This window comes from Bombina bombina, unplaced genomic scaffold (genome assembly GCF_027579735.1).
Source record: "Bombina bombina isolate aBomBom1 unplaced genomic scaffold, aBomBom1.pri scaffold_1246, whole genome shotgun sequence".
Lineage (NCBI taxonomy): Eukaryota > Metazoa > Chordata > Amphibia > Anura > Bombinatoridae > Bombina > Bombina bombina.
This window is the reverse complement of record NW_026511621.1, coordinates 2,373-74,461: the sequence shown is the minus strand read 5'-3', so window position 1 is coordinate 74,461 and position 72,089 is coordinate 2,373. Positions and strand designations below refer to the sequence as shown.

At 35.1% G+C, this 72,089-nt stretch overlaps 1 protein-coding gene across 1 annotated transcript; it reads right to left on the bottom strand.

The window, feature by feature from the left end:
- Positions 1-23,837: 23,837 nt before the first annotated feature.
- LOC128643877 (cytochrome P450 2K6) lies at positions 23,838-66,144 on the bottom strand (the record flags this gene model as incomplete). Its single annotated transcript, XM_053696648.1, has 8 exons — positions 23,838-24,448; positions 30,465-30,606; positions 33,261-33,445; positions 34,034-34,175; positions 40,673-40,849; positions 55,823-55,983; positions 61,551-61,700; positions 65,976-66,144. Coding segments are annotated over 8 exons (1,308 nt in total), but the record flags the coding sequence as incomplete, so codon positions are not given.
- Positions 66,145-72,089: the final 5,945 nt, after the last annotated feature.

Below are 72,089 nucleotides of genomic sequence, written 5' to 3'. Positions count from 1 at the left end.
GTATATGTGTTATATACTCACATATGCACAGACACACATACTGTATATGTGTTATATACTCACATATGCACAGACACACATACTGTATATGTGTTATATACTCACACATGCACAGACACACATACTGTATATGTGTTATATACTCACATATACACAGACACACATACTGTATATGTGTTATATACTCACATATACACAGACACACATACTGTATATGTGTTATATACTCACACATGCACAGACACACATACTGTATATGTGTTATATACTCACATATGCACAGACACACATACTGTATATGTGTTATATACTCACACATACACAGACACACATACTGTATATGTGTTATATACTCACATATGCACAGACACACATACTGTATATGTGTTATATACTCACATATACACAGACACACATACTGTATATGTGTTATATACTCACATATGCACAGACACACATACTGTATATGTGTTATATACTCACATATGCACAGACACACATACTGTATATGTGTTATATACTCACATATGCACAGACACACATACTGTATATGTGTTATATACTCACATAAACACAGACACACATACTGTATATGTGTTATATACTCACATATGCACAGACACACATACTGTATATGTGTTATATACTCACATATGCACAGACACACATACTGTATATGTGTTATATACTCACATATGCACAGACACACATACTGTATATGTGTTATATACTCACATATGCACAGACACACATACTGTATATGTGTTATATACTCACATATGCACAGACACACATACTGTATATGTGTTATATACTCACATATACACAGACACACATACTGTATATGTGTTATATACTCACATATGCACAGACACACATACTGTATATGTGTTATATACTCACATATGCACAGACACACATACTGTATATGTGTTATATACTCACATATGCACAGATACACATACTGAATATGTGTTATATACTCACATATGCACAGACACACATACTGTATATGTGTTATATACTCACATATGCACAGACACACATACTGTATATGTGTTATATACTCACATATACACAGACACACATACTGTATATGTGTTATATACTCACATATGCACAGACACACATACTGTATATGTGTTATATACTCACATATACACAGACACACATACTGAATATGCTTTATATACTCACACTTGCACAGACACACATACTGTATATGTGTTATATACTCACATATGCACAGACACACATACTGTATATGTGTTATATACTCACATAAACACAGACACACATACTGTATATGTGTTATATACTCACATATACACAGACACACATACTGTATATGTGTTATATACTCACATATGCACAGACACACATACTGTATATGTGTTATATACTCACATATACACAGACACACATACTGTATATGTGTTATATACTCACATATGCACAGACACACATACTGTATATGTGTTATATACTCACATATGCACAGACACACATACTGTATATGTGTTATATACTCACATATGCACAGACACACATACTGTATATGTGTTATATACTCACATATGCACAGACACACATACTGTATATGTGTTATATACTCACATATGCACAGACACACATACTGTATATGTGTTATATACTCACATATGCACAGACACACATACTGTATATGTGTTATATACTCACACTTGCACAGACACACATACTGTATATGTGTTATATACTCACATATGCACAGACACACATACTGTATATGTGTTATATACTCACATATGCACAGACACACATACTGTATATGTGTTATATACTCACATATGCACAGACACACATACTGTATATGTGTTATATACTCACACATGCACAGACACACATACTGTATATGTGTTATATACTCACATATGCACAGACACACATACTGAATATGTGTTATATACTCACATATGCACAGACACACATACTGAATATGTGTTATATACTCACATATGCACAGACACACATACTGTATATGTGTTATATACTCACATATGCACAGACACACATACTGTATATGTGTTATATACTCACATATGCACAGACACACATACTGTATATGTGTTATATACTCACATATGCACAGACACACATACTGTATATGTGTTATATACTCACATATACACAGACACACATACTGTATATGTGTTATATACTCACATATGCACAGACACACATACTGTATATGTGTTATATACTCACATATGCACAGACACACATACTGTATATGTGTTATATACTCACATATGCACAGACACACATACTGTATATGTGTTATATACTCACATATGCACAGACACACATACTGTATATGTGTTATATACTCACATATGCACAGACACACATACTGTATATGCTGTTATATACTCACATATGCACAGACACACATACTGTATATGCTGTTATATACTCACATATAGCACAGACACACATACTGTATATGTGTTATATACTCACATATGCACAGACACACATACTGTATATGTGTTATATACTCACATATACACAGACACACATACTGTATATGTGTTATATACTCACATATGCACAGACACACATACTGTATATGTGTTATATACTCACATATGCACAGACACACATACTGTATATGTGTTATATACTCACATATGCACAGACACACATACTGTATATGTGTTATATACTCACATATGCACAGACACACATACTGTATATGTGTTATATACTCACATATACACAGACACACATACTGTATATGTGTTATATACTCACATATGCACAGACACACATACTGTATATGTGTTATATACTCACATATGCACAGAACACACATACTGTATATGTGTTATATACTCACATATGCACAGACACACATACTGTATATGTGTTATATACTCACATATGCACAGACACACATACTGTATATGTGTTATATACTCACATATACACAGACACACATACTGTATATGTGTTATATACTCACATATGCACAGACACACATACTGTATATGTGTTATATACTCACATATGCACAGACACACATACTGTATATGTGTTATATACTCACATATGCACAGACACACATACTGAATATGTGTTATATACTCACATATACACAGACACACATACTGAATATGTGTTATATACTCACATATGCACAGACACACATACTGTATATGTGTTATATACTCACATATGCACAGACACACATACTGTATATGTGTTATATACTCACATATGCACAGACACACATACTGTATATGTGTTATATACTCACATATGCACAGACACACATACTGTATATGTGTTATATACTCACATATGCACAGACACACATACTGTATATGTGTTATATACTCACATATACACAGACACACATACTGTATATGTGTTATATACTCACATATGCACAGACACACATACTGTATATGTGTTATATACTCACAGATACACAGACACACATACTGTATATGTGTTATATACTCACATATGCACAGACACACATACTGTATATGTGTTATATACTCACATATACAGACACACATACTGTATATGTGTTATATACTCACATATGCACAAACACACATACTGTATATGTGTTATATACTCACATATGCACAGACACACATACTGTATATGTGTTATATACTCACATATGCACAGACACACATACTGTATATGTGTTATATACTCACATATGCACAAACACACATACTGTATATGTGTTATATACTCACATATGCACAGACACACATACTGTATATGTGTTATATACTCACATATGCACAGACACACATACTGTATATGTGTTCAGAATACTGTATTGTGTTATATACTCACATATGCACAGACACACATACTGTATATGTGTTATATTCTCACATATGCACAGACACACATACTGTATATGTGTTATATACTCACATATGCACAGACACACATACTGTATATGTGTTATATACTCACATATGCACAGACACACATACTGTATATGTGTTATATACTCACATATACACAAACACACATACTGTATATGTGTTATATACTCACATATACACAGACACACATACTGTATATGTGTTATATACTCACACATGCACAGACACACATACTGAATATGCTTTATATACTCACATATGCACAAACACACATACTGTATATGTGTTATATACTCACATATGCACAAACACACATACTGTATATGTGTTATATACTCACATATGCACAGACACACATACTGTATATGTGTTATATACTCACATATACACAGACACACATACTGTATATGTGTTATATACTCACATATGCACAGACACACATACTGTATATGTGTTATATACTCACATATACACAGACACTCATACTGTATATGTGTTATATACTCACATATGCACAGACACACATACTGTATATGTGTTATATACTCACATATGCACAGACACACATACTGTATATGTGTTATATACTCACATATGCACAGACACACATACTGTATATGTGTTATATACTCACATATACACAGACACACATACTGTATGTATATGTGTTATATACTCACATATACACAGACACACATACTGTATATGTGTTATATACTCACATATACACAGACACACATACTGTATATGTGTTATATACTCACATATACACAGACACACATACTGTATATGTGTTATATATTCACATATACACAGACACACATACTGTATATGTGTTATATACTCACATATGCACAGACACACATACTGTATATGTGTTATATACTCACATATGCACAGACACACATACTGTATATGTGTTATATACTCACATATGCACAGACCCACATACTGTATATGTGTTATATACTCACATAAACACAGACACACATACTGTATATGTGTTATATACTCACATATACACAGACACACATACTGTATGTGTGTTATATACTCACATATGCACAGACACACATACTGTATGTATATGTGTTATATACTCACATATGCACAGACACACATACTGAATATGTGTTATATACTCACATATGCACAAACACACATACTGTATATGTGTTATATACTCACATATACACAGACACACATACTGTATATGTGTTATATACTCACATATACACAGACACACATACTGTATATGTGTTATATACTCACACATGCACAGACACACATACTGTATATGTGTTATATACTCACATATGCACAGACACACATACTGTATATGTGTTATATACTCACATATGCACAGACACACATACTGTATATGTGTTATATACTCACATATACACAGACACACATACTGTATATGTGTTATATACTCAAATATGCACAAACACACATACTGTATATGTGTTATATACTCACACATGCACAGACACACATACTGTATATGTGTTATATACTCACATATACACAGACACACATACTGTATATGTGTTATATACTCACATATACACAGACACACATACTGTATATGTGTTATATACTCACACATGCACAGACACACATACTGAATATGTGTTATATACTCACATATGCACAGACACACATACTGTATATGTGTTATATACTCACATATGCACAGACACACACACTGTATATGTGTTATATACTCACATATGCACAGACACACATACTGTATATGTGTTATATACTCACATATGCACAAACACACATACTGTATATGTGTTATATACTCACACATGCACAGACACACATACTGTATATGTGTTATATACTCACATATGCACAGACACACATACTGTATATGTGTTATATACTCACATATGCACAGACACACATACTGTATATGTGTTATATACTCACACATGCACAGACACACATACTGTATATGTGTTATATACTCACATATACACAGACACACATACTGTATATGTGTTATATACTCACATATGCACAGACACACATACTGTATATGTGTTATATACTCACATATGCACAGACACACATACTGTATATGTGTTATATACTCACACATGCACAGACACACATACTGTATATGTGTTATATACTCACATATACACAGACACACATACTGTATATGTGTTATATACTCACACATGCACAGACACACATACTGTATATGTGTTATATACTCACATATGCACAGACACACATACTGTATGTATATGTGTTATATACTCACATATGCACAGACACACATACTGAATATGTGTTATATACTCACATATGCACAGACACACATACTGTAGTATATGTGTTATATACTCACATATGCACAGACACACATACTGAATATGTGTTATATACTCACATATGCACAAACACACATACTGTATATGTGTTATATACTCACATATACACAGACACACATACTGTATATGTGTTATATACTCACATATACACAGACACACATACTGTATATGTGTTATATACTCACACATGCACAGACACACATACTGTATATGTGTTATATACTCACATATGCACAGACACACATACTGTATATGTGTTATATACTCACATATACACAGACACACATACTGTATATGTGTTATATACTCACATATACACAGACACACATACTGTATATGTGTTATATACTCACACATGCACAGACACACATACTGAATATGTGTTATATACTCACATATGCACAGACACACATACTGTATATGTGTTATATACTCACATATGCACAGACACACATACTGTATATGTGTTATATACTCACATATGCACAGACACACATACTGTATATGTGTTATATACTCACATATGCACAAACACACATACTGTATATGTGTTATATACTCACACATGCACAGACACACATACTGTATATGTGTTATATACTCACATATGCACAAACACACATATTGTATATGTGTTATATACTCACATATGCACAGACACACATACTGTATATGTGTTATATACTCACATATGCACAGACACACATACTGTATATGTGTTATATACTCACACATGCACAGACACACATACTGTATATGTGTTATATACTCACATATACACAGACACACATACTGTATATGTGTTATATACTCACATATGCACAGACACACATACTGTATATGTGTTATATACTCACATATGCACAGACACACATACTGTATATGTGTTATATACTCACACATGCACAGACACACATACTGTATATGTGTTATATACTCACATATACACAGACACACATACTGTATATGTGTTATATACTCACACATGCACAGACACACATACTGTATATGTGTTATATACTCACATATGCACAGACACACATACTGTATGTATATGTGTTATATACTCACATATGCACAGACACACATACTGAATATGTGTTATATACTCACATATGCACAGACACACATACTGTATGTATATGTGTTATATACTCACATATGCACAGACACACATACTGAATATGTGTTATATACTCACATATGCACAAACACACATACTGTATATGTGTTATATACTCACATATACACAGACACACATACTGTATATGTGTTATATACTCACATATACACAGACACACATACTGTATATGTGTTATATACTCACACATGCACAGACACACATACTGTATATGTGTTATATACTCACATATGCACAGACACACATACTGTATATGTGTTATATACTCACATATGCACAGACACACATACTGTATATGTGTTATATACTCACATATGCACAGACACACATACTGTATATGTGTTATATACTCACATATGCACAAACACACATACTGTATATGTGTTATATACTCACACATGCACAGACACACATACTGTATATGTGTTATATACTCACATATACACAGACACACATACTGTATATGTGTTATATACTCACATATACACAGACACACATACTGTATATGTGTTATATACTCACACATGCACGGACACACATACTGAATATGTGTTATATACTCACATATGCACAGACACACATACTGTATATGTGTTATATACTCACATATGCACAGACACACATACTGTATATGTGTTATATACTCACATATGCACAGACACACATACTGTATATGTGTTATATACTCACATATGCACAGAAACACATACTGTATATGTGTTATATACTCACACATGCACAGACACACATACTGTATATGTGTTATATACTCACATATGCACAAACACACATACTGTATATGTGTTATATACTCACATATGCACAGACACACATACTGTATATGTGTTATATACTCACATATGCACAGACACACATACTGTATATGTGTTATATACTCACACATGCACAGACACACATACTGTATATGTGTTATATACTCACATATACACAGACACACATACTGTATATGTGTTATATACTCACATATGCACAGACACACATACTGTATATGTGTTATATACTCACATATGCACAGACACACATACTGTATATGTGTTATATACTCACATATGCACAGACACACATACTGTATATGTGTTATATACTCACATATGCACAGACACACATACTGTATATGTGTTATATACTCACATATGCACAGACACACATACTGTATATGTGTTATATACTCACATATGCACAGACACACATACTGTATATGTGTTATATACTCACATATACACAGACACACATACTGTATATGTGTTATATACTCACATAAACACAGACACACATACTGTATATGTGTTATATACTCACACATGCACAGACACACATACTGTATATGTGTTATATACTCACATATGCACAGACACACATACTGTATATGTGTTATATACTCACATAAACACAGACACACATACTGTATATGTGTTATATACTCACACATGCACAGACACACATACTGTATATGTGTTATATACTCACATATGCACAGACACACATACTGTATATGTGTTATATACTCACATATGCACAGACACACATACTGTATATGTGTTATATACTCACACATGCACAGACACACATACTGTATATGTGTTATATACTCACATATACACAGACACACATACTGTATATGTGTTATATACTCACACATGCACAGACACACATACTGTATATGTGTTATATACTCACATATGCACAGACACACATACTGTATATGTGTTATATACTCACATATGCACAGACACACATACTGTATATGTGTTATATACTCACATATGCACAGACACACATACTGTATATGTGTTATATACTCACATATACACAGACACACATACTGTATATGTGTTATATACTCACATATGCACAGACACACATACTGAATATGCTTTATATACTCACATATGCACAGACACACATACTGTATATGTGTTATATACTCACACATGCACAGACACACATACTGTATATGTGTTATATACTCACACATGCACAGACACACATACTGAATATGCTTTATATACTCACATATGCACGGACACACATACTGTATATGTGTTATATACTCACACATGCACAGACACACATACTGTATATGTGTTATATACTCACACATGCACAGACACACATACTGTATATGTGTTATATACTCACATATACACAGACACACATACTGTATATGTGTTATATACTCACATATGCACAGACACACATACTGTATATGTGTTATATACTCACATATGCACAGACACACATACTGTATATGTGTTATATACTCACATATGCACAGACACACATACTGTATATGTGTTATATACTCACATATGCACAGACACACATACTGTATATGTGTTATATACTCACACATGCACAGACACACATACTGTATATGTGTTATATACTCACATATACACAGACACAAATACTGTATATGTGTTATATACTCACATATGCACAGACACACATACTGTATATGTGTTATATACTCACATATGCACAGACACACATACTGTATATGTGTTATATACTCACATATGCACAGACACACATACTGTATATGTGTTATATACTCACATATAGCACAGACACACATACTGTATATGTGTTATATACTCACATATACACAGACACACATACTGTATATGTGTTATATACTCACATATGCACAGACACACATACTGTATATGTGTTATATACTCACATATGCACAGACACACATACTGTATATGTGTTATATACTCACATATGCACAGACACACATATTGTATATGTGTTATATACTCACATATGCACAGACACACATACTGTATATGTGTTATATACTCACATATACACAGACACACATACTGTATATGTGTTATATACTCACATATACACAGACACACATACTGTAATATGTGTTATATACTCACATATGCACAGACACACATACTGTATATGTGGTATATACTCACATATACACAGACACACATACTGTATATGTTTATATACTCACATATGCACAGACACACATACTGTATATGTGTTATATACTCACATATGCACAGACACACATACTGTATATGTGTTATATACTCACATATGCACAGACACACATACTGTATATGTGTTATATACTCACATATGCACAGACACACATACTGTATATGTGTTATATACTCACATATGCACAGACACACATACTGTATATGTGTTATATACTCACATATGCACAGACACACATACTGTATATGTGTTATATACTCACATATGCACAGACACACATACTGTATATGTGTTATATACTCACATATGCACAGACACACATACTGTATATGTGTTATATACTCACATATACACAGACACACATACTGTATATGTGTTATATACTCACATATACACAGACACACATACTGTATATGTGTTATATACTCACATATGCACAGACACACATACTGTATGTATATGTGTTATATACTCACATATGCACAGACACACATACTGTATATGTGTTATATACTCACATATGCACAGACACACATACTGTATATGTGTTATATACTCACATATGCACAGACACACATACTGTATATGTGTTATATACTCACATATAGCACAGACACACATACTGTATATGTGTTATATACTCACATATGCACAGACACACATACTGTATATGTGTTATATACTCACATATGCACAGACACACATACTGTATATGTGTTATATACTCACATATGCACAGACACACATACTGTATATGTGTTATATACTCACATATGCACAGACACACATACTGTATATGTGTTATATACTCACATATGCACAGACACACATACTGTATATGTGTTATATACTCACATATGCACAGACACACATACTGTATATGTGTTATATACTCACATATGCACAGACACACATACTGTATATGTGTTATATACTCACATATGCACAGACACACATACTGTATATGTGTTATATACTCACATATGCACAGACACACATACTGTATATGTGTTATATACTCACATATGCACAGACACACATACTGTATATGTGTTATATACTCACATATGCACAGACACACATACTGTATATGTGTTATATACTCACATATGCACAGACACACATACTGTATATGTGTTATATACTCACATATGCACAGACACACATACTGTATATGTGTTATATACTCACATATGCACAGACACACATACTGTATATGTGTTATATACTCACATATGCACAGACACACATACTGTATATGTGTTATATACTCACATATGCACAGACACACATACTGTATATGTGTTATATACTCACATATGCACAGACACACATACTGTATATGTGTTATATACTCACATATGCACAGACACACATACTGTATATGTGTTATATACTCACATATGCACAGACACACATACTGTATATGTGTTATATACTCACATATGCACAGACACACATACTGTATATGTGTTATATACTCACATATGCACAGACACACATACTGTATATGTGTTATATACTCACATATGCACAGACACACATACTGTATATGTGTTATATACTCACATATGCACAGACACACATACTGTATATGTGTTATATACTCACATATGCACAGACACACATACTGTATATGTGTTATATACTCACATATGCACAGACACACATACTGTATATGTGTTATATACTCACATATGCACAGACACACATACTGTATATGTGTTATATACTCACATATGCACAGACACACATACTGTATATGTGTTATATACTCACATATGCACAGACACACATACTGTATATGTGTTATATACTCACATATGCACAGACACACATACTGTATATGTGTTATATACTCACATATGCACAGACACACATACTGTATATGTGTTATATACTCACATATGCACAGACACACATACTGTATATGTGTTATATACTCACATATGCACAGACACACATACTGTATATGTGTTATATACTCACATATGCACAGACACACATACTGTATATGTGTTATATACTCACATATGCACAGACACACATACTGTATATGTGTTATATACTCACATATGCACAGACACACATACTGTATATGTGTTATATACTCACATATACACAGACACACATACTGTATATGTGTTATATACTCACATATGCACAGACACACATACTGTATATGTGTTATATACTCACATATGCACAGACACACATACTGTATATGTGTTATATACTCACATATGCACAGACACACATACTGTATATGTGTTATATACTCACATATACACAGACACACATACTGTATATGTGTTATATACTCACATATGCACAGACACACATACTGTATATGTTTTATATACTCACATATGCACAGACACACATACTGTATATGTGTTATATACTCACATATGCACAGACACACATACTGTATATGTGTTATATACTCACATATGCACAGACACACATACTGTATATGTGTTATATACTCACATATGCACAGACACACATACTGTATATGTGTTATATACTCACATATGCACAGACACACATACTGTATATGTGTTATATACTCACATATGCACAGACACACATACTGTATATGTGTTATATACTCACATATGCACAGACACACATACTGTATATGTGTTATATACTCACATATGCACAGACACACATACTGTATATGTGTTATATACTCACATATACACAGACACACATACTGTATATGTGTTATATACTCACATATGCACAGACACACATACTGTATATGTGTTATATACTCACATATGCACAGACACACATACTGTATATGTGTTATATACTCACATATGCACAAACACACATACTGTATATGTGTTATATACTCACATATGCACAGACACACATACTGTATATGTGTTATATACTCACATATGCACAGACACACATACTGTATATGTGTTATATACTCACATATGCACAAACACACATACTGTATATGTGTTATATACTCACACATGCACAGACACACATACTGTATATGTGTTATATACTCACATATGCACAAACACACATACTGTATATGTGTTATATACTCACATATGCACAGACACACATACTGTATATGTGTTATATACTCACATATGCACAGACACACATACTGTATATGTGTTATATACTCACACATGCACAGACACACATACTGTATATGTGTTATATACTCACATATACAAAGACACACATACTGTATATGTGTTATATACTCACATATGCACAGACACACATACTGTATATGTGTTATATACTCACATATGCACAGACACACATACTGTATATGTGTTATATACTCACACATGCACAGACACACATACTGTATATGTGTTATATACTCACATATACACAGACACACATACTGTATATGTGTTATATACTCACACATGCACAGACACACATACTGTATATGTGTTATATACTCACATATGCACAGACACACATACTGTATGTATATGTGTTATATACTCACATATGCACAGACACACATACTGAATATGTGTTATATACTCACATATGCACAGACACACATACTGTATGTATATGTGTTATATACTCACATATGCACAGACACACATACTGAATATGTGTTATATACTCACATATGCACAAACACACATACTGTATATGTGTTATATACTCACATATACACAGACACACATACTGTATATGTGTTATATACTCACATATACACAGACACACATACTGTATATGTGTTATATACTCACACATGCACAGACACACATACTGTATATGTGTTATATACTCACATATGCACAGACACACATACTGTATATGTGTTATATACTCACATATGCACAGACACACATACTGTATATGTGTTATATACTCACATATACACAGACACACATACTGTATATGTGTTATATACTCACATATGCACAAACACATACTGTATATGTGTTATATACTCACATATGCACAGACACACATATGTATATGTGTTATATACTCACATATGCACAGACACACATACTGTATATGTGTATATACTCACATATACACAGACACACATACTGTATATGTTGTTATATACTCACACATGCACAGACACACATACTGAATATGGGTTATATACTCACATATGCACAGACACACATACTGTATATGTGTTATATACTCACATATGCCCAGACACACATACTGTATCATGTGTTATATACTCACTTATGCACAGACACACATACTGTATATGTGTTATATACTCACATATGCACAAACACACATACTGTATATGTGTTATATACTCACACATGCACAGACACACATACTGTATATGTGTTATATACTCACATATGCACAGAACACACATACTGTATATGTGTTATATACTCACATATGCACAGACACACATACTGTATATGTGTTATATACTCACATATGCACAGACACACATACTGTATATGTGTTATATACTCACACATGCACAGACACACATACTGTATATGTGTTATATACTCACATATGCACAGACACACATACTGTATATGTGTTATATACTCACATATGCACAGACACACATACTGTATATGTGTTATATACTCACATATGCACAGACACACATACTGTATATGTGTTATATACTCACATATGCACAGACACACATACTGTATATGTGTTATATACTCACATATGCACAGACACACATACTGTACATGTGTTATATACTCACATATGCACAGACACACATACTGTATATGTGTTATATACTCACATATACACAGACACACATACTGTATATGTGTTATATACTCACATAAACACAGACACACATACTGTATATGTGTTATATACTCACACATGCACAGACACACATACTGTATATGTGTTATATACTCACATATGCACAGACACACATACTGTATATGTGTTATATACTCACATAAACACAGACACACATACTGTATATGTGTTATATACTCACACATGCACAGACACACATACTGTATATGTGTTATATACTCACATATGCACAGACACACATACTGTATATGTGTTATATACTCACATATGCACAGACACACATACTGTATATGTGTTATATACTCACACATGCACAGACACACATACTGTATATGTGTTATATACTCACATATACACAGACACACATACTGTATATGTGTTATATACTCACACATGCACAGACACACATACTGTATATGTGTTATATACTCACATATGCACAGACACACATACTGTATATGTGTTATATACTCACATATGCACAGACACACATACTGTATATGTGTTATATACTCACATATGCACAGACACACATACTGTATATGTGTTATATACTCACATATACACAGACACACATACTGTATATGTGTTATATACTCACACATGCACAGACACACATACTGTATATGTGTTAATACTCACAAATACACAGACACACATACTGTATATAGTGGTTATATACTCACACATGCACAGACACACATACTGTATATGTGTTATTACTGCAAAGATGCACAGACACACATACTGTATATGTGTTATATACTCACATATGCACAGACACACATACTGTATATGTGTTTAATACTCACACATGCACAGACACACATACTGTATATGTGTTATATATACTCACACATGCACAGACTCACATACTGTATAGGTGTTTATATACTCACATATGCACAGACACACATACTGTATATTGGTTATATACTCCACATATGCACAGACACACATACTGTATATGTGTTATATACTCACATATGCACATACACACATCTGTATATTTGTTTATATACTCACATATGCACAGACACACATACTGTATAGTGTTATATACTCACATATGCACAGACACACATACTGTAGTATGTGTTATATACTCACATATGCACAGACACACATACTGTATATGTGTTATATACTCACATATGCACAGACACACATACTGTATATGTGTTATATACTCACATATGCACAGACACACATACTGTATATGTGTTATATACTCACATATGCACAGACACACATACTGTATATGTGTTATATACTCACATATGCACAGACACACATACTGTATATGTGTTATATACTCACATATAGCACAGACACACATACTGTATATGTGTTATATACTCACATATGCACAGACACACATACTGTATATGTGTTATATACTCACATATGCACAGACACACATACTGTATATGTGTTATATACTCACATATGCACAGACACACATACTGTATATGTGTTATATACTCACATATGCACAGACACACATACTGTATATGTGTTATATACTCACACATGCACAGACACACATACTGTATATGTGTTATATACTCACATATGCACAGACACACATACTGTATATGTGTTATATACTCACATATGCACAGACACACATACTGTATATGTGTTATATACTCACATATGCACAGACACACATACTGTATATGTGTTATATACTCACATATGCACAGACACACATACTGTATATGTGTTATATACTCACATATGCACAGACACACATACTGTATATGTGTTATATACTCACATATGCACAGACACACATACTGTATATGTGTTATATACTCACATATGCACAGACACACATACTGTATATGTGTTATATACTCACATATGCACAGACACACATACTGTATATGTGTTATATACTCACATATGCACAGACACACATACTGTATATGTGTTATATACTCACATATGCACAGACACACATACTGTATATGTGTTATATACTCACATATGCACAGACACACATACTGTATATGTGTTATATACTCACATATACACAGACACACATACTGTATATGTGTTATATACTCACATATACACAGACACACATACTGTATATGTGTTATATACTCACATATACACAGACACACATACTGTATATGTGTTATATACTCACATATACACAGACACACATACTGTATATGTGTTATATACTCACATATGCACAGACACACATACTGTATATGTGTTATATACTCACATATGCACAGACACACATACTGTATATGTGTTATATACTCACATATGCACAGACACACATACTGTATATGTGTTATATACTCACATATGCACAGACACACATACTGTATATGTGTTATATACTCACATATGCACAGACACACATACTGTATATGTGTTATATACTCACATATGCACAGACACACATACTGTATATGTGTTATATACTCACATATGCACAGACACACATACTGTATATGTGTTATATACTCACATATACACAGACACACATACTGTATATGTGTTATATACTCACATATGCACAGACACACATACTGTATATGTGTTATATACTCACACATGCACAGACACACATACTGTATATGTGTTATATACTCACATATGCACAGACACACATACTGTATATGTGTTATATACTCACATATGCACAGACACACATACTGTATATGTGTTATATACTCACATATGCACAGACACACATACTGTATATGTGTTATATACTCACATATACACAGACACACATACTGTATATGTGTTATATACTCACATATGCACAGACACACATACTGTATATGTGTTATATACTCACATATGCACAGACACACATACTGTATATGTGTTATATACTCACATATGCACAGACACACATACTGTATATGTGTTATATACTCACATATGCACAGACACACATACTGTATATGTGTTATATACTCACATATGCACAGACACACATACTGTATATGTGTTATATACTCACATATGCACAGACACACATACTGTATATGTGTTATATACTCACATATGCACAGACACACATACTGTATATGTGTTATATACTCACACATGCACAGACACACATACTGTATATGTGTTATATACTCACATATGCACAGACACACATACTGTATATGTGTTATATACTCACATATGCACAGACACACATACTGTATATGTGTTATATACTCACATATGCACAGACACACATACTGTATATGTGTTATATACTCACATATGCACAGACACACATACTGTATATGTGTTATATACTCACATATGCACAGACACACATACTGTATATGTGTTATATACTCACATATGCACAGACACACATACTGTATATGTGTTATATACTCACATATGCACAGACACACATACTGTATATGTGTTATATACTCACATATACACAGACACACATACTGTATATGTGTTATATACTCACATATGCACAGACACACATACTGTATATGTGTTATATACTCACACATGCACAGACACACATACTGTATATGTGTTATATACTCACATATGCACAGACACACATACTGTATATGTGTTATATACTCACATATACACAGACACACATACTGTATATGTGTTATATACTCACATATACACAGACACACATACTGTATATGTTTTATATGCTCACATATGCACAGACACACATACTGTATGTATATGTCTTATATACTCACACTTGCACAGACACACATACTGTATATGTGTTATATACTCACATATGCACAGACACACATACTGTATATGTGTTATATACTCACATATGCACAGACACACATACTGTATATGTTTTATATACTCACACATGCACAGACACACATACTGTATATGTGTTATATACTCACATATGCACAGACACACATACTGTATATGTGTTATATACTCACATATGCACAGACACACATACTGTATATGTGTTATATACTCACATATGCACAGACACACATACTGTATATGTGTTATATACTCACATATACACAGACACACATACTGTATATGTGTTATATACTCACATATGCACAGACACACATACTGTATATGTGTTATATACTCACATATGCACAGACACACATACTGTATATGTGTTATATACTCACATATGCACAAGACACACATACTGTATATGTGTTATATACTCACATATGCACAGACACACATACTGTATATGTGTTATATACTCACATATGCACAGACACACATACTGTATATGTGTTATATACTCACATATGCACAGACACACATACTGTATATGTGTTATATACTCACATATGCACAGACACACATACTGTATATGTGTTATATACTCACATATTCACAGACACACATACTGTATATGTGTTATATACTCACATATGCACAGACACACATACTGTATATGTGTTATATACTCACATATGCACAGACACACATACTGTATATGTGTTATATACTCACATATGCACAGACACACATACTGTATATGTGTTATATACTCACATATGCACAGACACACATACTGTATATGTGTTATATACTCACATATACACAGACACACATACTGTATATGTGTTATATACTCACATATGCACAGACACACATACTGTAGTATATGTGTTATATACTCACACTTGCACAGACACACATACTGTATATGTGTTATATACTCACATATGCACAGACACACATACTGTATATGTGTTATATACTCACATATGCACAGACACACATACTGTATATGTGTTATATACTCACATATGCACAGACACACATACTGTATATGTGTTATATACTCACATATGCACAGACACACATACTGTATATGTGTTATATACTCACATATGCACAGACACACATACTGTATATGTGTTATATACTCACATATGCACAGACACACATACTGTATATGTGTTATATACTCACATATACACAGACACACATACTGTATATGTGTTATATACTCACATATGCACAGACACACATACTGTATATGTGTTATATACTCACATATGCACTGACACACATACTGTATATGTGTTATATACTCACATATGCACAGACACACATACTGTATATGTGTTATATACTCACATATGCACAGACACACATACTGTATATGTGTTATATACTCACATATGCACAGACACACATACTGTATATGTGTTATATACTCACATATGCACAGACACACATACTGTATATGTGTTATATACTCACATATGCACAGACACACATACTGTATATGTGTTATATACTCACATATGCACAGACACACATACTGTATATGTGTTATATACTCACATATGCACAGACACACATACTGTATATGTGTTATATACTCACATATGCACAGACACACATACTGTATATGTGTTATATACTCACATATGCACAGACACACATACTGTATATGTGTTATATACTCACATATGCACAGACACACATACTGTATATGTGTTATATACTCACATATGCACAGACACACATACTGTATATGTGTTATATACTCACATATGCACAGACACACATACTGTATATGTGTTATATACTCACATATGCACAGACACACATACTGTATATGTGTTATATACTCACATCATGCACTGAAACACATACATGTATATGTGTTATATACTAATACTACACAGACACACATTACTGTATATGTTCCCTTATAATATACTCACATATGAACAGACATACATACTGTATATGTGTTATATACTCACCATATGCACAGACACACATACTGTATATGTGTTATATACTCTCATATGCACAGACACACATACTGTTATATGTGCTTATATACTCACACTATGCACAGACACACATACTGTATATGTGTTATATACTCAATATGCACAGACACACATACTGTATATGTGTTCTATACTCACATATGCACAGACAACATACTGTATATGTTGTTATATACTCACATATGCACAGACACACATACTGTATATGTGTTAATACTCACTATGCACAGACACACATACTGTATATGTGTTATATACTCACATATGCACAGAACACATACTGTATATGTGTTATATACTCACATATGCACAGACACAATACTGTATATGTGTTATATACTCACATATGCACAGACACACATACTGTATATGTTTTATATACTCACATATGCACAGACACACATACTGTATATGTTGTTATATACTCACATATACACAGACACACATACTGTTGAATATGTGTTATATACTCACATATACACAGACACACATACTGTATATGTGTTATATACTCACATTTACACAGACACACATACTGTATATGTGTTATATACTCACATATGCACAGACACAAATACTGTATGTATATGTGTTATGTACTCACATATGCACAGACACACATACTGTATATGTGTGTTATATACTCACATATGCACAGACACACATACTGTATATTTGTTATATACTCACATATGCACAGACACACATACTGTATATGTGTTATATACTCACATATGCACAGACACACATACTGTATATGTGTTATATACTCACATATGCACAGACACACATACTGTATATGTGTTATATACTCACATATGCACAGACACACATACTGTATATGTGTTATATACTCACATATACACAGACACACATACTGTATGTATATGTGTTATATACTCACATATACACAGACACACATACTGTATATGTGTTATATACTCACATATACACAGACACACATACTGTATATGTGTTATATACTCACATATACACAGACACACATACTGTATATGTGTTATATACTCACATATACACAGACACACATACTGTATATGTGTTATATACTCACATATGCACAGACACACATACTGTATATGTGTTATATACTCACATATACACAGACACACATACTGTATATGTGTTATATACTCACATATGCACAGACACACATACTGTATATGTGTTATATACTCACATATGCACAGACACACATACTGTATATGTGTTATATACTCACATATGCACAGACACACATACTGTATATGTGTTATATACTCACATATACACAGACACACATACTGTATATGTGTTATATACTCACATATGCACAGACACACATACTGTATATGTGTTATATACTCACATATGCACAGACACACATACTGTATATGTGTTATATACTCACATATACACAGACACACATACTGTATATGTGTTATATACTCACATATGCACAGACACACATACTGTATATGTGTTATATACTCACATATGCACAGACACACATACTGTATGTATATGTGTTATATACTCACACATGCACAGACACACATACTGTATATGTGTTATATACTCACACATGCACAGACACACATACTGTATGTATATGTGTTATATACTCACACATGCACAGACACACATACTGTATATGTGTTATATACTCACATATGCACAGACACACATACTGAATATGTGTTATATACTCACATATGCACAGACACACATACTGTATATGTGTTATATACTCACATATGCACAGACACACATACTGTATATGTGTTATATACTCACATATGCACAGACACACATACTGTATATGTGTTATATACTCACATATGCACAGACACACATACTGTATATGTGTTATATACTCACATATGCACAGACACACATACTGTATATGTGTTATATACTCACATATGCACAGACACACATACTGTATATTTGTTATATACTCACATATGCACAGACACACATACTGTATATGTGTTATATACTCACACATGCACAGACACACATACTGTATATGTGTTATATACTGACATATGCACAGACACACATACTGTATATGTGTTATATACTCACATATGCACAGACACACATACTGTATATGTGTTATATACTCACACATGCACAGACACACATACTGTATATGTGTTATATACTCACATATGCACAGACACACATACTGTATATGTGTTATATACTCACATATGCACAGACACACATACTGCATATGTGTTATATACTCACATATACACAGACACACATACTGTATATGTGTTATATACTCACATATGCACAGACACACATACTGTATATGTGTTATATACTCACATATGCACAGACACACATACTGTATATGTGTTATATACTCACATATGCACAGACACACATACTGTATATGTGTTATATACTCACATATACACAGACACACATACTGTATATGTGTTATATACTCACATATGCACAGACACACATACTGTATATGTGTTATATACTCACATATGCACAGACACACATACTGTATATGTGTTATATACTCACATATACACAGACACACATACTGTATATGTGTTATATACTCACATATGCACAGACACACATACTGTATATGTGTTATATACTCACATATACACAGACACACATACTGTATATGTGTTATATACTCACATATACACAGACACACATACTGTATATGTGTTATATACTCACATATACACAGACACACATACTGAATATGCTTTATATACTCACATATGCACAGACAGTCCATTGATCCTTGGATATTGTTATTCATTACGTATGACCTTGCAAATTTTGCCCCTTATTGGTGACACAACAATGATAATATCCACAGCCAGAAAACTCAAAAATATGTATTTGTTTATTTGATATATTTTCTATAATGATTCATACTTATAAACGGTCCAACAGTCAGGATTGTAGAATTGTCTTGTTTAAATTTATGCATTGTTTGCAATTCAAGTAAAAAAATAAAATACAAAGCTAGTTTGTATCATAATTCTATTTTTATTTATTTTTTTTTCTTTTATTTGAATTTTAAGATCTAGATACAGCATATTACAAATATTATACAAAGGTATATACAATTCATACACCCCCCCCCAAAAAAAAATAATAATAATAATAATAATATTACATACAAAAACATTTGAAATATTGCAACTAAAAGCAAGGCTAAAATAAAAAAGACAACTAAAAGTAATTTATTACATTTAATGTGTATTTGTTATGTTAACAAATAGTAAAAAGCTCTATGACTTCTTCATATGCTCTAATTGCGAGACACGGCACACATGAGATATGGCTTAGGCCCCCTTGTGAGTCCTACTGCAGGGGATATATCAACATCTGAAACACCTGATGGAAGTTGGAATGTGAATTTTTGCAGCAATCTTGTGAAAAACAGGAAAAGCTCCATCTTGGCTAGATTTTCCCCAGCACAAACTCTTCGACCTACAAAAACAAACACAGAAAAAAGGCCATTATTTTACCTGTAATCTACTTATTTAAATTGTTTGGCTGCATACTATTTAGTTGAGTATGCAGCATTTTTTCAGACCAAGCACCATGCTATTGTGATTGCTTAGGTCAGTGAAGGAGCGGGTTTTGGCATTTGACAGCAAATTAAACTAAATGCTCAAAATGCTTTTTGAGAAGTGTTTCTGTAGTCTGCTCTAGATCTAGGATTGCCACCTCAGCCTTGTTTTCCTGAGTTACACATGCTGCAGGGTATGTAGGCAGGAACATTAATACTGCTGTCCAGAATCACTATTTGTGTGCTATCAAGGGGTGCAATTCATGTTCCCCTCTGCACATCCTGCAGCATGTATAACTCATAAGTGTCCAGAAAAACATGGCCATGGTGGCAACCTTAATAGTGCCTCTGGACATCACATAGTGCTGCGGAACAACACTATCCATGTTCTTCCCTGCACACCCTGCACCATGTATAACTCATAAATGTCCAGAAAAACATGTCCAAGGTAGTACCCCTTTCTAGATCTGAAAATAAACTATATGCTTTGTAAACAAAATCAGTCTTAAAAAAACTATGAAGAATTTTTGCACTGCATACTTATATTTGCAATATGTGCTATACACACATACAGTACATTTGCATACATAAATATTCCTTTAAGAGTCAAGCCTTTGAGAAATTATGAAGCAATAGTAAAGAAAGAGGGAACACCAAAAAAAGGCTAAAGTATCACTCTATTCAACTCAACGCTCTATTGAAATTCTAAAATACAATTGCGTATTAAAAATCACAATTTATTAGAATAAAAATAGGGTACCCTATGTAGGACAAAATTATAAACAAAGCGAAATAACAATTATCTCAATGTCTCTTATGAGAAATGACCAGTTAAAGAAGTGAAAATAAAATTAGTGATTATCTTCTATAATAGTGTCCAATAGGTGTAAAAGTTCCAAGTGAGTAGTGTCCAGGAAATCCAAACTGAAGTTCTTGAAGACAGTGTTAGAAGAAAAAATGCAAAAAATGTGTAGAAAAATAAAGGTAAAAATAAAAATAGAAAAAAATAATAAAAATGGTAATGCAAAAATGAACCAAAAAATATATGGATAACTCAAAAGTGTCCTGTGGAAAAAAGAGCACATAGTGCAATAATGTAATAAATGTGGATAAAGACCTACTAAAACCAGGCTTACCCTATGTATAAGACTCGAGCAGTGACTTATATCAATGCTTTTCGACCCTGGCGTGGGCCTTTATCAAGATGTCAACTGCTATTGTTATTGAGACTTAAATAACCATTATCAGCCAATAACTGAGAAAAGCTTTTCCCAACAAAAAATGCCCTTACATGTTGGCTTTACTTCAGACATAACAGTGGATTTGCCCTTAATGTTAATGGTGGTATGATGCTCACAAGTGAGTGACTATAGAGACCTTGTGATACTACTAACGGTGTGCTATGGCACTTCCAGTAATGGCGTCACTCCCGGTTTTTGCCACTTCTGGTTACGGGTTGTCACTTCTGGCTTTGCCGTTAAGGTCTATGGGAAATGTAGTTTTACCAATAGGAGGCAATTATTAGAGATGCTCTTATTAGAGTATTTACTCTAAATATATCTTGGGGGAATGGTTAAATTAAAGATATAGCTTATCTGTCAGCTATAACGGTTATACTTAGGCTGACCATATTGCCGCTTTAAAAAGGTACACATATGAAAAATACATATGTAAGGGTTCTTGTACAAAACATTTATTTAAACAGCCCTGAAAACAGCCCTGACATATGTATTTTTTATATGTGTCCCTTTTTAAAGCGGCAATATGGTCAGCCTAGTTATACTATGTTAAAAAATTATGTTAAAAGATCAGTATGCTCGAGTTTCTGAAATGTAATTATATAATTTGGCAATCTTATCTGCAATCATAAAAATTAAATTTATACAGTATATACTAAAACAATTAGAAAATTCAATAAATACACTTGTAATCAGTGTTAAAAAATATCTCAGCGTTTGTCAAAGAGTTATTCAATAATTAAAAATATTTACAACATTAGAGTTGGGAATAGGAAAAGAAAGTATATGACAATTAAAATTATGGCAGAAATAAATACAACAATCAAAAATCCAGCAATTAAAAGATCGCAATTAAAAATCCAAATTTAAAAACAGCGATTAAAAAGCGATTAAAAATACGGCATTAGGACATTTTAAGTACAAAGGGAAAGGCTAAAAGCGCTAAAAACTGACTACTGTGGATATAGATGGAATTGGTGGATCAAAAGTTAAAACTTAACTATTGATAAAATATATTGTGAATTTAAGGTATTCCTCGTTACCTTTCCATATCATAAATATATCATTGATGTAACAATGATAGAGGACCAGATCATCAATGACATATTTATGATATGGAAAGGTAACGAGGAAGACCTTAAATTCACAATTTAGGTGATGAATAGAAATGAACACAACCTCAGATTTACTTATAAATATAGTTACACCAATATTACATTTTTAGATCTTAAAATTGAGATTGAAAATGGTAAAATTGAAACCTCGACCGTTTTCAAAAAAGTTGACTGTAATAATTACATCCACCAATCAAGTTGCCACCATCATGTTTGGAAATCAAACATACCAAAATGGCAACTACTAAGAGTTAAGAAAAATTGCTCTAAGGTTGATAAGGGGATGCAACAGTCACAACTTTTAAAAGACAGATTTTTAGAAAAGGGGTATTCAGAGGATATACTAAATAAAACCATTGAAACTGTGAACAAGATAGAGAGATCTCTTTTGCTGTATAAAGAAAACCAAACTCATAGTAAAGATGAACTCATTGTTCCGTTCATCACTAAATACAATGAAAATCTGATTGAAAATATTGTTAAAAGGAACTGGTATTTGTTGAAAAAAGATCATATTTTCAGTGAAAAGCTGAGTGTTGTCCCTAAGTTCATTTATCGAAAATCTGAAAATTTAAAAAAACATATTGGCACGAGTTTACAAAAAACAAAAACAAAGTTTATTGAATCTAATATTAAAGAGTAGCGACTAAAAGGTTTCTTTCCCTGTGAATGGTGTAAAGCGTGTCAACATGGGACACTTTTGTATCCAATAATAGCAAAGAGACTTTTAGAATAAATGACATAATCCGCTGCCAAGATAAAGGGGTGATTTATTTGATTGAATGTGGTTGCGGACTGCAATGCGTAGGCCAGACCTCACACAGCATAAAAGATAGAATTAGGGAACATCTACTAGCTTTTCAACATAATAGTGACAATGTCCCACTGTATAAACATTTTAAAGAAAAACATGGAGGTAACAATACAAGTCTGAAATATATAGGTATCTGTAAGGTACCAAAACAATGGAGTGGTGTTAACAATGCAAATAGCTATTACAGGCTGAAGCCAAATGGATTTTTTTTATATAGATTGCACATATCCCAAAGGTTTAAATGCTGATGTCAAAATATTCCATCTTTTAAACTGACTGTAATTAAATATTTTAAAATGTGGTTTTATCAATAGTTAAGTTTTAACTTTTGATCCACCAACTCCATCTATATCCACTGTAGTCAGATTTTAGCGCTTTTAGACTTTCCCTTTGTACTTAAAATTTCCTAATGCCATATGTTTAATCGCTTTTTAATCGCTGTTTTTAAAGTTGGATTTTTAATTGCCATTTTTTAATTGCTGGATTTTAGATATTGTATTTATTTCTGCCATAATTTTAATTGTCATATACTTTCTATTCCTATTCCCAACTCTAATGTTGTAAATATTTTTAATTATTGAATAACTCTTTGACAAACGCTGAGATATTTTTTAACACCAATTACAGGTGTATTTCTTGAATTTTCTAATTGTTTTAGTATATACTGTATAAATTTAATTTTTATGATTGCAGATAAGATTGCCAAATTTTATAATTACATTTTCAGAGACTTAAGCATACTAATCTTTTAACATAATTTTTTAACATAGTATAACCGTTATAGCTGACGGATAAGCTATATCTTTAATTTAACCATTCCCCCAAGATATATTTAGAGTAAATACTCTAATAAGAGCATCTCTAATAATGGCCTCCTATTGATAAAACTACATTTCCCATAGACCTTAGTGGCAAAGCCCGGAAGTGACAGACCGGAGTCGGAAGTGGCAAACCCCAGAAGTGACACCATTACCGGAAGAAACGTGACGGCGTAACCGGAAGTCACATAGCCCACCGATAGTAGTATCACAAGGTCTCTATAGTCACTCACTCGTGAGCCTCATACCACCATTTACATTAAGGGCAAATCTACTGTTATGTCTGAAGTAAAGCCAACATGTAAGGGCATTTTTTGGCAGGAAAAGGTTTTCTCAGTGATTGGCTGATAAAGGCTATTTAATTCTCAATAACAATAGCAGTTAACATCTTGTTAAAGGCCCATGCCAGGGCCGAAACATTTTGATAGAAGTCGCTGCTCGATTCTTATACATAGGGTAAGCCTGGTTTTAGTAGGTCTTTATCCACATTTATAACATTATAGCACTATGTAATCTTTTTTCCACATGACACTTTTGGATTATATATATATATTTTGGTTCATTTTTGCAATACCATTTTTATTATATTTTTTCTATTTTTACCTTTTATTTGTCTACACATTTTTTGCCTTTTTTCTTCCAACACTGTCTTCAAGAACTTCTGTTTGGATTTCCTGGACACTACTCACTTTGAACTTTTACACCTATTGGACACTATTATAGAAGATATTTACAAATTTTATTTTCGCTTCTTTAACTGGTCATTTCTCATCAGAGACATTGAGATCATTGTTATTTCACTTTGTTTATAATTTTGTCCTACATAGGGTACCCTATTTTTATTCTAATAAATGTTGATTTTTTTAATACGCAATTGTATTTTAGAATTTCAATAGAGTGTTAAGTTGAATAGAGTGATACTTTAGCCTTTTTTTGGCACTCCCACTTTCTGTACCATTATAACTAACTTTTCAGTTAATTAGGGATCTCATTTTGGGAGCTTGTATCGTTTTGTGTAGGTGCTGTGTGTGTATAAACCTTCTGTAACTAGATTATGAAGCAATGCCAGTCTACATTAAGAAACTATTACAAAGTAGACAAACCATTATAAAAGGAAATAATAAGAAGCTAAAATGACTGATATATAAGTACTAACAGACATAATAGCATGGGCTGCAAAAAGAGATAATGGGGAAAAAAACAATATATTATCTGTTTGCCCATTTTCCCAGTTTTATTAGCAGCTATAGCTAAATGTATTTCTTATTAAACAACATGGTTATGAAACTGTTTAGTTGAAGGTAAAAACATTTCTCTAAGAAGCTAGTATCTAATAGATACAGGGGGCTTAGCATATCCTTAAAGGCACATGAAACATACTTTTTTTTACTTAATAATTCAGAAAGAAAATGCAATTTTAAACAACTTTCAAATTTACTTCTATTATCTAATTTGCTTCATTCCTTTGGTATCCTTTGGTGAAGAAGCAGCAATTCACTACTAGGAGCTAGTTGGATGCATTGGGTGAGCCAGTAACATGAGGCATATAAGTGCCGCCACTAATCAACAGCTCCTGAGCCTACCTAGGTAATCCAGTCAACAAAGGATACCAAGAATACAAAATTAACATACCTCACAAGTTAAAAATACTTACATACCTCACAAGTTTAAAAAAAAATAGACTCTCATGTATGAGGCCATCAACCAGTTGACTTTCTTAGACTATCACTCACATCTGCTAAATAGAGAATCTACAACCGTTATATTATTAAAAAAAAGTTTCAATCTCATTTGATTCAAATGGAATGTTAAAAATGAATTTGCATTTTCATTTGAATCATTCAAACTTAATACAGATATAGATGGGTGACATCTTCAATAATGAGGACAATAGTGTGCAAAAAAAAATATTTAAAAAAGTTTCAAACATGCACAAATTGAGTTGATACCTGCTGAAAATGGCATGAACGCATCATTTTTTATAAAGTTTCCCTCAGAGTCAAGAAAATGTTCAGGATAAAACTCATCTGGCTTTTCAAAGTAATCCTTGTCTTGTAATGCTGATGCCAACACAGGAAAAACGCTGGTACCCTAGAAAAAGAAATTATGTAATCAATACTTAACATAACATTGTTTATTTAACTGTAACTTTATGTCAATGCAATGATGATAAATGGTTACGTGTCATATACAGATATCAACGTGTCTAGTTTACTCTTACTGAACAACAGCTCGTAATACCTTATTTGGCTAACAAAATTACATGGAGTAATTTATGAGGGAAATGTATTTAAAGGGACATGAAATCCAATATTTTCCTTTCATGATTCAGATAGAAAATCAAATTTTAAAGAGATACTGAACCCAAATTTTTTCTTTCATAATTTGGATAGAGCATGCAATTTTAGGCAACTTTCTAATTTACTTCTGTTATCAATTTTTCTTCATTCTCTTGATATCTTTATTTGAAAAAGAAGGCATCTAAGCTAAGGAGCCAGCAAATTTGTGGTTCAGAACCATGGACAGCATTTATCTATTGGTGCTGTCCAATCAGCAAGGACAACCCAGGTTGTTCACCAAAAATGGGCCGGCATCTAAACTTAAATTCTTGCTTTTCAAACAAACATACCAAGAGAATGAAGAAAATTTGCTAATAGGAGTACATTAGAAAGTTGCTTAAAATTGCATGCTCTATCTGAATCACAAAAGAAAAAATTTGGGTACAGTGTCCCTTTAAACAGCTTTCCAATTTTCTTCTATAATCTGTTTTGTTTCATTCTCTTAGTATCCTTTGTTGAAGAAGCAGCAACGCACTACTGGGAGTAAGCTGAATGCATCGGGTGAGCCAATAACATGAGGAATGTATGTGCAGCTACCATGAGTCTACCTAGGTAACCCTTTCACGAAAGGATATCAAGAGAGCAAAACAAATTAGATAAATTGGAAAGTTGTTTAGATCACATCATCTATCTGAATCATGAAAGAAAAAAAAAGGGTTTTATGTCCCATTATGGTATAAATTGCAGCCAATAGCAGAACAGAAATATAAATCCCACCCTTTTAGCGCTCCAAACTGTCCAAATTCAATATTTTCCATTAACAGAGACATCCAGCAGTGTTATTTAGGTGCTGCTCAGGCACCAATCAAGAAGAGCTCTGCTTTGTATAATTAAATATAATTGGAAATCTGGCCCCAGGTATATTCTAATGCCTTAGACATGCTTTTCTAATTTCTATTTAATTTTGTAGAAAAAAAGCATTTTTAATTTTTTCTAAAGGATTTTAAAAAAATCCCCATCCTGTCTGACAGTTTTTTGAAAAAATATTAAAGTGATATTAAATAATATGAAATTGTAATATAAAATACTTAATTATTTTTATTCAAAACATTTTTCAATATATGTTCATTATTTATTTTGTCCCCCTTTTCAGTCATTTAACTTTGAACATTTCTGGTTTTCTAAATTTTGTAAAGTAATGGACGAAGCCATGTTTTGTCACTTATCTAACTCTCCTGATGAAAAAATTAGGAACAGATATAAAAACAGGCATTAAAAGAAACTGTCCAAACAAGGCTTTGTGGAACATATGATTATCTAGCAGGGTTTCCACATAGCCTTCTTTCAAAAAAATCTGTTTTATTATGTGATTTTTATCTGTCCCTAGTTGTTCTCAGCAGAAGACAGAGATAAACAGAACACTAGCTCAAACATTGCAGCATCCATTACTTTATATAAACTAGAGTACTTTATATAATATATATATATATAGACAATATTTAAGCAAGTAATATAATTGTAAAAATACATCTACATATTTTTCTAAGTCTTATCTTCACATTGAATACATCATTGTCTACCATGTATTTACTGTTTAATATACCTTTAAGAATATTTATTATTTACAAAATATACTGAATTTAGCATGTATGTGTCTCATGTTCACCCAATAATCTGATCTAACCTCTTGCACAAGTGTACTATCAAATATATTCTGTTATCCTTTCATTTCATTTTAGTTTTCTATTTCTGGTTATGGCTTATTTAAATTAATTAACCAGATTTTTCCCACCAAATATCAAGGTTTGTTGAAATGTTTTTGTGTATTTATTCCTAAATGAGTAATGCATATCTTGTATACTAAGCATTAAAGGGACACTGAACCCACATTTTTTTCTTTTGTGATTCAGATAGAGCATGCCATTTTAAGCAACTTTCTAATTTACTCCTATTATCAAATGTTCTTTATTCTCTTGGCATCTTTATTTGAAATGCAAGAATGTAAGTTTAGATGCTGGCCCATTTTTGGTGAACAACCTAGGTTGTCCTTGCTGATTGGTGGATAAATTCATCCACCAATCAAAAACTGCTGTCCAGAGTTCTGAACCAAGAAAAAAAGCTTAGATGCCTTATTTTTCATATAAAGATAGCAAGAGAACGAAGAAACATTGATAATAGGAGTAAATTAGAAAGTTGCTTAAAACTGCATGCTCTATCTCAGGGGTGTCCAAACTTTGCTCTCCAGAGGTTTTGGAACTACATTTCCCATGATGCTCAGCTAGATAAAATGTTCGCTGAGCATCATCGGAAATGTAGTTCCAAAACCTCTGAAGAACAAACCCATGATGCTCAGCTAGATAAAATGCTGGCTGAGCATTGATATATATATATATGATTTTATAAATCAGCAAATGTAGAAAATAAAAGTATGAAAATAAAAATAATATATATAACATTGCTACAGACCTTTGGAAGAAAATAACCCTTTAAAGTAACATCCTGGGTAACCTCACGTGGGACACTTGCTGGTACAATGTTACCAAATCTTTGAATTTCATGGATAACAGCATCAGTATATGGCATTTTTTTACGGTGCTCCATTTGAGGCTGTGCTGATCCAATAACTTTTTCAATTTCATTTTGGACTTTTTCTGCAAGGTTGAAATATACAGTATATAAATTTTAAGTTTTTTATTAAAATGAAATATACGATCATTGCTAATGTTTAAAAAGCAGCAGAATTTTAATTATAGTTTTATTTATAAACATTTTAATAAATTGTCAGTTTCCCAAGGAATAAGATAGATAGTGGAGACCCTCTGGAAGGGAAAAATGTTTTATTGCATTATCTAGTTATTGACTGGAAAGGAAAAAAAAATATATTTTAGAATAACATTGAATTCTAATCATTGGGCATGAGTTCTGAAAAGGGTTGATTATTAGTTTATTGTATTATGTTGGTATCGACGGATCAGCAAATGTTATGGAGGATTTCTATGGAAAAGAATGTTTAATGTAGAGTAGTATTAACTAATGGTTGTTCTGAAAAACTGAAGTTAAGTGGCAAAAAAATGTATACATTTGTCTTTGGCTTATATCATTTTCTAATCTGGGTATTAGCTGTCCAAGCCACCTTCCTTGATAAAATATTAAAGGTAATAAAAAATATTGATTAAATTCAACTAAATTGTTTAAAAGAACTAAGAATATCTTGTAAAAAAACATAAAACAAATCTTACTTTGTATCTCTGGGTATTTCAACATGAACAGAAACCCCCATCGGAGAGTTGTGGATGTTGTCTCCATTCCAGCACCAAATAAATCACCAACAAGATGCAATAGATTTTCATTGTTAAAATATTGTCCAGGAATTGGCTTTTCCTAAATTTGATATTTAATAAAACGAGTTCAGAAACAAACACATAAATTAAATATTTATATGTTTAACCAACCAACTACAACACAACCTATACCTATATTAATCCCAGGCATAAATATTATAGTAGAACACACTAAATTCTAACGGCTAGATTATGAGTCTTGCGTTATGAGTAAAAAAGCAGCGTTAAGCCTCATAACGGTGCTTTTTTACTACCGCTGGTATTACGAGTCTTGCAGATTTAGGGGCACCGCACACTTTTTTGGCCTTACCGCAAATCAACTAACGCAAATTGCGTATAGTCTTTTTTCTATGGGAATTCCATAGCGCCGGTATTACAAGCTTGTCATGGGAGGCCAAAAAGTGAGCGGTACACCCTACCCCGTCAAGATTCGTACCGCATTTTAAAGTCAGAGTTTTACACTACAACACTGTAGCATAAAACTTATAACTAAAGTGCTAAAAAGTACACTAACACCCATAAACTACCTATTAACCCCTAAACCAAGGCCCTCCCACATCGCAAACACTAAAATAAAATTATTAACCCCTAATCTGCCGCTCCGGACATCGCCGCTTCTAGAATAAACATATTAACCCCTAAACCACCATACTCCCGCCTCGCAAACTTTAGTTAAATATTATAAACCCCTAATCTGCTGTCCCTAAAATCGTCGCCACCTACCTACATTTATTAACCCCTAATCTGCCGTCCCTAACGTCGCCGCCACTATATTATTACACTAACAACTAACACTACACTATAATTAAATAAATTAACTAAATTAAATACAATTACCTAAATTAAATTAAATTAGCTAAAGTAAAAAAAAAAAAAACACTAAATTACAGAAAATAATAATCAAATTACAGATATTTAAACTAATTACACCTAATCTAATAGCCCTATCAAAATAAAAATGCCTCCCCAAAATAAAAAAAACACTAGCCTAAACTAAACTACCAATAGCCCTTAAAATGGCCTTTTGCAGGACATTGCCCCAAAGTAGTGATGTTGCGAAAAGTTCGCCGGCGAATAGTTCCCGGCGAACATAGCATGTTCGCGTTCGCCGCGGACGGCGAACATATGCAATGTTCGATCCGCCCCCTATTCCTCATCATTGAGTAAACTTTGACCCTGTACCTCACAGTCAGAAGACACATTCCAGCCAATCAGCAGCAGACCCTCCCTCCCATACCCTCCCACCTCCTGGACAGCATCCATTTTAGATTAATTCGGAAGCTGCATTCTTAGTGAGAGGAGGGACAGTGTAGCTGCTGCTGATTTAATATGGAATCGATAGCTAGGCTAGTGTATTCAGTGTCCACTACAGTCCTGAAGGACTCATCTGATCTCTGCTGTAAGGACAGCACCCCAAAAAGCCCTTTTTAGGGCTAGAACATCAGTCTGCTTTTTTTTTTCCCTGTGTAATCTAATTGCAGTTGCCTGCCTGCCAGCGTGTTTGTCAGGCTCACAGCGTATACTGTGCCCACTTGCCCAGTGCCACCACTCATATCTGGTGTAACAGTAGTGAACATTTAAAAAAAACAACACTTTTTTGACTGTGAAATAATAGCAGACAGCTGCCAGTACCCAGATGGCCGCCAATAAGGCAGATGGGGAGGGTTAGAGAGCTGTTTTGGGGGGGATCAGGGAGGTTGGGGGCTAAGGGGGGATGCTACACCACAGCATATGTAAATATGCTAAAAAAAATAAAAACAATTTAAAAACCTTTTATTTTAGTACTGGCAGACTTTCTGCCAGTACTTAAGATGGTGGGGACAATTGTGGGGTGGGGCGGGAAGGGAGCTGTTTGGGAGGGATCAGGGGGTCTGATGTGTCAGGTGGGAGGCTGATCTCTACACTAAAGCTAAAATTAACCCTGCAAGCTCCCTACAAACTACCTAATTAACCCCTTCACTGCTAGCCATAATACACGTGTGATGCGCAGCAGCATTTAGCGGCCTTCTAATTACCAGAAAGCAACGCCAAAGTCATATATGTCTGCTATTTCTGAACAAAGGGGATCCCAGAGAAGCATTTACAACCATTTGTGCCATAATTGCACAAGCTGTTTGTAAATAATTTCAGTGACAAACCTAAAATTGCGAAAAAATTTAAGTTTTTTTTAAATTTGATCGCATTTGGCGGTGAAATGGTGGCATGAAATATACCAAAATGGGCCTAGATCAATACTTTGGGTTGTCTACTACACTACACTTAAGCTAAAATTAACTCTACAAGCTGCCTACATGCTCCCTAATTAACCCCTTCACTGCTGGGCATAAAACACGTGTGGTGCGCAGTGGCATTTAGCAGCCTTCTAATTACCAAAAAGCAACGCCAAAGCCATATAAGTCTGCTATTTCTGAACAAAGGGTATCCCAGAGAAGCATTTACAACCATTTATGCCATAATTGCATTATTTTTTTTTAAATAATTTCTGTGAGAAACCTAAAGTTTGTGAAAAAGTGAACATTTTTTTTGTATTTGATCGCATTTGGCTGTGAAATGGTGGCATTAAATATACCAAAATGGGCCTAGATCAATACTTTGGGTTGTCTACTACCCTGCACTTAAGCTAAAATTAACTCTACAAGCTGCCTACATGCTCCCTAATTAACCCCTTCACTGCTGGGCATAAAACACGTGTGGTGCGCAGTGGCATTTAGCAGCCTTCTAATTACCAAAAAGCAATGCCAAAGCCATATAAGTCTGCTATAATGGCATGTCTGGCACACAGTGTTGGGGCAAGGGTCCATCTGACCACTGATACCTGGTCTGCAAAGCATGGTCAGGGCAGGTATATCACCTACACTGCGCACAGTGAAGCGGGCATAACCCTTACACTACCTGATTGATACAACATCATACCTGATGTTTTAAAGCACGTTATTCCAAACAATTTAGGAATGTTAGGTGATTTATGCCCTTTATGGATTAAAACCAGACTCTGCATCAACTATGTAATTTTCCATGGGAGTTTTGCCATGGATCCCCCTCCGGCATGCCACAGTCTAGGTGTTAGTTCCCTTGAAACAACTTTTCCATCACTATTGTGGCCAGAAAGAGTCCCTGTGGGTTTTAAAATTCGCCTGCCTATTGAAGTCTATGGTGGTTTCGCCCGGTTCGCAAACAAGTTCGCGTTCGCCGTTCGCGAACCCAAAATGTTATGTTCGCGACATCACTACCCCAAAGTAATCAGCTCTTTAACCTGAAAAAAAAATATACAAACAACCCCCCCACCACCCATACAACCAACCCCCAAATTAAAATAATATCTAAAAAAAAACTAAGCCTGAAAAGGGCATTTGGATAGGCATTGCCCTTAAAAGGGCAGTTAGCTCTTTTGCAAGCCCAAACCCTAACCTAAAAATAAAACCCACCCAATACACCCTTAAAAAGACCTAACACTAACCACCTGAAGATCAACTTACCGGGAGAAGTCTTCATCCAAGCCGGGCCGAAGTCCTCAACGAAGCCGGGAGAAGTCTTCATCCAAGCCGGGCGAAGTGGTCCTCTAGACGGGCAGAAGTTTTCATCCAGACGGCATCTTCTATCTTCATCCATCCGGCGCGGAGCGGATCCATCTTCAAGACATCCGACGCAGAGCATCCTCTTCATCCGATGACTAAAGATGAATGAAGGTACCTTTAAGTGGCGTCATCCAAGATGGCGTCCCTTAGATTCCAATTGGCTGATAGAATTCTATCAGCCAATTGGAATTAAGGTAGAAAAAATCCTATTGGCTGATGCAATAAGCCAATAGGATTGAAGTTCAATCCTATTGGCTGATTCAATCAGCCAAAAGGATTGAGCTCGCATTCTATTGGCTGATTGGAACAGCCAATTGCATCAGCCAATAGGATTTTTTCTACCTTAATTCCGATTGGCTGATAGAATTCTAACAGCACTGGTATTGGAGTGCAGTATGGAGCACAATTTTGCTCTACGCTCACTTCTTGCCTGTTAACGCCGGGTTTTCTGAAAATCTGTAATACCAGCGCTGTAGGTAAGTGAGCATTGACAATAACGTGCAAGTTAATACCGCACCCCTTATAACGCAAAACTCGTAATCTGGCCGAATGTATGGTAAGACAAGGGACATATCCAGCAATGTTCATAGGTGGGGAGGGGGACACCTCCAGATGGGGGCGTGTCCAAACTAAATAAATAAATACATGTAGATGTATATAGGTCATCCCTAGAGGGTAATCTGTCACAGGGTGAGAGAGAACGGGCAGCATATGAAAAAATCATACTAAACCATAGAATAAAAGTGGCATAGTGACCTCCCAGGACAAGCTCGTAATACCGGCGCTATGGAAGTCCCATAGAAAAAAGACTATACGCAATTTGCGTAAGTTGATTTGCGGTAAGGTCAAAAAAAGTGTGCGGTGCCCCTAAATCTGCAAGACTCGTAATACCAGCGGTAGTAAAAAAGCAGCGTTATGAAGCTTAACGCTGCTTTTTTACTCATAACGCAAGACTCGTAATCTAGCCGATTGTCTACTGTCTTTTGACTCACATTCTCTGTTTATATGCCTCTTGTACTTTTGGTCCCTCCCCCGCTGCTACATACGGCTTTAGTAGTCCCTAGGTACGATATTTATTCACATATGTTTTTCTATACTCTGAGCACACATGATCAAGGAGGCACGCACCCACCCACCAATGAGAAGCAGCAGGATGCCGCTCACTGGCTCACAGCTCACGTTACTATCGCATACACATAGCCGTTTTCTGTCAGCTGGCATGCACTATAGCTGCTTCACACATTTGGTCCATGCTTCCCTGCTGAAAAATAGGTATTTATGGCTATTGTGATCTGTACGATCATGTTGTCTTATGCACTTCTATTTTTCTCAGTCCTCCTATCTATAGATATTGGGGCATTCAGCTATGTACATATTACAGAGAGGTTTAATGTTAGTCACTTATGGTAGTTGGTATTAGTTAGAATGCCTGAGGGCAGTGTCCTTTGTATTATGCTGGGATATTATTTACCCAGACTATATGCTCCTGGGGTTTGCAGCTTGTTTATGTCTGCAGTTTTATATGTATGTCATATCCTGCATTGATTGTTTACAGTTTTGTATATAGGGTGGTTTGTATTGTATTGTATTTTATTTGTATTTTATTTGTATTTAATTTTTTTGATCTATTACAGTATTAGTTCATTGGCTGGTTGCCTAGGCAACCAGTTTGGCATATTTTTGTACACAGGGGGAGGGTCATATATGGTATATATGTTTGGTGTTCACTGCTTGTTTGTTGATCTGATGAAGGGGAGCGTTCTCCGAAATGTAACTTAATTAAAAGCATTTATTGCATTATTTAAGACCAGTGAATGCCGTCTTCTATCTTCTATATTCTACCCTGCATTCAGCACCCTGGCATTGGGAACCTGTTTGTGAGAGTGCACCTTCCTCTGCATATATATATATATATATATATATATTCACACACAACTTAGACCAATACTTATCATTAGAGGGAACCCACTTCTTTATTTTGTCACATTTGTGTATGATCCATTTACTACAATTATTTGTTCCCTGTCTTTCAACCATTTGTTTATTCATATACTAATATATAATATAACCCCAGTCCCTTCATTTTGGTAAACAGTCTATGTAAGACTGAATCAAAAGCAAAATCCATGTTTTTTATTTAAACACCTGTTCTAGGGTATGGATGTATTTTGTTTTATATGTCACATTGACACTTATTTGTTTTTCATGTGTTAATGCCAAGATATATTAGAAAAAATACAACATTGGTAGCATTTCACAATATGTCTATGTATTGTACTAATTCTCGTTTTATAGAGATTTTAGCTGTTTTGACACAGCCAGATTTTGGTGAATTGGTGAATATGTGAGACATTTTTCTTTAAAACTTGTTCTAAATTTCTCCATCAATGTTTATAAAAAGTTAGGCTATATGATGTCTCACGTTATCTCTTTTTCACATTAGTTTTGCTGACCTGTTGGATCTTTTTACCCTTCTTCAATATCAAGATATGCATTGTTTTTGCATACTATCATTTGCAATTGCATATATTTTTCCTGTTTAGATATATAAATTATGACCGGTAAAGTAATTTGATGACTATTTGACACATGATCAAGACAACAATGTTAAAGAACAAAACAAAAATCTTTCTTTTTTTCTTTCTTTCTTTCTTTCTTTCTTTCTTTCTTTCTTTCTTTCTTTCTTTCTTTCTTTCTTTCTTTCTTTCTTTCTTTCTTTCTTTCTTTCTTTCTTTCTCTCTCTCTCTCTCTCTCTTTCTCTCTCTCCCTCTCTCTTTCTCTCTCTCCCTCTCTCTTTCTCTCTCTCCCTCTCTCTTTCTCTCTCTCCCTCTCTCTTTCTCTCTCTCCCTCTCTCTTTCTCTCTCTCTTTCTATCTCTCTTTCTCTATCTCTTTCCCCCCCCTCTCTCTCTCTATGTATATATATATATATATATTTATTTTAATTTTATTTTTGTACTGTACCTCTTGCTGTTTGACAAGAAATGCATCAATAAGGTTCCTCTGATCATTAACATCCAGATGTTCCTTATGCTTTGCAAAAGTCTCTTTAAGAAAATCATAAAACTCCTTCATATTTTTCTTAATAGTTTTATGAATTCCAGGTATCCAGCGAATCAGTGATGGGTAGGTGTTGTACAACTTGTAACAGAGAAAATGTTTTTAAATATTATTCTGTAATTATTAATGCATTGTCAAGCCCTTTAATTAAAATATCGACATGACATAAGAAAACATTGATTGATTAAAGAAACAAAATATTAACAAAGTTTAAAATAGCAATCAAATGAAACTCACTCTATTTCCAGTAGCTCTATAACGCATTTGAGAAAGCAGTTTCTAAACATCTTGGGTCAGATTGCAAGTGGCTTGCTAACATTTCTCAAAGTAAATGGGTAAATGAGTACGGCCAAATTAGCGCGCATATTACAAGTTGAAAGTAAATAGGTAGCGCGCGAGCGAAAGACCAACGTGCTAATTTCAGGACTTCGGATAGCGCAACCACACTAACTCCTCCTCACAGTCTTTTATGGGGCAGGCTCAAGAAATTACATAGAAACATAGAATTTGATGGTAGATAAGAACCAAAAAGGCCCATCAAGTCTACCCATATTACATGTTACTTTTTCCTTAGGATAGTCTTAAGCATGTCCCAGGCATTTTTGAATTCCTTTATAGTCAATCACCTAGATTACGAGTCTTGCGTTAGCCTTAAAAAGCAGCGTTGAGAGGTCCCAACGCTGCTTTTTAAAGCCTGCTGGTATTACGAGTCTGGCAGGTACAGGTGTAATGCTCACTTTTCTTCCGCGACTCGAGCATACCGCAAATCCCCTTACGTCAATTGCGTATCCTATCTTTTCCATGGGATTTGCCTAACGCTGGTATTACGAGTCTTGGAAGAAGTGAGCGGTAGACCCTTATGGGCTAACGCCGTAACATAAAACTCTTAACTAAAGTGCTAAAAAGTACACTAACACCCATAAACTACCTATTAACCCCTAAACCGAGCCCCCCCCCCCACATCGGAAACATTTTAATAAATATATTAATCCCTAATCTGCTGACCGGACATCGCCACCACTTTAATAAATATATTAACCCCTAAACAGCCGCACTCCCGTCTCGCAAACACTAGTTAAATATTAACCCCTAATCTGCCTGCCCTAACATCGCCGACACCTACCTACATTTATTAACCCCTAATCTGCCGCCCACAACGTCGCCGCTACTATATTAAATGTATTAACCCCTAAACCTAAGTCTAACACCCCCTAACTTAAATATAATTTTAAATAATCTAAATAAAATTACTACAATTAAATAAATTAATCCTATTTAAAATTAAATACTTACCTATAAAATAAACCCTAAGCTAGATACAATATAACTAATAGTTACATTGTAGCTAGCTTATGGTTATTATTTATTTTACAGGCAACTTTGTATTTATTTTAATTAGGTACAATAGTTATTAAATAGCTATAAACTATTTAATAACTTCCTAGTTAAAATAAATACAAATATACCTGTAAAATAAATCCTAACCTAAGATACAATTACACCTAACACTACACTATCATTAAATAAATTACCTAAACTACCTACAATTAATTACAATTAAATTAAATAAACTAAAGTACGAAACCCCCCCAATAAGTTATAGAAAATAAAAAAAAGAATTACAAGAATTTTAAACTAATTACAACTAATCGAATCCCCCTAATAAAATAAAAAAGCCCCCCAAAATAATAAAATTCCCTACCCTATACTAAATTACAAATAGCCCTTAAAGGGCCTTTTGCGGGGCATTGCCCCAAAGTAATCAGCTCTTTTACCTGAAAAAAAAAGACAATACCCCCCAACATTACAACCCACCACCCACACACCCAACCCTACTTTAAAACCCACCCAATCCCCCCTTAAAGAAACCTAACACTACCCCCCTGAAGATCTCCCTACCTTGAGCCGTCTTCACCCAGCCGGGCACAAGTGGTCCTCCAGAGGGGTAGAAGTCTTCATCCGATCCAGGCAGAAGAGGTCTTTTCAAGCGGCAGAGGTCTTCATCCAGGTGGCAACTTCTATATTCATCCATCCGGAGTGGAGCGGGTCCATCTTCAAGCCAGCCGACGCGGAGCCATCCTTTTCAAATGAAGTCCAAGCGAAGAATGAAGGTTCCTTTAAATGACGTCATCCAAGATGCCGTCCCTTGAATTCCAATTGACTGATAGGATTCTATCAGCCAATCGGAATTAAGGTAGGAAAAATCCTATTGGCTGATTGGAACAGCCGATAGAATGCGAGCTCAATCCTATTGGCTGATCCAATCAGCCAATAGGATTGAACTTCAATCCTATTGGCTGATTGGATCAGCCAATAGGATTTTTCCTACCTTAATTCCGATTGGCTGATAGAATCCTATCAGTCAATCGGAATTCAAGGGATGCTATCTTGGATGACGTCATTTAAAGGAACCTTCATTCTTCGCTTGGACTTTGTTTGAAGAGGATGGCTCCGCGTCGGCTGGATTGAAGATGGACCCGCTCTGCTCCGGATGGATGAAGATAGAAGATGCCGTCTGGATGAAGACTTCTGCCGCTTGGAGGACCTCTTCTGCCCGGATTGGATAAAGACTTCTGCCCTCTGGAGGTCCACTTGTGTCCGGCTGGGTGATGACGGCTCAAGGAAGGGAGATCTTCAGGGGGGGTAATGTTAGGTTTTTTTTAAGGGGGGATTGGGTGGGTTTTAGAGTAGGGTTGGGTGTGTGGGTGGTGGATTTTATTGATGGGGGGTATTGTATTTTTTTTACAGGTGAAAGAGCTGATAACTTTGGGGCAATGCCCTGCAAAAAGCCCTTTTAAGGGCTATTTGTAATTTAGTGTAGGGTAAGGAATTTTATTATTTTGGGGGGCTTTTTAATTTTATTAGGGGGATTAGATTAGGTGTAATTAGTTTAAAATTCTTGTAATTCTTTTTTCCCTGTAATTTAGTGTTTTTTTCATAATTTAGTATATTTAATTTAATTGAAATTAATTGCAGGTAGTTTAGGTAATTAGTTTAATTATAGTGTAGTGTTAGGTGTAATTGTAACTTATGTTAGGGTTTATTTTACAGGTACTTTTGTACTTATTTTAACTAGGAAGTTATTAAATAGTTAATAACTATTTAATAACTATTGTACCTAGTTATTAAGTTGCCTGTAAAATAAAAATAAACCCTAAGCTAAATACAATCGGCTAGATTTAGAGTTTGTCGTTAGCTGTCAAAAGCAGCGTTAAGGGGTCTAACGCTCACTTCCCTACCGCGATTACAGGCTACTGCAGATCCCCTTACGCCAATTGCGTATACTATCTTTTCAATGAGATCTGACCAAACGTTGGTATTTGGAGTCTTGGGAGAAGTGAGCGGTAGAGCATCTACCGACAAGACTCCTAACGCCAAAAAAAGTCAGTAGTTAAGAGCTTTATGGGCTAACGCCGGAATATAAAGCTCTTAACTACTGTGCTCTAAAGTACATTAACACCCATAAACTACCTATGTACCCCTAAACCGAGGTCCCCCCACATCGCCGCCACTCTAATACATTTTGTAACCCCTAATCTGCCGACCGGACATCACCGCCACCTACGTTATACTTATGAACCCCTAATCTGCTGCCCCTAACATCGCCGACCCCTATATTATATTTATTAACCCCTAATCTGCCCCCCCAACATCGCCGCTACCTAACTACAATTATTAACCCCTAATCTGCTGACCGAACCTCACCACCACTATAATAAATGTATTAACCCCTAAACCGCCGCCCTCCCGCCTCGTAAACACTAGAATAAATAGTATTAACCCCTAATCTGCCCTCCCTAACATCGCTGCCACCTTCCTACAATTATTAACCCCTAATCTCCCACCCGCACCGTCGCCACTACTATAATAAAGTTGTTAACCCCTAAATATAACTCTAACCCTAACCCTAACACCTCCCTAACATAAATAGAATTTATATTAAACAAAATAATATTCCTAAAATTAACTAAATTATTCCTATTTAAAACTAAATACTTACCTATCAAATAAACCCTAATATAGCTACAATATAATTAATAATTACATTGTAGCTATTTTAGGATCTATATTTATTTTACAGGCAACTTTGTATTTATTTTAACTAGGTACAAAAGCTATTAAATTGTTAATAACTATTTAATAGCTACCTAGTTAAAATAAATAAAAAATTACATGTAAAATAAATCCTAACCTAAGTTACAATTAAACCTAACACTACACTATCATTAAATTAATTAAATTAATTATTTACAATTACCTACAATTAAATAAACTATTCTATAATACAAAAACAAACAAACACTAAATTACAAAAAAATAAAAAAAATTACAAGAATTTTAAACTAATTACACCTAATCTAAGCCCCCTAATAAAATAAAAAAAAAACCATTCTACACTACCCTATTCTACATTACAAAGTAATCAGCTATTTTACCAGCCCTTAAAAGGGCTTTTTGCGGGGCATGCCCCAAAGTAATCAGCTCTTTTGCCTGTAAAAAAAAATACAACCCCCCCAACATTAAAACCCACCACCCACATACCCCTACTCTAACCTACCCAAACCCCCCTTAAATAAACCTAACACTACCCCCATGAAGATCTCCCTACCTTGAGTCGTCTTCACCCAGCCGGGCCGAAGTCTTCATCCGATGGGGTAGAAGAGGACATCCAGACCAGCAGAAGTCTTCATCCTATCCGGGCAGAAAAGGACATCCGGACTGGCAGATATCTTCATCCAAGCAGCATCTTCTATCTTCATCCATCCGGAGTGGAGCAGAGCCATCTTCTTCCCAGCCGACGTGGATCCATCCTCTTCAACCGACGCCTACTCGCAGAATGAAGGTTCCTTTAAATGACGTCATCTAAGATGGCGTCCCTCGAATTCCGATTGGCTGATAGGATCAACCAATCGGATTGAACTTGAATCTGATTGGCTGATTGAATCAGCCAATCAGATTTTTCCTACCTTAATTCCGATTGGCTGATAGAATCCTATCAGCCAATCAGAATTCATGGGACGCCATCTTGGATAACGTCATTTAAAGGAACCTTCATTCGGCGAGTAGGCGTCAGTTGAAGAGGATGGATCTGCGTCGGCTGGGAAGAAGATGGCTCCACTCCGCTCCGGATGAATGAAGATAGAAGATGCCGCTTGGATGAAGATGTCTGCCGGTCCGGATGTCCTCTTCTGCCCGGATAGGATGAAGACTTATGCCGGTCTGGATGTCCTCTTCTGCCCCATCGGATGAAGACTTCAGCCCGGCTGGGTGAAGACGACTCAAGGTAGGGAGATCTTCAGGGGGGTAGTGTTAGGTTTATTTAAGGGGGGTTTGGGTGGGTTAGAGTAGGGGTATGTGGGTGGTGGGTTTTAATGTTGGGGGGTTGTATTTTTTTTACAGGCAAAAGAGCTGATTACTTTGGGGCATGCCCCGCAAAAAGCCCTTTTAAGGGCTGTTAAAAGAGCTGATTACTTTGTAATGTAGAATAGGGTAGAGACTTTTATTATTATTTTTTTTATTTATTTTATTAGGGGGCTTAGATTAGGTGTAATTAGTTTAAAATTCTTGTAATATTTTTTTATTTTCTGTAATTTAGTGGGGGTTTTTTTAATTTAGTTTAGTTTATTTAATTGTATTTAATTGTAGGTATTGGTAGCTAATTAATTTAATTAATTTAATGATAGTGTAGTGTTAGGTTTAATTGTAACTTAGGTTAGGGTTTATTTTACAGGAAATTTTGTAATTATTTTAACTAGGTAGCTATTAAATAGTTAATAACTATTTAATAGCTATTGTACCTAGTTAAAATAAATACAAAGTTGCCTGTAAAATAAATATAAATCCTAAAATAGCTACAAGATAATTATTCATTATATTGTAGCTATATTAGAGTTTATTTTACAGGTAAGTATTTAGTTTTAAATAGGAATACTTTAGTTAATAAGAGTTAATTTATTTTGTTAGATTAAAATTATATTTAACTTAGGGGGGTGTTAGAGTTAGGGTTAGACTTAGCTTTAGGGGTTAATACATTTATTATAGTAGCGGGGAGGTCCGGTCGGCAGATTAGGGGTTAATACTTGAAGTTAGGTGGCGGCGACATTGAGGGGGGCAGATTAGGGGTTAATAAATATTATGTAGGTGTCGACGATGTTGGGGGCAGCAGATTAGGGGTTCATAGGGATAATGTTGGTGGCGGTGGTGTCCGGAGCAGCATATTAGGGGTTAATTGTGTAATGCAGGTGTCAGCGATAGCGGGGTCGGCAGATTAGGGGTTAATAAGTGTAAGGTTAGGGGTGTTTAGACTCGGGGTTCATGTTAGGGTGTTAGGTACAGACTTAGAAAGTGTTTCCCCATAGGAAACAATGGGGCTGCGTTGGGAGCTTAACGCTGCTTTTTTGCAGGTGTTAGGTTTTTTTTCAGCCCAAACTACCCCATTGTTTCCTATGGGGGAATCGTGCACTAGCACGTTTTTCCAGCTTACCGCTATCGTAAGCAATGCTGGTATTGAGGGTTGAAGTGGCGGTAAATTCGGCTCAACGCTCCCTTTTTGGAGCCTAATGCAGCCCTTCAGACAACTCTAAATACCAGCGTTGTTTGGAAGCAAAGGTAGGAAAAAAATCTGCGTTAGCTACGCGGGTCTTTACCGACAAAACTCTAAAACTAGCCGAATGTATCTATTAGTTATATTGTAGCTAGCTTAGGGTTTATTTTATCGGTAAGCATTTAGTTTTAAATAGGATTAATTTATTTAATTATGGTAAATTTATTTTGTTTAATTTAAATTATAGGGGGTGTTAGGGTTAGACTTAGGTTTAGGGGTTAATAAATTTATAATAGTGGCGGTGACATTGGCGGCGGCAGATTAGGGGTTAATAAATTTAATATAGTTGCGGCGATGTTGGCGGCAGCAGATTAGGGGTTAATAAATTTAATATAGTTGCGGCGACGTTGGGGGGGCAGATTAGGGGTTAATAAATATAATGTAGGTGTCGGCGAGGCAGTAGATTAGGGGTTCATTAGTATAATGTAGATGGCGGCGGTGTCCGGAGCAGCAGATTAGGGGTTAATAATATAATGTAGGTGTCAGCAATAGCGGGGGCTGCAGATTAGGGGTTAATAAGTGTAATATTAGGGGTATTTAGACTCGGGGTTCATGTTAGGGTGTTACTTGCAGACATAAAATTAATTTCCCCATAGGAAACAATGGGGCTGCGTTAGGAGCTGAACGCTGCTTTTTTGCAGGTGTTTTTTCAGCCAGCTCAGCCCCATTGTTTCCTATGGGGAAATTGTGCACGAGCATGTTTAGCCAGCTTACCGCTGACTTAAGCAACGCTGGTATTGAGGTGAGATGTGGAGCTAAATTTTGCTCTACGCTCACCTTTTTGCGGCTAACGCCGGTTTTCTAAAGACCCATAATACCAGCGTTGTCTTAAGGGTGCGGTGGGAAAAAAAAGGCTTGTTAGCACCGCACCCTTTGTGTTTACCACCTCAAATGGAACTTTATTCCATGAATCCACCACCATTTCTGTAAAAAAAATGCTTCCTCAAATTTCTCCTGAATCTGCTACCCTCTAACTTTAGATTGTGACCCCTTGTTTTGGCATTTATTTTTTTGTGAAAAATGCTTTCAGCTTCTATTTTATTAAGTACCTTCAAATATCTGAAGGTTTCTATCATGTCACCTCTTTCGCTTCTATCCTCTAAACTATACATATTTAGATCATAGAGTCTTTCTTTGTACGTTTTATATTTTAGACCATGTACCATTTTAGTAGCCCTCCTTTGGACAGCTTCTAGTTTATTTATATATTTCTGAAGATATGGTCTCCAGAACTGTACAAAGTATTCCATATTTGGTCTAATGATCTGTAAAGTGGCATAAGAACCTTGCTATTTCTGCTACTAATACCTCGTCCGAAGCAACCAAGTATTCATCTGGCCTTACTAGCTGCACTGCGGCATTGTGTACCAAATTTTAAATCATCTGAAATAATTCCCTTTCTTCTTTAGTTACAGTCAGTAATGTACCATTGAGACAATAATTGACCTTTGGGTTTTTGGATCCTATATGTATAATTTTGCTCTTGGTAATAGTAAATTTCAGATCCCATTTTTTTGACCAGTTCTCTAGTTTTTTAATATCACAGTTTATTTGATCAACCCCTCCTGGAACATCTACCCTGTTTGTATCATCAGCCAACAAGCAAACCTTTCCCTTAAGCCCACTTCCAATATCACTTATGAACATGTTAAACAAAACAGGACCAAGAACTGACCTTTGGGGAACACCACTAGTAACTGATGCCTCATTTGAATGCACTCCATTAATTGAAACCCTCTGTCGTCTATCTTTAAGCCAGCATTCTACCCACTTAACAATCTTAGCATCTATTCCAAGGCAATACATTTTGTGAATAAGTTTGTTGTGTGGGACGGTGTCAAATGCTTTGCTAAAGTCTATATATGCAACATCTACGGCTCCTCCCCGGTCTATTATTTTAGGTACATGGTCAAAGAAATCAATTAGATTAGTCTGACATGATCTTCCAGCAGTGAAACCATGCTGTTCTTTGTCTAAGTTGTTTGTCTGAAGGAAAGATACAAGGCTTTCTTTTAAAAAAGAGTTTCCATTAATGCACCTGCAATTGAGGTCAAACTGACTGGCCTATAGTTAGCAGAATCTTCCCTACTACCCTTTTTTATGAAGTGGGACTACATTGGCAATTTTCCAGTCTTTTGGAACAACTCCTGCTAATCAAATAAGGGAGTAGCTATTATGGATTGAAGTTCTCTTAGAACCCTTGGATGAATATTATATGGACCCACAGACTTATTTACTTTTATTTTTGATAAAGTCCTTGAAACCTCTTCCTCTGTAAAAATATAAGTACTACTCACATTATTATTTACAGTAATATCCCTTAATTGAGTCTCACTATATTTACCATCTGTTGTAAAGACTGAACAAAAGTAATCATTTAAACAGTTTGCTATTTGTTCTTCTTCCACTACTCTATCTATATTCTTGAGTCTAACTATCCCTCTGTTAATTTTTCTCTTTTCACTGACATATCTAAAAAAGGTTTTGTCACTGTTTTTTTTTACAGATTGTGCTATTTTCTCTTCTGCATCAGCTTTAGCCTTTCTGATTAACTGCTTTGTCATCTTTTGATGGGTTCTCCATTTTTCCTTATCCTCTTTTGAACCAGTGAGTTTGAATTTTTTATAGACTGTCTTTTTTTACTTAACTGCAGCTACTTCTCTTGAAACCATATTGGTTTTCTTTTTCTTTTACATTTACAAACAAGCCTAATACAGTGTTTAGTTGCATCTAGCATTTTTAAAATATTCCCACTGTTCTTGTACTCCTGTAATCTGTGCCATCCCTTTTAGAGATTATCTAGGTATCTGCCCATGTAAGACAAATCAGTTGTTCGAAAGTCTAAGACTTTTGTTTTACTATGGTTGCACAGGACCTTTGCCTGAATATTAAACCATACAGACTGATGATCACTAGAGCCTAAGTTCTCACCCACAGACACCTCAGATACTATATCACTGTTTGTAAGTATTAAATCTAATATGGTTCCTTTACATGTTGGTTCTTTTACTAATTGCTTGTGCGCTAACCCGATACTGTTCCAGATCAACTGTGCTAAACTCGAAGGTGATTTGCGAATACTTAACATATGTTCTTTACATAAAAGAAAATGTGTATACATATATATGATTATCTTTTTTGTGCACAATATTTATTAACAATGAACTTAATAACATAATCTGATCACAAAATCCAAGCAGTATGGATTGTGCTACAGTGAAGTTAAAGCTCATTACCCCTTGTATTTTTTCTTCAACTTTTAATCTATGCCATTACGAATGCCATTACTAATGCCATTACTAATGGAATGACAGAACTTACTAGTGGAATGACAGAATATGATAGTTTTATCTAACAGCATCAAAATTAAAGTAAATAGGAATGAAAACCAATCTAAAAGTGAAAGCAATAGATAGAGGCGCCTATGGTGCAGATCAATGATGGTTCGGTAACACTAGTAGCCAATGATACACAGGATACTCACATGTGTTGAAGGCAATCACTTATGCCTATAGAGATGGGCTGGATTTTAACAGCAATCCAGCTGGCTGATCCAAGGTGTAATAGCAAAACAATGGGTGTCAGAGCATTAACACTCTAGAGTAGCATAGCAAAGAAGATACCATACATAACACTGAGAGTGGGTTTGTAAAAAAACAGGTTTATTAAAACATATAAAAAAGTTTACCACTCATCTCAGTGTTAAAATTGTATGTAGTATGTAAGGAAACCATGCGACGCGTTTCTCAGATATACTGTTTCCTCAGGCATGTTTCTAAACAAATCTTTACCTCCTTATATAGGGCTATGCTACTAGAGAGACACCCATATCCCACCCCTAACAATTATCAGATATCAGACCAATCGAAAACCATCATTTGGGAAGACACCACCCCTGCTGCAATATAATACTATATATTTCTCTATGAGAGATACTGATCCCAATGAAATTTGTAAATAAACTTAATGTTTCTTGTATTGTATGTTTACATTTTAATATTTAACAATGACATGATACTTTTTGTAGTGAAAATTTAATAATTTAAGGTGTTCGTAATTCCTATAGTCTAATTGGATGTTATGGCCATCAATCAAGATGTATTAGGGCAGCTCGTATTAAAGGCTCGATGATACGTCTATTTAGCCGTCAATCAAAAGTTTTTGCGCGCTAAATCACCTACGGTCATTCGAACTACTCGTAAGCTGTCACTCAGAGGGGAAGCTTCCAATAAAAATACTGATACAGGATTGCGCCTCTATTTCTGCTGTAACAGGCTATATGCCATCATTGACGCCCATTTGTATCTTTGAAAATATATCATTGGTCCCAAATAAATGTAAACAAAAGCTCCCATTGGTCCTACCTACGGATGTCATAACTATAGAAAAAAACATTATTGGTCCGTGGTGGATGATAACAAAGGCCCCCATTGGTCACACCTCCGGATAACAATGATACTATTGCTGCGATCAACATATGTTTTTGACAGTGCGATCGCTACCAAAAGTAATACAATTCATAACCAATGTTGGCAATTATACGATTAAAATAAACAATTGGTTGCTGTGTGATGGAAATAGTGATTACTTTGATTATGCATAAAAGTTAAGATTACGTTAATCAGGATTTCTATCTGTAAGGGGCAATGTGTATAAAAAATGATATAAGTGGCAAATAAGCTTGCTGGTAATGTGTACAAACACTGACAGTCATAATACAATGTAAGGAGGTATCTATATAAAAAAGTATATATATACATAATTATACTAGTATATACATAATAGTGATGTGTTATGCTAAATAAGAGAAAAATAAATGGTGTTGTTTTAAATATATATAGTTACTATCAGTGGTCATTTGTGGAAGTGTCAAATGACGGTAAAAAGGTGGTAACTTAAGATTATCCTTGTAAATCCTATTTCTATGTCATTCTGTGAATTTAGTAGATAAATAGTAATAGTGGAGAAATATATCTAAATTTGTGAAAACTACGGGTGGAAAAATTCTCCTAGTGAGAAATAGCAATATAACTATATAAATCAAATATGTGTGTGTGTTGCGAATTGCTAATATAGACTCCATATCTACGATATAGAGAGTGGATATACGTGTAATGAAAATGCCCTAAATGGTATTCAAAGATAGCTTAAGTGTGGACTCCTTATATGTCCCGATCTATTAAAATCTTAACTGAATATAAAATGAGCAGCAGAGTAGGTGTCCCAAACATCCGGTCTGCAGGTCGTATAACCCATAAGTCAATAATGAGGAATGACCCCAACACCTCCCATTAGGGCAACCTATAATTGTAACAATCCAATGTATATCTAAAAGGACCATGCTACCTTAGTCCCTAGTAAAATCAATATTGTCATTTATTTATGCACTTACATGTGCATGTGGGGTCTAGTATATTGGATGCACCTCTAGAAAGGTGCGACTCAGATGGGGGGAACATAAAAGGAATGTAATAAAGAATTCACCTAAACACAGTGTCTCTAGGCACAATTGTGCTAAAGGTATGAAAGGTAGATGCCAATTTAGGATTACACCTTTAGAAAGTGTTCCAAATAGTCATCATTACAATAGATTCACTCGCCTGAGACAAAGGGAAACGTATTGGATCTTCAAATTCCAAACGCTCTTCCCTACGGGGCTCAATGAAGTTATAGACTCTATAGCATTTGTTTAGCTTGACTCTATGGCATCTGTTTAGCTTGACCCCACAATATTGGTTTTACTAGGGACTAAGGTAGCATGGTCCTTTCAGGTATACATGGATTGTTACAATTATAGGTTGCCCTAATGGGAGGTGTTGGGGTCATTCCTCATTATTGACTTATGGGTTATACGACCTGCAGACCGGATGTTTGGGACACCTACTCTGCTGCTCATTTTATATTCAGTTAAGATTTTAATAGATCGAGACATATAAGGAGTCCACACTTAAGCTATCTTTGAATACCATTTAGGGCATTTTCACTACACGTATATCCACTCCCTATATCGTAGATATGGAGTCTATATTAGCGATTCGCAACACACACACATATTTGATTTATATAGTTATATTGCTATTTCTCACTAGGAGAATTTTTCCACCCGTAGTTTTCACAAATTTAGATATATTTCTCCACTATTACTATTTATCTACTAAATTCACAGAATGACATAGAAATAGGATTTACAAGGATAATCTTAAGTTACCACCTTTTTACCGTCATTTGACGCTTCCACAAATGACCACTGATAGTAACTATATATATTTAAAACAACACCATTTATTTTTCTCTTATTTAGCATAACACATCACTATTATGTATATACTAGTATAATTATGTATATATATACTTTTTTATATAGATACCTCCTTACATTGTATTATGACTGTCAGTGTTTGTACACATTACCAGCAAGCTTATTTGCCACTTATATCATTGTTTATACACATTGCCCCTTACAGATAGAAATCCTGATTAACGTAATCTTAACTTTTATGCATAATCAAAGTAATCACTATTTCCATCACACAGCAACCAATTGTTTATTTTAATTGCATAATTGCCAACATTGGTTATGAATTGTATTACTTTTGGTAGCGATCGCACTGTCAAAAACATATGTTGATTGCAACAATAGTATCATTGTTATCCGGAGGTGTGACCAATGGGGGCCTTTGTTATCATCTACCACGGACCAATAATGGTTTTTTCTATAGTAATGACATCCGTAGGTAGGACCAATGGGAGCTTTTGTTTACATCCATTCGGGACCAATGATATATTTTCAAAGATACAAATGGGCGTCAATGATGGCATATAGCCTGTTACAGCAGAAATAGAGGCGCGATCCTGTATCAGTATTTTTATTGGAAGCTTCCCCTCTGAGTGACAGCTTACGAGTAGTTAGAATGACCGTAGGTGATTTAGCGCGCAAAAAACTTTTGATTGATGGCTAAATAGACGTATCATCGAGCCTTTAATACGAGCTGCCCTAGAACATCTTGATTGATGGCCATAACATCCAATTAGACTATAGGAATTATGAACACCTTAAATTATTAAATTTTCACTACAAAAAGTATCATGTCATTGTTAAATATTAAAATGTAAACATACAATACAAGAAACATTAAGTTTATTTACAAATTTCATTGGGATCAGTATCTCTCATAGAGAAATATATAGTATTATATTGCAGCAGGGGTGGTGTCTTCCCAAATGATGGTTTTTGATTGGTCTGACATCTGATAATTGTTAGGGGTGGGATATGGGTGTCTCTCTAGTAGCATAGCCCTATATAAGGAGGTAAAGATTTGTTTAGAAACATGCCTGAGGAAACAGTATATCTGAGAAACGCGTCGCATGGTTTCCTTACATACTACATACAATTTTAACACTGAGATGAGTGGTAAACTTTTTTATATGTTTTAATAAACCTGTTTTTATACAAACCCACTCTCAGTGTTATGTATGGTATTTTCTTTGCTATGCTACTCTAGAGTGTTAACGCTCTGACACCCATTGTTTTGCCATTACACCTTGGATCAGCCAGCTGGATTGCTGTTAAAATCCAGCCCGTCTCTATAGGCATAAGTGATTGCCTTCAACACATGTGAGTATCCTGTGTATCATTGGCTACTAGTGTTACCGAACCATCATTGATCTGCACCATAGGCGCCTCTATCTATTGCTTTCACTTTTAGATTCCCTCCTGTTGGATGCCGGTAGAGAGCTGCCTCCACGCTCAGCCAGCTGGATTGCTGTTGAAATCCAGCCTGCCCCTACTGGCATAATTGATTGCCTTCACCAATTGTGAGTACCCTGTGTTCATATACTATCGGCACACTATAAGAATCTCCATTGATCTGCACCATTGGCGCCTCTTCCTTGTTGTTGTTTTTTTTTTTTTTTGAAAACCAATATAGTCTAATCCCATTACTATTTTCAAGATAGTTAAAAATATACAATAGTGTTAACATTTACTTTATCTATTAAAAATACAAAATATTGTAGAGACTTATAAAGAGACGGGTAATGTTCCTTCTTATCTGTATGACAAAACATTATAAAAATGTATCATAGATAGACAGATGATAGATAGATAGATAAATTATATATATGATAGATAGACAGATAGGTATAGATGATGATGATGATAGATAGATAGATAGATAGATAGATAGATAGATAGATAGATAGATAGACAAATAGGATTATAAATCCAATAAAAAGAGGAGCTAATACGAGACAGAATTATATACATTGTTAAAGACATTTACAAATAAGAGATAATAGGGACTGCTAGTGCCATGTCTAAAGAGATATCAATATATTAAAATCAACAGAACTGGTAATAACAAAAAATAATAACCTTTATGACACATTACAACTATGATGTCAAATTATAGAATTTTCCCATTCTGAGCAACTTTAAGGCAGAAACTTACCATGATCATTGGACTTCCCATTAGCCTTATATTTTCATTCATTATTGTTATTAGCCTGAGCAATACTGGATCTTCATAATCAAATCGATCATCAAGTAATATGGAAACAATTATGTTGGAAACAGCAGCATTCATGATCATAGTGTTCTCTAATGGCTGTCCTGAAATTAATGAAAATAAATAACATCTATTTGAAACCTACTTCAGTGGTTCCAGTCATCCCCTTTATCTTGATTATTGAGTTAATTTAATTAAGGAAACGCTAGCAAAATTATAAATGAAGATACTTTCACTGAGACCTCAGATCATTGTGAAAAAGTTAATTTTAGGGATCTGTTTGCCTTTTTCTATGGGCTAAGATGAAAATCGTTAGCTTCAATCAGATTTGACGAGCAATGACTACGACTAGCATTTTAACATTTTTCATTTTGTAAGAAAAACAAGCATGGTACCTGTGACCTAAATTAAATAAGATTTAGTGGAAAAGTTATTTTTAAATGGCAGGCAGCAGCTTCTAAAGCAAGTAAGATTTTATCATATAAACATGAATGCAAAAGAAGAATGCATAATTATGCACTAGATCCCGAGAAAGCCCCTACTTTGAGGACCAATTTTTAAAAGGTAGATTTAAAAAAGTAGAAAGAGTTCAGAGAAGCATTTTAAAATTAATAAGTACATTGGATGATAGAAGCTATGATGTTCGAATAGTCAAATTATGTCTATTTACTCTTAAAAAAAGAGACCCATGAGAGGTAATTTAAAGGGACAGTCAAGTCAAAATTAAACTTTCATGATTCAGATAGGGCATGCAATTTTCAACAACTTTCCAATGTACTTTTATCATCAAATTTGCTTTGTTCTATTGGTATTCTTAGTTGAAAGCTAAACCTAGGTAGGCTTATATGCTAGTTTCTAAGCCCTTGAAGGCCACCTCTTATTTTAATGCATTTGACAGTTTTTCACAGCTAGAGGGCATTAGCTAATGTGTGCCATATAGATAACATTGTGCTCACAGAGTTTACCTAGGAGTCAGCACTGATTGACTAAAATGCAAGTCTGTCTAAAGAACTTAGATTAGGGGGCAGTGTGCAGAGGTTTAGATACAAGGTAATAACAGAGGTAAAAAGTGTATTAATATAACTGTGTTGTTATGCAAAACTGGGGAATGGGTAATAAAGGGATTACCTATCTTTTTTAAACAATAAACATTCTGCTGTAGACTGTCCCTTTAATTACTTTATATAAAAACATTTATGGCCCATATAGAGAGTTGGCAGGGGTACTGTTTATTCTAAGAATGTGGTTTGTGACATGAGGTCTCAATTTAACTGTAGGAACACACTACCTGCCTTAGGGCTTAGATATATTTTTGGCTAAAAACAGAATCCAATGTTATGATAATTTGGCTTCAGTTGGTAGATGTCAGTGTACTTGACAGTTTGGGTCAAACATGTCCTATAAACAATGAGCTCAAAGGGTTATTTTTGCCTTCTTCAACCATATCTACAATGTTAATATATAACTCAGCAGATAGAAGAAGTTAGGCTAGTGGTGATATTTCATTGCTTTCATGCTTGACCATGCTTTCTGTATTAATGGACCCATCCATGTAATTAAACATTGCATATCATTTTCAAATTGTAATTAAGACTGACAATGATATGGACAGGTTTTTTGTGACATAGGGAGATGTTTGCAAATTAAAAGGTGGTGTTAGAGTAGTTCTGGGGAAGATCTGGGTATCTCAAGACAGGAGCTCAGGATCTAGGTTTTCTGCAAGTCTATTTAGCAAATTTTGACAAACATGGAGTAAGGTAGAAAAAGAGATCTTTGCTTACTAATTAATTACTAAATGCATTTTGGAGAGACTGCGTTATCATAACTCCATATTTCAAAAGAAAGAGGCTAGTGATGATATGGATTTAACTGGAGTAACAATGTAAAAATGTTGAACAAACATTGCATTGAGAAACCCATCCATTCAATTAAAAAAACAGGCTACTGTAATGTATTCCTAATGGTGCTAAAGTAGTTAATGCTGATGTAAGTTGCAGTTTAACTTTTTATTTTGATTGTGTTGGTAAAGTAAAAAGTCCTGCACTCTAGCATCAAATACGTCATTTCTTGTTAGTATCTAGGCCTCCATTACATATGCGGCGTCACCCGAAAAAGCTGGCGACGCCGTTTTTTGCGTGGGTTTGGTATCCTATATACAGCGCCGCATATAAATGTGGCACGTATATTTCACCCGTAATTTTTACTCCCATAGGCTAACATGGGACCGCATCGTAAATCGGTATCCAATATCCGGCGCAAGGACTTACATGGCGAAAATGTATAAATTTTACTCCATTTTTACCTCACCATAAAAGGCAGCTGTAGCAAGCCTTGCGCTGAGTATGGGCGCACCGTAACTCCTGAAAATGCCTGCAAAAATAAACTAACACCTAACGCATGCACAATGTCTATCTACCTGTCAACCACAAATCCCCCACCGCAATAACTAATAAAGTATATTAACCCCTATATCCTCCATCAAACCCACACCGCAAGTAATAACTAAATTATTAACCCCTAAATCCACCAACCCCAACATCGCAAACTACCTATTAAAACTATTAACCCCTAATCCACCATTAACCCACAACGCAATAAACCTAATAAAGTATTAACCCCTAAACCGCCAAAACCCACAACGCAATAAACCAATTAAAGTATTAACCCCTAAACCACCAAAGCCCACAGCGCAATAAACCTATTAAAGTATTAATCCCTAAACCGCCAAAGCCCACAACGCAATAATTAGGCATGGAGGATCCTCTTTGTACGATCTTCGCCGCACACTGGATAGAGAATTCAAGGGATGTGATTAAAAATGGGGTCCCTTGAATTTCAGTAGCTCTCATCCTATTGGTTGATTTGAACAGCCAATAGGATTTGAGTAGCTTTCATCCTATTGGCTGATTTGAATTTGAAGAATTAAATCAGCCAATAGGAATTCAAGGGACGCCATTTTTAATCCAGTCCCTTGAATTCTCTATCCATTGTGCGGCAAAGATCATACAAAGAGGTTCCTCCACACCTCCGCAGTCGCCGGTCTTCAGTTCCAGGGTCGTCGGTCTTCAGTTCCAGGGTCTCTGGTCTTCAGCTCCGCGGTCTTCAGTCTTCAGCTCCGCTTATCAAAGGATGTTCCAGGAAGAAGAAAGAAGAGGTCGTCGCTTGAAAGAAGACTTCACTGCCTGGAACAGGACCTCAGGAACCGTGAGTAGCAACCTGGGGCTCAGACTTTTTAAAGGGTTTTTTATTTGTTTTATTTTATTTAGATAGGGTGGGCAGTAAAAGAGCTGCATGCCCTTTTAAGGGCAATGCCCAACAAATGCCCTTTTCAGGGCAATGGGTAGTTTAGGTTTTTTAGTGTAAGGTTATTTTATTTGGGGGGGTAAGGTGGGTGGGGGTTTTACTGTTAGGGGGGGCTTTGTGTATTTTCTTGTAAAAGAGCTGATTATCTTGGGGCAAAAAGCCCTTTTAAGGGCTACTGGTAGTTTATTAGAGTATGGGGTATTTTTATTTTGGGGTGGCTTTTTTATTTTCATAGGGATTAGGTATACTTTTTTAAAATTTGGTAATTTTCTTTTTTATTTTCTGTAATCTTAGATTTTTTTATTTTCTGTAATTGTAGCTTAAAGGGACAGTCTACTCCAGAATTTTGATTAGACTGCCCCTTTAAATTATACTTTTGTATTTGTATTTTTAAAGTAGTGTTAGGTTTTTTTAATTTAATAGTAACTTTAATATTTTGTAAATTAGGTAATTTGGGTTCATTTAGGGGTGTTAGGTTAGGGGTGTTAGGTTAGGGGGGGTTAGGTTAGGGGTTAGGATTATTGCGTTGTGGGCTTTGGCGGTTTAGGGGTTAATACTTTAATAGGTTTATTGCGTTGTGGGCTTTGGCAGTTTAGGGGTTAATACTTTAATAGGTTTATTGCGTTGTGGGCTTTAGCGGTTTAGGGGTTAATGCTTTAATAGGTTTATTGCGTTGTGGACTTTGGCGGTTTAGGGGTTAATACTTTATTAGGTTTATTGCGTTGTGGGATAATGGCGGATTAGGGGTTAATAGTTTTAATAGGTAATTTGTGATGTTGGGTTGGCGGATTTAGGGGTTAATAATTTAGTTATTACTTGCGGTGTGGGTTTAATGGCGGATATAGGGGTTAATAGTTTAATTAGGCTTATTGCGTTGTGGGGGTTTGTTTGTTTGTTTGTTTTTGTTGTACTATAGTTTAGTTTATTTAATAGTATTTGAGTTTAGATAATTGTAGGTAATTTATTTAATTAATTTATTGATAGTGTAGTGTTAGGTGTAATTGTAACTTAGGTTAGGATTTATTTTACAGGTAATATTGTAATTATTTTAACTAGGTAGCTATTAAATAGTTATTAACTATTTAATAGCTATTGTACCTAGTTAAAATAAATACAAAGTTGCCTGTAAAATAAATATAAATCCTAAGCTAGCTACAATGTAACTATTAGTTATATTGTAGCTAGCTTAGGGTTTATTTTATAGGTAAGTATTTAGTTTTAAATAGGAATAATTTATTTAATGATAGTAATTTTATTTCGTTTTATTTAAATTATATTTAACTTAGGGGGGTGTTAGGGTTAGACTTAGGTTTAGGGGTTAATAACTTTATTATAGTAGCGGCGACGTTGGGGGCGGGTGATTAGGGGTTAATATTTGTAGGTAGGTGGTGGCGATGTTATGGAGGGCAGATTAGGGGTTAATAAAATGTATTATAGTGTTTGCGAGGCGGGAGTGCGGCAATTTAGGGGTTAATACATTTATTATAGTGGCAGCGATGTCCGGTCAGCAGCTTAGGGGTAAATAAGTGTAGGTAGGTTGCGGCGAGGTTGGTGGGGGCAGATTAGAGGGTAATAAATATAATATAGGTGTCAGCGATATTAGGGACAGCAGATTAGGGGTTCATAGGGATAATGTAGGTGGCGGCGATGTCCGGTCGGAAGATTAGGGGTTAAAAAATTATATTATAGGGTTTGCGATGTGGGGGGGGGGCCTCAGTTTAGGGGTTTATAGGTAGTTTATGGGTGTTAGTGTACTTTTAGCACTGTAGTTAAGAGTTTTTTTTGCGGTTGGAGTCTTGGAGGTAGAGGCTCTACCGCTCACTTTCTCCAAGACTCGTAATACCAGCGTTAGGCAAATCCCATAGAAAAGATAGGATACGCAATTGACGTAAGGGGATTTGTGGTAGCCTTGAGTCACGGAAGAAAAGTGAGCGATAGACCCTTTCCTGTCTGACTCGTAATACCAGCGTTAGATAAAAAGCAGCCTTAGGACCCCTTAACGCTGCTTTTTAAGGCTAACGCAGAGCTCGTAATCTAGGCGTATAGTATTATCATTATTATTAAACCTTATTATTGACCCTCTAGGCTTATATTAAGTAATGTGCTTAAATGCAAGTGCTATGGAGTGCTAACACATAATCCATGAGTTATTTGTGATACTACTGCAAGTCAATGGTGAAATTGGTTAATTTCTCCCATGTAACTACTTTGGATGCTACATTAAATACATGCTACCCATCATGACTATAATGTGAAGAGGAAGCTTATCTTACGTTATTATCTAACTGACACCTGTATGGTATATTCTTTGACAGGTTTTTGTTGTAAAATGCGTATATTACAATAGAAAGTAAAAACAGATGCTGACCTTTGTACGATTCCAACTTTTCAGTTAAAGCATCACTTTCTTCATTAATTTTATCTTCTAGAGATTTCTTTCCCATTCCATAGTCTCGCAAAGTTGAAAGAGAAAATCTTCTCATAACTTTCCAGTTTTCTCCATTAGCAAAAACAACACCTGGATGAAAATATAATGCAGAATTAACAATAGAATCAGTTGGAATGTTGAAATATACCAAGTTTTAAAAAGATATTATACATATTGCAAGTTGTCCTCCATATGCTTCAAATCATGTGTGAGTTGTCATACTTAGCTTACTCATAGAAACCACTATCCATAACTCACATTGATGGAGGAATATTGCTTCACATAAAACCAGAGTAAAACCTTGTCAATTTCCATGGAAATCATTCAAATAATTGTATCATTGTGTTTAAACTGCATGGAAGTTTGTAATTTGCCATTTTTTTCAGATTTGTTATAAAAAATATGAATGAAAAAGATGAATTTTTAGTTATAAGTAATTGTTGATAGGGTGCTTAGAAATGTAATAGGTGCAATTTACATATTTAAATACTAATTTTCTTCTCTGTGTTATGCTCTCTTGGCTAATTTTCCCCATTGTTTACAATGGATTTTACCAGATGGAAGATCTAGAACATTTTTAGCATAATTAGGTGTGGATTTGTGTGGCAGACATGTTAGTTTTTTTTTTTTTTTTTAATAGCAATTTCATACAATACACGTTGTGGAGTCATCAAAATGTTATGCCCGTTTAGTTTTCTGTAACAATCTACCCATCTGGTGATGTGTAGAGTATGACAACTATTTATGTGTATTTGTATGATTCCTTTTTTTTAAAGTGAGTGCCCATATTTTATGAGAAATTCAAAGAGATTTGCCAACATGCTTGATTTTGAATAGGGCTGTTGGAGGCACATGGATAGAGAATCACAAAATTGATATCAATTAATACTCTTTAGTTCCAATAATCTTCTTTTTTTCTTATATTACTTAAAATTTATTTAATGGTCCTTTGTTGCCAAGCCAAGTGAAAAACAGAATATGTTTAACATAAGCCCTAGAGGGCTGTACTTTAGTGCTTGGGTCTTCTAAGAAAGCCTACAGAGATATTTAGACAATTTCAAAGTGTATACTTGTAAACATGATCCTTAAAGGGATACCGATTCTAAAATGTGTTTCCCCTTAATGGGACATAAAACACCACATTTTTCTTTCATGATTCAGAATTTTTTTTTAGTTTTAATCAACTATCCAATTTACTTCTATTATTTAATTTGCTTCTTTCTCTTGTTATACTTTGCTGAAAGGTTTATCTAGGTAAGCTCAGGAGCAGCAAAGAACCTAGGTTCCAGTTTTTGATTGATGGCTGTATATATATATATATATACCGATTGTCATTGGCTTACCCATGTGTTTAGTTAGAAACCAGTAGTGCATTGCTGCTCCTTTAACAAATGATTCCAAGAGAATTAAGCAAATTTTATAAAAGCAGTACATTGGAAAGTTGCTTTAAATTTGATGTTATACCTACATCATGAAAGAAAATTGGGTTTCATGTCCCCTTAATGTGTTACTAGTGACTTATTATACCAGGTGCAAAGTTAAAAAGTATTGGGAACTGCTCCTTTTTATTTGAAATTATGTGGCTAATTGTATCCAACACCCATTGATATCACAATTATACCTATTGAAATGCATTAAGTCTGCAGGTTAACAGACCATCATATTTTATCTCCCACATATACGCAAATACCTACATACTGTTATATTCATCATGGGTGGTAGTTAAAATGATCAAAACCAGCTATTTCATTGCAAGGATAGACCAATCAAAGCAATTTGCAATATATTTAAAACTATGCAGTAGTTATAACAAGCAAAAACATTAGGGGTAAAAATAATTTCAGTACACTGGCTCTTTAAAGCCCAGGACCAGTTAGTTGTTTATCTAATGCACCAAAAGAGTATTTAGTTGCATTACATGTCTCATTGATATGGAAGATGGGAATAGGAAACTTTAAAAGAATTTTGGACGTTGTACTTTACTCCAAGGGTCTTGAATATATTTGTTATAACATTTTGGAATGAATTGTTATATCTCAGCAAATGTTTGCATCTCTGTTTTGCCACATCAATTTACCCATCCTCAGCTATACCCAATGGCAGTATTTGCACTAGAAGGTATAAAATGTCCAATACTTGCTAAAACTCTTTTTTTTTTTCTTCACATTTTTGTTTTATATTGCAATTGTCATACCATAAATTGCCCAATGGCTTTTGTCTTATTTGGAAGGCAATAAGGTAGTGAACAAAATGTGCATAAATACTGAGGACCAGATTACAAGTGAAGCGCTATCCTAATGTGCGCCAGCAAATGGTCAAATTTGCACATTTGCGGGCGCACATTACAATAATCAACCATTACATTTTTGTGCTAAGCACAGTTAACCAGAGGTCAGACTTTCATGATTCAGATAGGGCATGCAATTTTAAACAACTTCCAATTTACTTTTATCATCAAATTAGCTTTTTTTCTATTGGTATTCTTAGTGGAAAAGCTTAGTTGAAAGCTAAAGCTAGGTAAGCTCATATGCTAATTTCTAAGCCCTTGAAAGCCGCCTCTTATCTGAGGGCATTTTGGCAGATTTTCACAGCTAGAGGGTGCTAGTTCATGTGTGCTATATAGATAGCATTGTGCTCACACACGTGGAGTTACCTAGGAGTCAGCACTGATTGGCTAAAATGCATGTCTGTCAAAAAAACTAAAATAAGGGGGCAATCTGCAGAGGCTTAGAAACAAGGTAATCACAGAGGAAAAAAGTATATTAATATAACAGTGTTGGTTAGGCAAAACTGGGGAATGGGTAATAAAGGAATTATCTTTTTAAACAATAAAAATTCTGGAGTATACTGTCCCTTTAAAAATATATGTACATGCTCATATATTCCCAAATCTGGAATGCACTCTTCAGATTCCTTTAGTACCAAGTTATATATAGTAATAATATTAAAAAGAAAACTCAGTGTTCCATTCATTTCTTGAAAATATAATTATTAAAGGTTTCGGCCCTAACAGGGGCCTTTTTCAAGGTGAGGACCAAAATGTTTAATAATGCTATTTTAAAGCAATTAATGAAACACTGAATTTTATTTTGAATATATGCCGGTCTGGTCTGAGAGTGCAGTCCCCTTCCGTGTCTTGTATATACCTGGGGTGATTAGCCTGTACACCCTTCACTTGTTCCCAGTTTACGTGGTACCTGGGCTTGTCCCATTTGGCCAAATGTGGTAACCAACCCTTACATTTTTGCTTTTAATCTTAGCTGAGAGCTTGTAAGTGAGTGCTAGACTTTCTCTGTGTGTTGTATTAATTTGTTTTGTAATTTTCCCTATGGTTCTTGCACCCAGACCTGTCTGGGCTTAACTGCTTGTGACTCTGGGGACAGCACAGCTTCCTGTGAGTGCCAGTGAGCACCCAGGGCTGAGCATGTTGCAGGGTCATGGGATGTGTACCCGGTACGGTCTGAGAGTGCAGTCCCCTTCTATGTTTTGTATATATATTATATATATAATAGCTGGTGCCCTCTAATAACAAGCAAATATATGAATGTTATATAATCAATGATATATTGTATGTTCTAAACAAAAATAAAAATAATGAAAATATGAAAAGTTAAAAATTTATCCAGGCCCAGACTGCTCTGTGTGTGTCCATCTCCCGAAATCAGAAATTTGTAGGTGACAAACATACACAGGGATGCCACATGACCTAGCACAGTCAGGTGAAAGATGATGGTTTGAAAGCAATGGTGAATGCACTCACGTTTAGTGTTGCACCAGGAATGAAAGGTGCAATAAAGGCAGACTGGATTGGCACAGTGCAGACTAATCTCCCGCAATACAACAGCACTGCAGACAATAGTCTTCTGGCAGAACCTCTCATGAGGGGGTGGATGATTAATACAAATATATAGTAAGTGTAAGATCAAAAGTTTACATTTATTAAAACAATAAAAACAAGCAAAGCTTTTCTCAGCTCCATTGGCTGTTTCATCAGGCTTGTAAGCTTTTGATCTTACACTTGCTATATATTTTTATTGCCCAACACTGCACGACTTACCCCCTGCGCTGCACTAGGTTCTTTGACGTGTATCTTGGCATCACAACGTGGCTCCCATTGTAGGCTATGAAAGCGCACCTAACTTGTAATACCAACGCATATTTGTGTTACTGAGTGGAGCGCAAATATACTGCTTGTGAAAACACAATTTTGCTCTCCACTCGTAATCTAGGCCTGAATAAGCAAATGCTGTATCAGTTGTTTCAAAATGGTGCAAAGTAATGAAATACACTGCACACCCACGTGATTATCTAAGTCAGGAGCAGCATATCTGTTACAGTTCATCATAAAACTGAAGAAAATGTTACCATGTCCATTAGATAATTCATCAAAAATTGGGACTTTTCCTCTCCCGGAAAACTCATCAGCATTGTTCACTAGAGCTTCCTTCAATGTCTCATATCCACACAGCATAACAACCTTTTGGGTCCCCATTTGGATGCTGTACACAGGGCCATACTTTTTAGATAGCTGAAAAAACAAATAATATTATAATTAAAAGTGCTTATTTCAGCAATAGAGGTTTCATGATAATGGCATTATGATATTTACATAGTATGATAGTAATATAGTAGATGAGGTTGAAAAAAGACAAAAGTCCTTTGAGTTCAACCTATACAAATCTTAATATAGCTACAATAAAAGCTTGAGTTGTTCTTAATGTAATCCCATTAAAAAGGTGACCCATTTAACACCAGCAATTATATCCCTGAATTTTGTTTCTAGCCAGAAATGTATCTAAACCATTTTGTAAGTGTATCTGAGGTTTTGGTATTTGCTACCTCCTTAGGTAATGAGTTCCACATTTTAATTGCTCTTACAGTGAAAAAACGCTTACGTTGCTGGAGATGAAATCTCCTTTTCCTCCAGCCTTAAATTGTGACCTCTTTCCATCTCTGTATGGGCCTTGAATACATTTACATAAAGTAATCATGTCACCTCTCAAGCACCTTTTTTCTAGAGAAACAGACCGAGTTTGGCTAACTTTTCCTCATAGCTTAAATTCTTCATTCTCCTAATTAATTCTGTGTCCCTGCTCTCAACTTTTTCTAAGTCTTTTTTAGAAATTGTTCCCAAGAACTGCACTCTGTACTCAAGGTGAGGTCTTACCTGGGATTTGTATAGTGAATTAATTATGCTTTCCTCCCTTGCATAAATGCTCCTTTTAATACATGCTAGTATCTTATTAGCCTTAGAAGACACTGCCCTGCATTGTGCACCCACCTTTAGCTTGTTACCTATAAGTACTCCTAAATCCCTTTCCTCCTAAGTATAGTCCCACTTAAATAATATATTGCCTGCTTATTTTTACTTCCAAGATGTAGAATCTTACATTTTCCAGTATTAAATCTCATTTTCCATTTACCTGCCCATACTTCTAATTTTTGGAAATCCCCTTGTAAAGCAATTTCATCCTGCACTGACCTAATGACCTTACAGAACTTTGTATCATCTGCAAAAATAGAGATGTTGCTGTTTCATCCTTGCTCAAAGTCATTAATAAAAATAACTAATGAACTTCTAATCATCCCTGAAAATTGTGAGATTGTCTCGATTTGTAAGATCTGTGCTCCATTCCTTTTATCTATGTATGCCTTGATTTCAGTGAATCCTGGAACTACCTCAATACCCAGAATCCCACCCCAGATCACCTTGCCCACAGAGTGATTATTATGGTCTAGACCTTCCATCCCGTCAAATGGCCCAGGCTCCCCTCCTGATCATATACTTTATGATAGTTAATAATAGAGATGTGCATTTGTTTAAAACAAAAATCTGAATGCATACATAAAGAAAATTGTCAGTATTAATTTGTTTTCTTTCTTTCTTTCTTTTTTAATGGGTTAATATTTATCTGGAGAGAGCGCTAAACCTATCCTCTTCTTTCCAGAGTCACAGCCGTGCTAACAGGAAGTTTAGCGCACTCGGCTCCCACGACCTGCACTAAAGTTAATGCAGGTCCTTTGAACCAAATGCATTAAGCCAGGTATTAGCGTGCCCAGGGCTCTAGAAAGAACAGGATCGAGTTAGCGCACATTAAAGGGACACTGAACCCAATTTTTTTCTTTCGTGATTCAGATAGAGCATGCAATTTTAATCAACTTTCTAATTTGCTCCTGTTATCAAATTTTCTTCATTCTCTTGATATCTTCATTTGAAAAGCAAGAATATAAGTTTAAATGCTGGCCCATTTTTGGTGAACAACCTGGATTGTTCTTGCTGATGGGTGGATAAATCACCAATAAACAAGTGCTGTCCAGGGTCTGAAACAAAAACTGTCTGGCTCCTTAGCTTAGATGCCTTCTTTTTCAAATAAGGATAGCAAGAGAACAAAGAAAAATTGATAATAGGAGAAAATTAGAAAGTTGCTTAAAATTGCTTGCTCTATCTGAATTATGAAAGGAAGAAATTGGTTTCAGTGTCCCTTTAAGTATTCGTTTAATTTTAAACAAAACGAATGTCAAAAAGTGCAGTCACCAAATATTCGGGGGAAATGAATTTCCCTGAATATTCGGAATGAACATTTTTAGCCAAAGTGAAAATGTCTTGGCTGCTCTTTATTTAATATGGTTATTTTAGCAAGGTTTCATGAAAATGGCATATATATTTGAACTTCTAAGATGGTCTGACATCCTTTCATCTATGTATGCCTTGATTGCAGGGAAACCTGGAACTGCATCAACGTTGCCCTAAAATACCCAGAACTCCACCCTATATCATGTACCATACTGTATATCATGATATAAGAGCTGACCAAATCAAGATTACGCATACGCTGCCAGAACTGCTTGTGCAATGCCGCCCCTGCAGATTCGCTAGCAGGGGTGTCAATCAGTCCAATCGTATAGGATCAGGCGAATTGCAGACTGCAGCCTTAGAGGCTGAGGACCAGTTATGGAGCAGCCGTCTTAAGACCGCTGCTTCATAACTGCTGTTTTCGGTGAGCCTGAAGGCTCGCGCCAAAACAGGGACATCAAGCTCCATTCAGAGCTTGATAATTCGGCCCCATAATCTTGAGAAGAGGTAAATTAAAGGGAGACTGCGGTAGAATTTAAAAATCACATTACATGTGAAATTCTGTCAGAGGAATTTTTTTTTTAATGTACTTAAGTTAGCAAAAAAAAAAATTTGAGCAGAATTATAACCACTTTAGTTATAACATTTACTGTGCACATGATCTGCTTAACATACAGCCGTAGGTTGCAACACATATCATGGCATTGCTGGCATTATGAGGGTATGCAAGAGGGCATAGATACCACCCATTGAATTGATATTTATCTAAGGGGACCACCATTATAACAATTATATGCATTACTTGTGTATATAACCCTCTTCTCCCCTGCTGCACATGTTGCCATTGATATGAATGAACTAATACTATTGACACCTGTTACTATTCTGAATAAGCTTAGACTGTTTGCTGCCTATTTGCAGTTATGTTTCTAGAAACAGATTACATGAGTGTTGAAAGCAACAGCACACCAAGAATTAAAATCATATTAAACCCTTACAGTATAAATTTTTCATGCTTAGTAAAAAATATCTTGATAAATCAATGTGAAAAAGGTCACAAAACTAATAAGGGGGATGGATGATTTAGACTATTAGAAAAGGTTAGCCAAATTGGGTCTGTTTACTCTGTTTTCCAAAAAAACATAATTTATGTAAGAACTTAACTGATAAATTCATTTCTTTCATATTGGCAAGAGTCCATGAGCTAGTATGGGATATACATTCCTACCAGGAGGGGCAAAGTTTCCCAAACCGCAAAATGCCTATAAATACACCCCTCACCACACCCACAATTCAGTTTAACAAATAACCAAGAAGTGGGGTGATAAGAAAGGAGCGAAAGCATCAAAAATAAGGAATTGGAATAATTCTGCTTTATACAAAAAAATCATAACCACCACAAAAAGGGTGGGCCTCATGGACTCTAGCTAATATGAAAGAAATGAATTTATCAGGTAAGTTCTTACATAAATTATGTTTTCTTTCATGTCACTAGAGAGGGAGGGATAAAATAAAGACAGCCAATTCTGCTGAAAAAATAATCCACAACCCAAATCAAAAAGTTTTAATCTTATAATGAAAAAAACTGAAATTATAAGCAGAAGAATCAAACTGAAACAGCTGCCTGAAGTACTTTTCTACCAAAAACTGCTTCAGAAGAAGAGAAAACATCAAAATGGTAGAATTTAGTAAAAGTATGCAAAGAAGACCAAGTTGCTGCTTTGCAAATCTGATCAACAGAAGCTTCATTCCTAAAAGCCCAGGAAGTAGAAACTGACCTAGTAGAATGAGCAGTAATCCTTTGAGGCGTGGATTTACCCGACTCTACATAAGCATGATGAATCAAAGACTTTAACCAAGACGCCAAAGAAATGGCAGAAGCCTTCTGACCTTTCCTAGAACCAGAAAAGATAACAAATAGACTAGAAGTCTTTCTGAAATCTTTAGTAGCTTCAACATAATATTTCAAAGCTCTTACTACATCCAAAGAATGTAAAGATCTTTCCAGAGAATTCTTAGGATTAGGACACAATGAAGGGCCAACAATTTCTCTACTAATGTTGGTAGAATTCACAACCTTGAGTAAAAAATTAAATGAGGTCCGCAACACCGCCTTATCCTGATGAAAAATCAGAAAAGGAGATTCACAAGAAAGAGCAGATAACTCAGAAACTCTTCTAGCAGAAGAGATAGCCAAAAGGAACAAAACTTTCCAAGAAAGTGATTTAATATCCAGAGAATGCATAGGTTTCAAACGGAGGAGACTGTAAAGCCCTCAGAACCAAATTGAGACTCCAAGGAGGAAAGATTGACTTAATGACAGGCTTGATACGAACCAAAGCCTGTACAAAACAATGAATATCAGGATGATTAGCAATCTTTCTGTGAAAAAGAACCGAAAGAGCAGAGATTTGTCCTTTCAAGGAACTTGCAGACAAACCTTTATCCAAACCATCTTGAAGAAATTGTAAAATTCTAGGAATTCTAAAAGAATGCCAAGAGAATTTATGTGAAGAACACCAAGAAATGTAAGTCTTCCAGACTCGGTAATAGATCTTTCTAGATACAGATTTACGAGCCTGTAACATAGTATTAATCACTGAGTCAGAGAAACCTCTATGACTAAGTATTAAGCGTTCAATTTCCATACCTTCAAATTTAATGATTTGAGATCCTGATGGATAAATGGGCCTTGAGACAGAAGGTCTGGCCTTAACGGAAGTGTCCAAGGTTGGCAACTTGCCATCTGAACGAGATCCACATACCAAAACCTGTGTGGCCATGCTGGGGCCACCAGCAGTACAAACGAACGCTCCATTAGGATTTTGCAAATCACTCTTGGAAGAAGAACTAGAGGCGGAAAGATATAAGCAGGTTGATAATTCCAAGGAAGTGACAACGCGTCCACTGCTTCCGCCTGAGGATCTCTGGATCTGGACAGATACCTGGGAAGTTTATTGTTTAGATGAGAGGCCATCAGATCTATTTCTGGAAGCCCCCAGATTTGAACAATCTGAAGAAATACCTCTGGGTGAAGAGACCATTCGCCCGGATGTAACGTCTGGCAAATGAGATAATCCGCTTCCCAATTGTCTATACCTGGGATGTGAACCGCAGAAATTAGACAGGAGCTGGATTCCACCCATACAAGTATCCGAGATACTTCTTTCATAGCCTGAGGACTGTGAGTCCCCCCTTGATGATTGACATATGCCACAGTTGTGACATTGTCTGTCTGAAAACAAATAAACGATTCTCTCTTCAGAAGAGGCCAGAGCTCTGAAGAGCTCTGAAAATCGCACGGAGTTCCAAAATGTTGATTGGTAATCTTGCCTCCTGAGATTCCCAAACCCCCTGCACAGTCAAAGATCCCCATACAGCCCCCAACCTGAAAGACTCGCATCTGTTGAGATCACAGTCCAGGTTGGACGAACAAAAGAGGCCCCTTGAACTAAACGACGATGATCTAACCACCAAGTAAGAGAAGATCGAACATTGGGATTTATAGATATTAATTGTGATATCTTTGTATAATCCTGCACCATTGGTTCAGCATACAAAGCTGAAGAGATCTCATGTGAAAACGAGCAAAAGGGATTGCGTCCGATGCAGCAGTCATGAGACCTAAAATTTCCATGCACAAAGCTACCGAAGGGAAATATTGAGACTGAAGGTTTTGACAAGCTGAAACCAATTTCAGACATCTATTTTCTGTTAGAGACAAAGTCATGGACACTGAATCTGTATGGAAACCCAAAAAGGTAACCCTTGTCTGAGGAATCAAGGAACTCTTTGGTAAATTGATCCTTCAACCATGTCTTTGAAGAAACAACACAAGTTGATTTGTGTGAGATTCTGCAGAATGTAAAGACTGAGCAAGTACCAAGATATCGTCCAAATAAGGA